General features: G+C 37.5%; 3 protein-coding genes across 4 annotated transcripts; all 3 read left to right on the forward strand.

Annotated features, from left to right (window-relative positions):
* The first annotated feature begins 962 nt into the window (after positions 1-962).
* On the forward strand, positions 963-22,101 carry shisa7b (shisa family member 7). 2 transcript variants are annotated; one of them, XM_051136924.1, is made up of 6 exons: positions 963-1,769; positions 5,020-8,188; positions 8,381-8,538; positions 11,309-11,365; positions 14,992-15,177; positions 18,829-22,101. In XM_051136924.1, exons 2-6 carry the CDS (start codon positions 7,509-7,511, stop codon positions 19,656-19,658), a joined length of 1,911 nt encoding a protein of 636 aa, XP_050992881.1. In that variant the 5' UTR covers positions 963-1,769; positions 5,020-7,508; the 3' UTR covers positions 19,659-22,101. The 2 variants fall into 2 exon arrangements, with proteins under 2 accessions (XP_050992881.1, XP_050992882.1); XM_051136925.1 differs by lacking the exon at positions 11,309-11,365.
* A 1,783-nt stretch (positions 22,102-23,884) lies between these two features.
* znf865 (zinc finger protein 865) lies at positions 23,885-34,802 on the forward strand. The gene is given in 4 exon segments (XM_051136658.1): positions 23,885-24,301; positions 24,618-24,734; positions 28,187-32,862; positions 32,865-34,802. Coding segments are annotated over 2 exon segments (4,536 nt in total). The 5' UTR covers positions 23,885-24,301; positions 24,618-24,734; positions 28,187-28,977; the 3' UTR covers positions 33,516-34,802.
* Positions 34,803-38,371: 3,569 nt separating this feature from the next.
* Positions 38,372-49,331, forward strand: dbpa (D site albumin promoter binding protein a). The gene is made up of 4 exons (XM_051136876.1): positions 38,372-39,390; positions 41,648-42,079; positions 46,017-46,261; positions 47,482-49,331. Exons 1-4 carry the CDS (start codon positions 39,198-39,200, stop codon positions 47,695-47,697), a joined length of 1,086 nt encoding a protein of 361 aa, XP_050992833.1. The 5' UTR covers positions 38,372-39,197; the 3' UTR covers positions 47,698-49,331.
* Positions 49,332-72,089: the final 22,758 nt, after the last annotated feature.

Here is a 72,089-nt window from a genome sequence, read left to right on the forward strand (position 1 = left end):
TATGGGTCAAAATTATTGATTTTTCTTTTATGGCAAAAATCATTAGGAAATTAAGTAAAGATCATGTTCCATGAAAATATTTTGTAAAATTCCTGCTGTAAATATATGAAAACTTAATTTTTGATTAGTAATATACATTGTTAACAACTTCATTTGGACAACTTTAAAGGTGATTTTCTCAATATTTTCATTTTTTTGCACCCTCAGATTCCAGGTTTTCAAATAGTTGTATCTCGACCAAATATTGTCCTATCCTAACAAACCATACATCAATGGAAAGCTTATTTATTCAGCTTCCCGATGATGTATAAATCTTAATTTTGAAAAATTGACCCTTATGACTGGTTTTGTGATCCTGGGTCACATATATATATATATATATATATATATATATATATATTCGACAAACACTACAATTAAATACTTCGTAAATATAGCTTACCAACATTATAAATATAATAAAACTAAAACATTAAATATGGCTTTTTTTTTGTTTGTTTGTTTGTTTTTGCGTTATATTTACCTAATAAGAATATTATTACAGAATAGGAGGTGTGGAAATTGTCATACTGCCATAATAGCAATCTTATTGGCCAATTAATAAACTAAATACCTATAATGTTAGTTACAGATATAGTTAAAACATTTTTTTATTATTTAGGCTCTAAACGCCAGATTTCGTGAGGCTCACCTTAAAGAGAGACATCAGTCCTGATCCGTTATTGTCAAGGGATGCTGCGGTTACCACAGCAACCAACGCCACTCCACTTTTATACACATTTCAGTCGCGCAAACGGGAGAGCTAAACTCTATTAGTTTAACTCACCCAGTTCTTAATTTCGCTCAGAGAAAAATAAGCTCAAACCCATCCCGCGTTTAGGAGTTTTATGAATTCTCGCGCGCTGAGCGCGTGCCATTTTTGCGCACGAGCGTCAGTTGATTTTCCCTAAAAACCCAGCACGCGTAGAAAAGCCGTTCTCGGCCAATAACGCGTGCCAGCGATTGGCAGATCATTTCCAACATTTAGCAAATGAAACCACGTGCAAGCATCCGCTCGCTCCAATCAATTGATGTAAACTGAGCGAAGCGGACCTTTGTGGGAGCAACTGCGTTTCCGTGGCGCGGAGGTAGATCTTTATTAGTGAGTGTGGAGCCTATTGAATTTGTGTTGAAAGCGGAATAATACGGTCATTTAAAGAGTAAGGAAACGGATATTACCGGGCGCGTCTAATTAATCAGCTGTTTTATGCTTATTTGCCAACACTCGGATTAGACTGTGCATAGTCAATAGCGTTTTATATGATAAAGAACCTATTTTTACCTGGACGCACGGAGTATTACGCGTTTTCTTTTCTCGCTGGACTGTAAATTACGCACGGGCGATATTTTTGCTAAGATTTGGACGTCCACTTATTCCTTTCATCTTTTGTATGACTTGTGACTGAATGAAAACTATATTTTGAAGCTGACATTTTTTTGTAGAGCATCCAGGACGAGTGGAGATTTTATTCGCCTTTAAATGAGACACTCTCCCATCGCCAATGCCACAAAACTGCGTCTTTTTCTACGAACCAAGAGCTGTAAAGAAACGTAAGACCCCATCTCTGTGAATACTGCGTGTGCTGCATCATCTCATTCAATCTGCTGTCAGCCAAGAGAGAGGCAACAATAACTTTGAACGGTTATTGTGTCACATTTCCTCCAGTCTCCGCATCATTTTCCTCAGATTCGAAGCGGGCAGCTGTTGCAACACACGCAAACACACGCAGGTAAGACGGACGTGCCTTCATTTTGTTCCCATCTGATGCTGCTGCTGCTGCAACGTGCTCATTACAGCCTTTGCTTTGCGGTTTTGGCTTGATTTCTTTGTGCGGAGACGTTTGGTAGGAGCTAAATAGGGTATATTCATAACGAACATAAGATTTGGGAATGGATACATGTCATGGGGATTGGTGTCGCACAGCGTGTGTCGTCCGCCACTGGAATTTTAATTTCCTCCCTGAGATCTGCCATGATGCTGCTGCTGCTGCTGTGTGTGTGTAGAGCTTGCTATAGCGTTTGCGTGTGTGTGGGGGTCAGGATTTGTGAACTAAATAACGCTAAACGAAAGCCTAAGGTGTCTTAAAAAGAGTAGGAGACTGAAAATGTAACTACCTCAGTATAACAACAATAGAAGTCAATGGAAAGTGATAGAAAAACAAGCACGTTTGTTTATTAACGGCTTGTGTCATTTCAAACCATGGTGCATTGTGAACAGCAGAAATGCACACAGTTAAGCAAATCTTTCAAGGTTTCACCATTGTTCATTTCTTTTGTTCATGTTCAGACAGCACAAAGCTGTTTTTGTACTAGGACTTGTTGCTAACTACCAGACTTTGAAAATCCCAAGCTACTTTCGTTTCGTCTCCCAAGGCCTACTGTCCTCTTTCTGCCCTTCATCCCTCCATTTCAGTGTGTGCTCACTCGTAAAATGGTAATGGGCTGCATATTGGCCTGACATCTGTCATCTGCACCTGTTTGTGGATGGGACGGATGCCTCCCGTCCTCCTGAGTCAGAGAAACAGGGCTGATGATGATGAGGAGGATGAAGGGGGTGGGGAATGGAGAGGAAGAGGCGGCTGAGTGGAGATGTGTGTGTTGCACTCTCGCTTATAGGAAGCAGCATGTAGGATATTTACCGCAAAGGCGAGCGAACTAAGCGAGGTGATCCATCTGCCCATCTCTGTGTCACATCCCTCTCTATCTCACTCACTGCAGCAGAGCTATTCTAAGAGAACACTTTCGACCCACGCTCTGACAAACAGATCGAGAAAAATAAAGAGTGCATGAGAGAGAAGGAAGGACGAGAGGCGTGCAGTGTGGCACGCTCGGGCCGTCTTTGGAGAGTTAGTATGTGCAGATGCTGTAGAGGCAGCCCGTGCTTCCAGGACCCTGTCTCTCCGCTTCACATCATTAGCCACACAAGGCGTTGCCGATGGCAACTCCGGAAAAGAGGCGACTCGAGCACGCTGTAAAACGAAAGGGCATAAGATGCTGCACTTGGTTGCTGCATGTTGAAAGGTGCGTAGCCTTGCTCTTATCCCCCTCGTCCCTTCATCCATAAGAGTCCTTGGTCCCAAAGACCCTTCCTCCCCCATCCCTGCATCCTTCCTGTCTTCTCTTCTCCTCTCAATAGGGTCTCTCTCTGCCCTGCCAACCCCCCACTCGGCACACATCTGTGGCTGTGTCACCCCCCGCTTCCTCTCTCTCCCTTCGTCCAAAGCTGCACCTCTTTGCACGTATTAAGCCTTCAGTATGTTCCCACAAGCCTTTTTAGTGCCGTTTACACTGTTTTGTACTGCTTTTTGCGCCTGGTGCTGTCATTGAGGGATTAAGATTCACTGTGTTGCATCAGCTATGCTAACATGTGCATGTTATTCACTGGCGTAACGTGTGACTCAGTATGTGAGAAAGCTGAGGTCGCACTACTATATGCGGGAAATATGGTGTGCATATTGCATACGCTTTGCACCTTGTTGATCGTGGAGGATGATGCCATTCGCAGCCATATGATTTTGGACGACTTTGAGTTTGTTGTCAAGAAATGCAATCAAACCTGAATGCACCAATTTGATATTATTGCTACAAATTTTAAATAGTTTACTGATTGTCATAAATATATGTCAGTGTCAGTATAATAACCAAAACCTTATGTCATATGATATGAGTAATTTTATATCACTGTTATGGTGTATATACAGCTATTTTAATGTACAACACAGTTATTTTTAATAGGAAATTTAAGAAAAATTGTTTATATATTAACCATATGTGACCCTGGACCACGAAACTTAAGTAGCACGGGTATATTTGTAGCAATAGCCAAAAATACATTGTATGGGTCAAATTTATAGATTTTTCGTTTATGCCAAAAATCATTGGGATATTAAGTAAAGGTCATGTTCCATTAAGATATTTTGTAAATTTCCTACCATAAATATATCAAAACTTAATTTTTGATTAGTAATATGCATTGCTAAGAACTTCATTTGGACATCATTTCAAATCAGGACTCGGAGCGCGAATCGTGAATCATTCAATTTGCGAAATGATTCACAAATCCGCTCTGAAGTTCCGATCGGAATCAAATGATTTGCGATACGTGAAGTTCTGATCTAAATCAAAAGATATGTGCTTATTGAAAAAATTAAACACTTATTTCACAGATACATTTGTCTTTTAATAATTCAAGCACTTTTCAAGTACTACTTCAGGAATATTGCTATTTTCAAGGGTTTTCCAGGGCTTAAATTTCAAAAAGTCACATTCAAGTACTTCAAGAAGTTTAGCACCTCGTACAAACCCTGAAAAAAAATATATACATAGGACAAAAAATAGGATCATTCATAAAAAAATGAGTATGCGTGTTTCACATAATGCAATGCTTGAGTTAAAAAAACAATTAAATTGGTAAAACTATTACTTCCACCTTAAAATTTTTAAGAGGATGTTACGTTTAAAGCACGATTATTGCATGTTGTGGCGTAAATTGGGACTTGTAAACAATGCAGTGCTGTGCGTTGTGCCTAAAACTCCTTATTCTCAAGATATTTTCATTTATCATACTACTTTCACATTACTCCAATTTTCTTTTTCACTTGTCACTGATGTTATTGCCTAATTATTATTTTGTTTGTTGTACCTGTCTACAGCATGTGATATTTTTGAAAATCAGTGGTAAAAGCAAATATGATGTTTAGGCAAAATAAGAAAAATGCACACTTCTTCATTCTGTTCAAAAGTTTTCACTCCCGGGCTCTTAATGCATAATTTTTCCTTCTGGAGCATCAGTGAGCTTTTAAACATGCATGCATTTTTTTTTTCTTTTTTTGGTAAAATATTTAGCATTTAGCAGATTCTGCAAAAACTGCAGACCTCAGCTGTAGGTTATCTAGCAGATGTGTGACATATCATGTTGGACATATAAGCTCATTGCAGATCAGGTATTTCATTCATTCTTAACTTCCTTTTGTCTTTCAGTGAAAATCCAAGACTAACAAAGGAAAACTGAAGCCAAGACGAAGAGCCATCAGCCTGGATGAAAACGACTGGAGTCCTGGCCAGGAGTACAAGTCGTCTTCTTTTCTAAAGCAGATGAACTATCGCTGTTTTTGTGAGCCAGGGGCTTTTTGAAAGGATGTTGATTTGCACAGATTGAAGATTTTCTCTTTGACTTTTTGCTACCTAAACCAGTGCCAAACACTAACCGTGCCAACCAGAAGCAAGAAATTATTTCACTAGTATTTTTGCATTTTTGTTGATCCATTGAAACTCAATTTACACCACATTTTTTACTTTATCTTCCCTATTAGTCTTTTTTTTTATCATAATAGCATGTAGAGGTTCCCAAGGTGGAAAATCTATCACCTAGTTTCAGTCAAAAACAACAAGCAGCTTTCGCTCCCCAAAATAGGGAGAACAGTGCATTATTGGTTAAACATGCTTTATGTAAGAGTGGCCGTTACGAATGCATTAGCCTGAGAGAGTTCGGCTCCTGATCGATTGATCAATGGATGGACGGGCTTATGGATGGCTGGCACAAGCCTCATTAAACTTTCCAAAGTGAGCTGCTGCTAATTCTGTTGATTAGTCGTGCGTTCCTCTCACTAAGGCCCGTTTAACTCTTCCTCTCCATCAGATCTCTTTAGTCATCCATCTCGTTTGCTCCTCCCTCCTCTCAGACTCTGCACATTTAGAGCAGAACCCTCAGAGGTCTCCGAAGGGTTTAGATACTGAAGCCATACGTCTCATAGCCATACTAACGTCAAGACCCCTGCCATCATTGTGAGAATTCGGCTTGGTTGTTCGAAAAGGGCAGGTGCATGGGTGTATTCAGGAATATTTTACTGAATGGTGGTCCAGGTTTGATGTCCTGTAATCTGCCATATTCACCAGCGAGCCATTGACGCGTTTACTGTGTTGACAGTGGGACGACGTTTCAAGTTGTCCCGCTACTTGAAAAGACGCTCTTTACCACTTAGGATAGGTCTTTTGGTGCGTTTGCTTGACGATCTCCACGTGCTCCACATTGACGGATGAATCCTGACTTGTTCATGCCTGTTCAGTGGGCTCAACCATGCTGTCCTGCCAGAACCGGGCCCAAGCCCCCGTTTGTTTTATTCTGTTGGGTTGAGCTAAATCCAGAGCAGAGACACTCACGCAAGAGGGTCCAACACACATAGACCCTCAAACTTTACCTAGACTCGGCCCATCCTTCCATTTCCTCTCTTCCTCTTCTTCCTTTCTGGCCTGACTTGCGTCATCAAACCAGGAACTAATATATACCTGCTGCTTGTTATACTTCGCGAGTGCCCTAACCGACCTACACTCTTCCAAAGCCTTCGTAATGAGCCTTTGTCCCGTGGTGCCGCCTTTAGAGAAAAGATCAGCTCTTCCCCATTTCTGAACTTTGTGAAGTTGCTCATTCATTGCTTCGTCCTACCTTTATCTCTAGCCTCAATGACTTCCTTCTAAAACCGAAAAGATGAAGTACTTAGTATTTTCCTTGAGAACTGACACTGTTAGCCTGATTATTTGGACTGCACAACAGAACCTCAATGACCTTGAAAGGTATTCTTCTTAGTCTCGCAGACATTCTCATTGACGATTAACGCCTAAAGCGGCAACCGAGATTTGTTTACAAGACGACTTCAGTTCTTGGAGCTGACGATGACTATTGTTTACAAGTCACACGGAATAGCTGAGTACTAGTAACTGTTTCTTTCTATACGGTTGTTTAGTGAGTCGACAACTGAAGTGCCAACCAGAATAGAGACCGTTTGGTGAGACATAGTTTACACTCAAACAGAAATGTTTACATGTTGCCCATAAGGTGAACTCAGATTGAGTCTTGAATGAATTGTTAGTGCCATAGTTCAGTTCAGTCGCATAGACTTAAACAAAACCACCTTTAAGAAGAAGCTGTATTCATGACTTTGTGACACTTTAAAAGGTTTACATTGCTAAAATATACATTTTGTTTACAGGACTAAATTGCTTGCAACAAAAAAAGTCAAATATTTGTTCATTTCACATTTGAGTCATATATTCAAAGCTGTTGTTTTATAGAATTTGCTCATTGAGAAGATTCCAAATATTTTATTTTGTGCCAAATCAAATTTTTCAAACATTCCAGCTCTCACCCATCAAGCATAAAACGTGTATATAGATTTACCTCATTCCCAGTTAATAATTTCCTCAGAAATATGTTTACACCCTAACCGAGAGTCTCATGCTTTTTTCTTTGACCCGAACTCCCGCACTTGGATGTGCATTTTGCATATGAAATAATTTGCATACTAGTGTATGCACACGTGAAAGAGAGATTAACTTGTCTACATGTCTTATATATTGCCACACTGACTTGCAACTTTTGATAGACGTCAGCTTTTTGTAGGCCTCGGAAGTCTTTTGTACGAAGGCTTCGCGTTTTTTTCATCTTTGATAAAATAAGCGGCCCTTTTATCAAGATGCCACCCGCTGCCATCTTGCTTTTCTTCCTGTTTGGCCCTGTGGTCTCCACAGTGACTATTACCTCGGAACGCTCCTCCGTGAACGGGGGGCCGGTGCTGCTTCTGTTGCGAGGACGCAGCCGCAAGTTCCCTCAGCCCGATGTGGGGGGCAAGGAGGCAGCTGCCATGGCGGCAGAGCCAGAGGCAGCCGAGATCCCTCCGAAACCCCTGCCGCAAATTATGCTACCCCGCAATGTGACGGCCGATGCCCTGAAGCCCCCGCTGGGCGCCGCGCAGGTGGCCCCTCCACCTCGGCGGCTGGTGGACGTGGACGTGTGTCAGGGCTACTACGATGTGATGGGACAGTTTGATAACACTTTCAACTGCACCAAGGGCACCTACATCTACTGCTGCGGCACCTGCCACTATCGCTTCTGCTGCGAGCACCAGCGCAGCCGTCTAGACCAAGACTCCTGCGATAATTACCGCTCACCTGACTGGGCCGTCACGGCAGGACCCATCACCCAGCCCCCAGTCCGACACGACCCAGATTTCGACCCGCTGCAACAACAGAGCAACAACACGGCTTACGTCATTGGGGGAGTCATCTCTTTTACCGTGGCCGTGGCCATTGGGGTTAAAGTGGCCTTCCATAAACTGTCTCGACGACCGAGGAACCGAGACATCAACATGCCTAGGTGAGTAAAAGGCCCATTATGACCAGGCTCACGATGTGGAAGGAGGCAATGCTGTACACATCTGAGTCTGCATCAGTGACTGCCATCTGAAGAGATCCGTAGTGATTGTGATGTCAGACTCTTTCAGCTTTCGCCTTTTGATTCCGTCATACACTCATCCTTCATTTTTACTGTTTATCCCTCTCTCTTCAGAGCGCTGGTGGACATTCTGCGTCACCAGTCCAGTCCGGTCCAGCAAGGAGAGAGGAACAACAGCACGGTCCTCACAACCGCCACCTCCAGCGAGGGCACGCTGGGGCGGACGTCGAAAAACTTCTACGCTCCCGTCCTCCAGAGCAAAGACAACCGGAGTGAGTCTATCTCACCCACTCATAATGGACGTAATGGATGTAGTCACAACATATATAAATTTGCAAGAGAACGAATAAGCAGATATTGAAAAAGAGGGATTTGAAGTGTAGAATCAACAGGGCAGAAAGAGAATCTGGAGGCATGATTTAGTCAACAGATCGACAAGCCTGAGTGTATGAGGTAATGTAGAACAGAGGATGTGTCAGAAATGAGTCAGATTAATTCTGCTTCAGAGGCAAAAGATGCTATGTAACCGCATGAAACTAGAGCAGCAAGTGAAGGAGGAGATGTTTTCCACCTTTAAAGCTAAAGCATTATCGACTAACATCCAAAATAGGAATGCTCAAATTATGCAGCTCGTGGGCTGCTTTTAGGAAGTAAGGAGTAATCAGTAGCTAGTGAATAAAATATACAAATCTTGTTATAATTGTTGATTATGAGCTGGTTTTGAGCAGTGCAGTAACCAACAACTGACCCTTCGCAAACGGCTTGATTGACAGGCGATCTGACCAATCATAACCATTTTGTCCGACAAACAAATCAGACAGATTAACTGTGGTTGACTCAAACTTGAAAAATTGACCCTTTGCAGACAGCTTGATTGACAGGCGATTTGACCAATCATAATGCTGAATCCGACATTTTGTTCGACAAACAAATCAGACAGTACAGTAGACTTTGGTGAACTTAAACTTGATAAATTGTGTGTGTTGAGGTCTTTCCGTGTTTTGATGTTCGCTTGTGTTTATTTCGTGCTTTAAGTTAATAAGAAAAGACATTTGATTCACATTTCGATTGATCGAATAAGGCAATACGGTGATCTTTCACACATTAAAGAGCCACAAAACAGTATTTATTGTTTGAATTTCTTGACATTTTAAAGCTGAAACCTTGTTTCATACCAGAAGTAACCTGCTCTGTCCTGTCTGTCGGCGTGTTGTCAGTTTCCTTTTTGTTCCGCGATGTATTTTTCACCGCGTGAAAACATGTGTAGTGTGGGACCGGCATTGTTCGTCAGACATAGCAACAGTAACTAAGGAGGGCGGGTTTTTGCAAAGGGTTAATTACACAGATGTTTTAGAAAGGTTAAGTGATTTTTAAAAGATGTCTTTTATGTTCCATAACAGTGTGGTTAAAGTGAATTTAAATTTAAATGTTATTTTTACCTAAAAACACGTTCAAAAGGTTGGAGTCTGTACGATTTTTAAAGGGAACCCTGAGTATTAAGACTTGTATGGCTTAATATAATGTAAATGATGTACTGAAATATGTAGTAGAAAACCAAGAAATATTTACGTTACTTTAAAAATTCACACTATATACATATTTTGGACTATGGGGGGCGCCATTGTTTTGATTACGTAAAATAGTCGCTCTTGGTGAGCTACTGGCACTATCTGTTGCTATTTTTACTGCAACGCAACTTGGAAAAAAATACTTATACGATGACACAATGTGGCATTGTATCAGTATTTTATTTTCCAAGTTGCTTATTCCAAGCTGTGCTACGGTAAAAACAGTGCCAGTAGCTCACTGAGTGGAACCGTTTTACGTAATCAAAATGATGGCACCCCCCGTAGTCCAAAATATGTATAACATGATGTGGATTTTAAAAATAACGTACATCTTTCATAGATTTTCTACTACATATTTAAGTAAGAGACATCATTTACGTTATAGTAAGTCTTAATACCCAGGGTTCCCTTTAAATGTTTTAAAAAAAAAAACTCTCTTATGCTCACCATGGCAGCATTTATTATTTTTTTTTACAATACAGTTAAAACAGTTACATTATGAAATTTTATTAAAACTACTTTAATGCATTTTAAAATATAACGTTTGTGATGCAAAGCTAAATTTTCAGCAGCCATTACTCCAGTCTATAGTGTCACAGGATCTTTTAGACATATTGTTTTCAGTGTTGAAAACTGTTGTGCTGCTTAATATTTTTGTGGAAACCATAAAGCAGTGTTTCAGGGTTCTTTGTAAATAATATGTTAGAAAAACAGCAATAATATTTTATAACATTATAAATGTTTTTAAAGTCACTTTTAAGCTAATTGATTTCATCTTTGCTTAAAACTTCTGAATGGTACTGTATATGCATTTTGTGCATACACAGTGCATATGTAAAATGTTTTTTTAATGCTTCATTTGCAAGAAAAACATCACCATAATTAGTCTCAAGGACATAACCAAGTATTTAAAAACCGGAGTGACTAAAGGTAAAATAACCAATCTGTTATTGAAAAAGATATTAATGAATATTATTATGGGTCATTGTGTATGGTAGTTAGCCCTGATTTCACAAATAGTGTTTTTTTTTTTTTTTTTTCAGTCCATTTTGTCTTGAATTGTCTGTTTTCACTCTCAACTTTTAAATGTTTGCTAAATGGAACACATGCTTTTTAAATGTGCTGTAGGCGTTCTGTCCAATCAGAGAGTCTTAGTGGCACCAACCAGTTTTGAGTATTTTTATATTATTTATTTTTCACCATTATTGACGAAGAAGAATGACTGCACTGCAAGTAAGCAACAAAATTGCATCGCTGACATAAGTGCTTGCAGTCTAAACTGCTTTTATCATTAAAACTGAAGCATTATTTTTGCGTTTTTTTTTTGCAGTACTAATACAAATTTTTTGGGAAAAAATACAGAGCAGGCCACTAAAAACCTTGTTTTTAAGTTAAGATACTAAACAGGTAAAGAGGCCTCGCATATATTTTTTTGAACTGGGAGTGGATCAGTGTTCACTCTGCTCTCTTGCAGCTGGGAAACACAGTTTTGGCCAGACTGGGTCCAGTCCTAAACACACAGCTACTATCGGTAAGCCAAGGAGCTTAGGCAGAGTGTGCAAATGTGTCACTTGTGTGAGAGCGCCAATAAGAAAGCTTCAGATTTGTCTGTGTGTATTTGTCACTGCCTTTGCTTTGGCTTGGTCTCGTTGGTTCGAGTGTGTTTGCTCGTGCCCTCCCACTCTGTCGCTACCCTGAGCTATTTTCTTGTTGTTTGTCCTGCACCCAGCGCTGTTTGCACCAGTCACCAAAGCTTCAGTAAATGTGCTGGCATGCATAGAAGCAGAATGCCAAAATCATGAAGAAAAAAAGTCTCTTTTCTTCATGTTTATGTATGTTATATATTCATTTATATTTAAATTAAGTGTTTATTTAATCAATAGATTGGGATAAAAAAATCCTGATGTTCTGGATTGCACTTACTGTTTTCACAATGGCAAGTTTAAACTATCTATCTATCTATCTATCTATCTATCTATCTATCTATCTATCTATCTATCGTTCTGTCATTCTATTGTTCTATCTGTCGTTCTATCTTTCTATCGTTCTGTCTATCTGTGATCTATCAATCTGCAAGGCTCTTTATACATTTTTCAAGTTTAAAATATTATATATATATAAATATTTGACTATATATATAAATATTTGAATGCTATCTCAATTCAAATTCATACTAAGGAATTGAATTTGAATTTAAAATGCATTCTCTTTTCAGTTTCTAAATGGCTCACATCCCAAATAGACAAAATCATGAAGAAAAAAGTGTCTATATCTATCTATCTATCTATCTATCTATCTATCTATCTATCTATCTATCTATCTATCTATCTGTCTATCTATCTATCTGTCTATCTGTCTATCTATCTGTGTATCTATCTATTGTTCTATCGTTGGATCTGTGATCTGTCAATCTTCAAGGCCTTTTACATTTTTTTTCAAGTTGAAATGTTTAATTAATTTCTTTAAATGCTACATAAATTCAAATTCATACTAAGGAACTGAATTTGAATTTAAAATGCATTCTCATTTCAGTTTCTAAACAACTCACATCCCAGATCAACAACAAAATCATGAAGAAAAAAAGTGTCTTTTCTTCATGTTTATTTATCGTCGCCTTAAAATGATAAGGTTTTATCTGCATTCTGAGCACTTTTGAGATATTGCGTTCCATAGACTTCTGTAGATAGAACCATTTTTATTTATTAAAAAAAGGCCCAAAATGTACACAGCTTACAAAAGAAACATCACATAATGTAAATAAGTTCTCACCGAATAAGAATATGTGAATAACTTAATTTTGACAAAGATGTCAGATAGAACCTTATAATTGTAAGGCGACGGTATGTTATATAATCATTTATATTTATCTTAACCATATATTTAACTGATAGATTGGGAAGGAAAAAAATCCTAATGTTCTGGATTGCAGCTTCTGTTTTCACAATGGCAAATTTAAACTAACTATCTAGTCTATTGATCTGTCTATCTATCTATCTATCTATCTATCTATCTATCTATCTATCTATCTATCTATCTAGCTGTTTATCTGTCTATCTATCTATCTGTTTATCTGTCTATCTATCTATCTATCTATCTATCTATCTATCTATCTATCTATCTGTCTGTCTATCTATCTATCTATCTATCTATCTATCTATCTGTCTGTCTGTCTGTCTGTCTGTCTGTCTGTTTATGTCTATCTATCTATTTATCTCTCTCTCTCTCTCTCTCTCTCTATCTATCTATCGTTCTATCGTTGGATCTGTCAATCTTAAAGGCTTTTAACATTTTTTTTTAAGTTGAAATTTACTTAATTTCTTTCAATGCTACATCAATTCAGATTCATTCTAAGGAATTGAATTTGAATTTAAAATGCATTTCATTTCAGTTTCTAAATGGTTCACAGCCCAGATAGACAGAATTATGTTCTTATAATAATTTTGTCTGTTATTTATTTATTTATTTTATTTTATTGTATTATTTTGTTTATGGGAGGGTGGGTGGTGGAAGGAAAAAAAAAAAAAAAAAAAAAAAAAAAAAAAAAAAAAAAGAAATTATGTTTATTAACTCATCTTGTGAATTGTAGATAAAATATTTATATACCATATATATTTCTTTAAATATAGTATATAATATGATATACTATATTCAGGGTTGGGGAGTAACTAGTTACATGTAATGGAATTACATAATTTACTTACAAAAAAATGGGTTACACTTTATTTTAAGGTGTCCTTGTTACAGTGTAATTATAAATTTAAGTACTGAGTAATATTAATTAATTACATGTACTTACCATATGGTTAGGGTTAGAATTAGGGTTTGGTTGAGGGTTACCTGTATGTAATTATGCAGAAATACGTATTATAATAGTAAGTACACATAACATGTATAACAAGGACACCTTAACATAAAGTGTTACCAAAAAATGTAACTCTAATCTGTTACAGTTACTGAGAAAAAATGTGTAATTAAATTAGTTACATTTTAACGAATTACAAAGCGGGTTACATCTGAATGTTTTCACTCACAAACAGATTTGATTTATTTCTTTCCTTCTTGCATTGACTTGTCTAAAATATGAAACACCAATGTTTCAGGAGTTTTTAAAATAAAATAAAACTCTTTTATTTCCTATTTGGGTTTATGTTTATGCTTTATTTTTAAAAATTAACTTTTTTCCCAAGGCATTGTTAGATGACAGTGCTTCCTGCCGTAGCGATGCAAAGATTTGATTTCAAAAACAGTATCGTAGCCATTAAACAATGTCTTATGATTTTAAATTTGTATTTGAGAATCATCTTAAAGTCTAAAGTCTGATTTTGTGGTGACTGTGCTTTAAATTTATTATAATCTCATTTCAAGTGATGAAGTCTGGCAGTAATCAGTGTTGAGTACTACTGTAATTTAAATTTAGAAAAGTTATCAAATGTAATCAGTTACATTACTTAGTTACACTACTTATTACATTTTAAATAGGGTAACCTGTAATCTGTAACCTATTACATTTCCAAAGTAACCTTCCCAACACTATGTTATATATGATGTTTATATACTATATTTTGTAACATACGGGAATCATAACAGTTTTATTCTGAAGTAATATTAAAAGCCTTAAACTTCATGAGTCAAAATAGCACATACTGCATGCAGGCTGGTGGACTGAACTAGACTGTTAACTCCAAGGTACTTAAGTTCAAATCTCAGCAAGGATGATCTATGAACTGGAGAGTTGTTGAGTTCCCCTGTGACCACTGTGCCCTTGACTACATTTAATCTGCAGTGCTTAACCCAAGGTTGCTCCGGGAGGACTCTCCCAGTAGTATGTGCAGTGCAAATTACTTATAAAAGTGTCTGTAGAACAAATTACTATATGAATAAGGATATTATCATTGCATAAGAATATATTTAATTTAATGGAATGTCAAATAAAACAATATTCTAGTCACATATCTCTACACAAATACTCCAGTTCCACTGTATTCTATAGCAGGTCATTCTTAGGCATCTGCCTTTGTCATTTAGAGACTCGGGATGCAGCTTCAGTGTTCCAGTTACCCACACTTAATCAGACTCATATTCTACAGTCGACCCAGATAGATATGCTTTGAACACATCAGTTTGTTTGTCTTATTGTCTTTTGTTCTCCTCTCTTAGAGCGAGTTCCACGCATGAACAACACCCAGCTGGCCTCCACAGGAACACTGCTGTCCAGCAAGCACAATAATTCCGGTTTTCACCCCTCCTTCTCTCACTCCTTCCACAACCTTGCCCAGCTACCTCCATCGTACGAGACCGTCATGAAACCAGAGCTCAACCGCTACAGCTCCCTCAAGAGACTAGGTGAGTGTGCGTCTGAAAAAGAGAGTGTGTAATTTCAGAACTGTTACTACTGAGGGTCTCTGTGAGGGAGTGTAGCATGGGGTCAACTGCTACTGTTTTAGGAGGGATGTCCTGTGGCATTGTAGATCATTTCATTAGCATGATTGGGGAACACATACTTAAGTTTGATTTTATGTTCAATCAATGCTTGAAAACTACAATCAAAAGAATTTGGAAATTACTACAACAAAAAGTTGACTAAAGGCCTGTTCTAAAAATCATTCTCAATATTAAAGAACAGCACTACAACTATAACAATAAAGGCCTAGAGAAACAATATAGTTGGAATCACAATAATTCCTATAATGAGTTTGAGAATTTAAAGCAGCAGACAGGGTGTATGCTTAGAATAAACAGACAGATATCGTCCACTGATGTGGACACTAATATAGTTATCTTTATAGTAGGGCTGTTCATCGATTAAAATTTTTTATCTAATTAATTACGTGATGTGTCAATTAATTAATCTAATTAATCACATAAAATTTTGACTTTAAAAATACTCACAAAAATGTATTTAAATCTCTTTTTGTTTTAAATGAGAGGGTATCAAGTAGACATTACAAATTGTAGCTTTATTAAGAAATATTTTATTTGATTCAGCATAGAATTTATTACACATTTTTAAATATGGAACATAAAAGATAATTTGAGAAACAACATATTTTTGTTCATATGATGAAAGTCATTGGTGACCAAAACAGCTTTGTTACCAACAGTCTTCCAAATACCTTCTTTCATGTTCTACAAAAGAAAGGTCGACACGAGGGTAAGTAAATGATGAGAGAATGAACATTTTTTGATTAACTATCCCTTTAATGTTCTTATTTTGTATTTTCTTTGATAATCTAATGAAATGATACTCTAAATAAGAAACTAAATCTGCCAGCAGGTGGCGGTTATGTCTTTATGAGTCATTTATTTATTCATTTGATTCGTTCAAACGGCTCATTCATTCAGAAATGAATTAAATGACTCTCTTTATAAGTGGGCTTTTGAATCATTGGTTCACACGATTCGTTCAAAATGTGGATTCATTAAACAAACTAAACACCGCTCTGATGTTTAGAGACCTGCAACAGCTCTGCTGTGGCTTCAAAGATAATACGTTCTCTGGAAAATTGAGCAAAAACACATAATATTGCATTTAAAATATACCACAATATCAACTTCTTTAATTTTACTCTTATTTTACTTTTACTCTATTTACTTTTTTACTCCTATTTACTGTTGTATAAAATTGCTTGTGATAGATCAAGTCAAAATCAGCACTGGTGTCATATTGCTCTTGCTGCCTGTGTGATATTGTGTGATATGTGATATAAATAAATATAAGACATAACACATACGGGGCATTTTTTGCAAAAATATCTTTAAGTTTAGGGCATAACTGCATTTGTGGTGTTTTTGCCCTGCATCATATTTATCAACAGTGAACTATATGAAATATAAGATGAAGTACAGGTCTGTGGCCGGGGCCAGTGTGTTGACTACATTAAAATATTTTAATCATGTTATTTTTTTCATAACTAATTAATTAAGTTAACACGTTACACTGACAGCCCTACTTTATAGTTTTTGTTCTTGGTGTGAACGGGCCTTTGGGGTCAAAAATGGCTTTTTGAAATGGGTTAGGAAATAACCTCTATTATACCTAGCACTACCATACATTTCATATCTGGATACTCTCTGTCAGATTACATTTTACACCTTCAACTTGTGTGAGTGGATGGTGTGATCTCACTTTACAGCACAAAATGCAAATCACCACCTGTGTAATGCAAAAGAGCTTATGTTAAACTGAAATTATTAATTAGATCTGAACTTAAATACATTTTATAATGACTGATGGATAATTCTGAATTCTTTCTATCGTTTTGTGCTTTTCCTTTCTTTATGAACCCTGTAGTTTGTTTAAATAATCAGATACTGACTAAAGATAATGCATAAAGTATCATGAACTAAAAATGAACATTTTTTACAGTTCTTTGTTGTTAAAATATTAAGATATTGATGTTAACCAGTGTTGGGGAGTAACTAGTTACATGTAACGGAACTAGTTACATATAACGTAATTTATCTGTTACAGTTACTAAGAAAAAAATGTGTTATTAAATTACAGTTACTAATGAAAATGTTAATTATTACAAAGGGGGTTACATCTGAACATTTTCACACACACACACACAGATTTAATTGATTTCTTTCCCAAATTGCACTGACTACTCAAAAATATGAAACACCATTGTTTCAGGAGTTTAGGACACATGGTTATTTGATAATTGTTTTATTTCCTACTTGGTTTTATGTATAAGCTTTATTTTTTAAGAATAACTGTTTTTCCAAAGCATTGTTAGATGCCAGTATTTTCTGTCATAGCTATGCAAAGATTTGATTTTAAAAACAGTAGCATAGCTATTAAACTATGTCTTATGATTTTAAATCTGTATTTAACAGTCTCAAAATAAAAAAGAGGCGCTAAAGTCTGATTTTACGGTGGGTGTGCTTTAAAATTAAATTTTTTATAATCTTAATTCAAGTGATGAAGGATTTTGACAGTAATCAGTGTTGAATGCTACTGTAAGGTTGACCCTGCCTGCTTTAAATGTTTCAAAACGATTAACAGTTGAAAACATTCATTATAAAATTTAGAAAAGTACTCAAAAAGTAATCAAATGTAATTATTTACATTAAATAAAGTAACTGAAATTGTTACATTATACTTACTACATTTTCAATAGGGTTAATTGTAATCTGTAAGCTACTACTTTTTTTTAAAGTAACCTTCCCAACACTGATGTTAACATATCTGACCCTGGACCACAAAACCAGTCATAAGCCGCACGGGTATATTTGAAGCAGTAGCCAAGAATACATTGTATGGGTCAAAATGATCAATTTTTCTTTTCCACCAAAAATCATTAGGCGATTAAGTAAAGATTATGTTCCATGAAGGTATTTTGTAAATTTCATACTGTAAATATATCAAAATTTAATTTTTGATTAGTAATATACATTGCTAAGAACTTCATTAGGGCAACTTTAAAGGTGATTTTCTCAGTATTTTGATTTTTTGCACCCTCAGATTCCAGATTTTCAAATAGTTGTATCTCAGCCAAATATTGACCTATCCTAACAATAAATTATAAATAAAATTTGTGGTCCAGGGTCACGTATACTTTAATTTTAAAATGTATGCTTTTATTAGTATCAAATATTAAGTGCTGAAAATGTGAAAAAAAAAATATTTGTATACATAGTAATTAACATTAACCTTCATGAATGAATGCAGTAAAAGTATTGTTCATAGTTAGTTCATAAGGCCTAATGCGTGATCTGTTCATGAACTGAGCATAATTGTGAGGTGATACCAAAATATCTGCAACGCAGCATTTTTACAGATTATTTTTAGCATTGCACATTAGTTGCACAGCTGAATGTGGAAAACACATTTGCATGTTACACTTTCATCAAATGTGGTTAACATCCGTCCCAGACCTCCTCCACATGTATGTATATTCAGAGGTTCAATCACATTGCATTGTTTAAATGCAGTCAAAATGACAGGTGTTATTTATGAACGGTACTAATTTTCATGTTTCCTTACTACAGAGAAAAACCTGGATGAATATTCCGGATATTACACCTCCAAACGAAGGCCAGACAATGCTCCTCCCAGCTTCCACTCCTCCCAGCACCACCTGCCCTGGGGTGGTGACTTCACACTGGGTAACCGGGGCACCCTCCCGCTAAACACGTCCCGCACACGCATCCACATGCCCAGTTCCACTTCCACCCCCAACCCCTACCCGTTACCCCAGACGCAGTACAACCCCACGTTCGACACGATGAGCAAACCGCCTCGCCGGGTGATGTCCCAAGACCAGCTTCTGGCGCTGGGGGAGGGGAACACTCTCTCACGCCTCTCCAAGAACCAGCAGCATCAGTATTACAAACCCATGACCACCAGCAAGAGCTCCAACACCCAGACTTTGCGCAAATCTCACGAACGCCTCCTAGTGTCTCCGGACCGCCTGGAGGAGCGAATGATGGGTGATTACGGCGGGATGGTCCCCACCATGTCCCGTCTCACCCACCACCAGAAAGCGCAATCCCAGCAGAACGTGTGCGTGACGCCCTCGCTCGACCGCCATCACATGATCAAAATGAATTCGCACCCTACCTCCGGCCGCGAACAAGACTACACGGTCGCCACCATGTCCTCCGGCCACGGTGCCGGGACTATGGGATGGGGTGAGGTCCACGGCTCCGGAGGAGGACCCGGAGCGATGCCGCACAGCGCTCGCCGGATGGCCTTCGCCACGAAACGCCAGAACACCATCGAACAGCTGCATTTCCTTCCCGGAGGAGGTGGGGGAGGGGGCGTAGGGGGTGGAGGTCAGGCGCTGAGGACGGGGAGCAAGAACGAAGTAACCGTGTGAGCGCAAAAAGAAAGATGGTAAGGAGATGACGGATAGATGAGGTGTGATCGCGCAAGCCGAAGGGAGGGAAGACGGTGGGGTGTAAAAAAAAGGCTGAAGACAGAAATAAAAAACAGAAAGGAGGAAGGGGTCGGAAATTAGGCCCGCGGTGTATCGCTATTGAGAGAAAGAGGGGTGTAAAAACTATAGCATAAGTGATTCTGTAGATCCCTACATTGCCAAATTCTCCATAAATAGAAACGTTAAGGCCTCCTTTGACCTGTGAGTAGCATATAGTGTTTCGACGGCACTATTTAGAGATACAAAAAGGAAAAGGTTCATTACTAGAATAGGCCAAGTTTTCTCCAGCTAGTACATTCCAGCTGATGTTGTAAAAGCCAATTGGTTTAGGGGTTAATTTGTTTTTTCCTGCATCCAATGATGCAGTTGACCTTGCCTCCAAATTTTTGGTTTCATTCAACGCAAAGTGTCATTCTCAAAGATGTGTGTCACATTCATCAGTAAAATAAGGGAACAATGAGATATACCGGATGAAACTGACAAGCGTCCAATCGTACACTGAATTACCTCACGGAAACTATGACTAGTCTCGAATCAGATTTGACCTGACTTGGGGATGGATTATGACTTGTGCACGTTAAGCGAGAAAATACTGAGAGGAGAGAAGAACTTAAAAGGACTTGAAAAATGTCACTCGTTTTGTGACCTGACTCTTTAGTCTGCACTGTTAATATAAGTCCAAATGCCATCAGCCATATTAGAGCTTATTCATATGAAGAAATCATTTTCATTGGGAGACGGGTGTCACACTGATGATCAGAGATTTTTAGCCTCTTATACTGAGACTGTGAATCAAAGCTGACATGAATGTCAGTTTGATTTTTTTTTTGTTTTTGCATTGTGGATAACATTTTGGCTGTTTTATAATATGCTGTCAGACTGATGGGTAAAAATGCTTGAGCAGACATTTGGAAACTGAATTCAGCCATTGAGATCTGATAGACGTCATGCTTCTTTATTGCATGTTTGACCAATCAGAGAACAGCTTTGTATGACATCCTTGAGTCAGTTATTTATAAACGTTAAGAGCTGCGATTTAATCACGGGCATGCAGTAATGTCAAATAGGACGGCATACTCTTCGACATTTAATTTGCAACTCGAGCTGTTGTATTGAGGGGGAAAGGGGAAAGGGTTTGATTATACAATGGACAATTTAATCCAAGGGCTATTCTGAAACTTCTTCATGTGTGTCTGTGCTTCCGTGTTCTGACGGCTTTTTATCTTTTCCCGTGACACGGCTGTGCGGAACATAGAGGCTACGTGCCAATGAGTGTACAAAACAGTAAAATAGAACAAAATCTGCAAAGCTACTTCTGTGTCACACTAGGATGCATTATTATCTAACCGACGAGTTAGGATTTAGGATTAAAAGGTGTCTTGTTTATCTATATTATATTCAAGGAAAAAAATGTCTTTTTTGTTAGCAACTTCTGTGTTTTTCAGCTGTCTCCACATCAAATGGACACTGTTGTGGTGGAATGTCTGAGAACGACCTGGCTGAGCAAGATTATCGGGCCATAATATAGTATTTTAGATCACTCTGCAATGTTTAAGCTTTTATTAACTTTAACTGAATTTAAATGCGTTGAAAAAAGGTAAAAAAAAAAAAATTAAGTAAATCCCGAATGTTCAAATATGTACACATGCCAATTTATGTGCATATATATATATATAAATATATAGTCATCAATATTATTCATATTCTTGATTATAAACATTGTTTTGTTTTTTTTCTCTGTGACTTTAGAAATGGTTTTTATTCCTGTTTTCTGTTTATATTTGAGTTTCTAGTGGATTCTAACCTTTGTAACTCGACAAAAAAGCAGATGCAATCATAGTGAAAAGACAAAACGCATGAAGATGTCAAAGCCAGTGTTGATGATGTCATATTGCTGACTTCTGATGTCAAGGTGTGTGTGTCCAGTTTGTGTGTCTGTATTTGTGTGCTTGTGTGTATTTCAGTGTCTCTTTTGGAATGCTTTATCTCGCATTTTATCTGACTTCTGCTTCGCGTGAAGTCAGAGAATGTGCATTTCAGAAAACCCAAAATATAATTTAATTTTTTAAGTGAGTGTCTCTTTGAATGCAAAAAATAAAAAGTAATTAACAAAAAAAAAAAAAAAAACATTTTCCATTGCTGCATTCACCAAAGTTATGGAAATCAAAATAACCACAAGAGTATTTAATGTCCTTTTTTTTCCTTTCTTTCTTTCTTTTTTTTTTTTTTTAAAGATATAAATATGTTTTTTGCCATGAGATACATAAACCTTGTTGTAAATTTTCTGGGGGAAAATGCCAAAATGCCATGCATAAAATATTTACAGCAAAAACTTTAATTATTATTATTTTTAAATAAAATCCTCACCATTAAGAAAGACGTTTCCTGGAGACTGATGTGTACTTGTGTACTCTTTCCTAATGAATAATTAAATACCAGTCAAAAGTTTTAGAGCAGTAAGGTTTTTGAAGTTCTTAAAAGAAGTCTCTTCTGCTCACCAAGCCTGCATTTACTTGATCCAAACTATGGCAAAAGCGGTAATATTGTGAAATATTTTTACTATTTAAAATAACTGCTTTGTATTTGAATATATTTTAAAATGTAATTTATTCGATTCTAAATTTTCAGCATCAGTATTTAAAACAGTTGAGTACATTTTTCTTTGATGAATAGAAAGAGCAAAAGATCAGCATTTATCTGAAATAAAAAGCTTTCGTAACATTACACACTATACCATTCAAAAGCTTTGAGTCTGTTTTTTTTTCCCCGTCCTTTTTCTAGAAATAATACTTTTATTTAGCAAGGACGCTTTAAATGCATCCAAAGTGATAATAAAGACATTTATAATGTTTCTATTACAGATAAATGCTCTTCTTCTGAACTTTCTATTCATAAACGAAAACCTGAAACATTCAACTCAGCTGTTTTCAAAATAATAAATGTTTTTGAGCAGCAATTCAAAATATTAGAATGATTTCTGAAGGATCATATGACTGGAGTAATGATGCTAAAAATTCATCTTCGAAATCACATGACATTTTTAAATATATTCAAATAGAAAACAGTCATTTTAAATGCTAAACATATTTCAAAATTGTATTGTTTTGCTGTACTTTGGATCAAATAAATGCAGGCATGGTGAGCAGAAGAGACTTATTTGAATTACCAAACTTTTGACTTGTAGTGTATGTTGGTTGGTTTGACATGTTTTAGGGATGTTTACATCCTGATATTTTATGTGCTGAATATTTTGATCTTGTATTAGATTAACTGTTTGTTAAACAAATGCAACTCAGCTACTTTTGACAGCTACAATGACGTTGGATTTGAATTTGTGGATGGTTTATGTTTACAACGAAAGAGAAAAACAATATATGGCTGATATACGTCTCAAGGTTCAAAGCTGGTTCCGCATATTTACACACCACAAATCTCAGCTGTTCACTCATTTGCATTCATTCGTCTTCGTCTAAAATATCATTTAAACCCAACTTTTTATTTAACTATTTGGTTTCTACTGCTATGGTGTAAGTTCAAATTTTATTAGACATCTAATTCTTTTTCTGCAGTGTATTTTCCCGTTTTATCGACCTGAAACAGGCAGTTTCAGGTTCCTAAATGGTTCCTGAGGGAGACGGACGAGGCATCGCCGGCATTCGCCATTTTGAGGGGCAGGGTGGGCGAGGACCTTATGTTCGGGTAGGGTGGGGGGGAGAGACGGCGGCATGTTGGTAAAATGGCTTCAGAGAGGTGCTGTGCCCTGCATCCTTTCCAAAATAATATGTGCTGTCTAAAAATGCAGCTCTCCGCGGTTCTCTCACAAGATGCAATAATTGTTGTAATTAATTTGCCTCGCATATGTGCGGAACAGCTGTTCCGACTGACTATTTTGTGTCAGTCAAGGCGCAGCGCTTTTTGGCGCTTTCAGACGCTGGTTTACTAACGTGGAACATTCCGAGACAAAGAAAACCGTTAAATAGAAAGTTCGGAATGTTTTATTAAAACTAACGTTACGCACCGTATCCTCGTCATCCCACCTCAAGAAACTCAAGTACGTTATAAAATGAACCCATGAATGAAAAAGCCTTTCTTTGACCCCCTCTTCTTCACAAGCTGATTTCAGTGCGCTAAGCAGGACAATGTCGGACGTTTTAACATGTTACACCACCCGGAACTTGTATCACTGCCCGGAAACGACCACTGTGAAGCGAACAGAAGTACCCGAAGGAAGACGGGGGCACTAAAAATTGACACGGGGCGGAAAATATTTGGCCGACTATAATCCGCAAAAAAATTAAGCGGAAAGCGGACTGGAAGCGCAGTTTCGGTCGAAATTTTGGGATGCGAACGACATCGCGCGGGGTTGAACGTTAGCGAGCGCAGCCAGCGGAAATTGGGGTTTGTTTAACGGATCGAAAGCGATGGAGAGGCCTGCGAGAGTGTTTTTCCACGGGATGAGGAAAAATGACCTGCTAACCTGAAATCGGAAACCGCCTTTGTGCACATCTACGCTTTCGGCGCCCTTTTAGCATTATTATTTTCACGCATTGCTCTTCAAGAGGACTTTCTCCGTTCACGAGCAGGTGGGATACCACAGCTTTTGAATGCATTCTCTTGCAATGTAAAAGGGTACGACGTCTTTATTTAGCTAGCTAGGAGGCTAGCAGGGTGAAGTGGGCTTATAGCCTGAATTCATCTGACGGGCTGTCTGCACTCACACTCACAGTCACTTTCTTGTTTATGTTTCTGTTTTTCTGTCACGTTGTTGGCCTCTACGCAACGAGTAGCATGCGTACATTTAAACTAGATTAGTGCATGATAACGCTAAGTTTGTTTGTAAATTTAGCTGGTGTGATTTTGCTCTCGTTTTTGATTTTGAAACTTTTTGATGTGCCATAGAGGGATGTGATTGAAAAAGGGAATTCGGCTCTCCCCCTCTCCCTCATCCCCCTTCACAGTCCACACAACCATCCCGGAGAACAATCGACGCTTTTCTTTCAACCTGCAAAGGCTTTGGTAAGTTTAATTTCATTTATACACTGGGATTTAATTGTAGTTGCGTGGATATTGTGTCCTTTGTCTGTGATGTTGACATTGTGCCGTCATTTGATTTCTTTGCTGAGCACTTTTTCCCCCTCAGAGAATTGCTGATTATTGATTATTTTTCCATGCATGTTCTCGAAATAGTTATTGGTATTAGAGTCACCAGTGTTTTTAGCTGCATTTCTGTCTTTACTTTGACAGGTATAAGGACTTAAATTTTTGACAGATGTAAGGGTTTGATTTTGTCATATTTAGGGTCCTGTAAAAAAAACAGATTGTATTGGAATGTGTGGAAGAACGTCTTAACTGTTTTGGTTGGTGTTGTTTTTTTTTAATATACCTCAGTATTCATCTATGTAAATCCTTAAATTCATATTAGCACAGTACCAGTCAAAGTTTTTAACAGTAAGATTTTTTTGTTTTTAATGATTTTTTAAATTATTTGTAATGTTTTTTTCTATTTAAATATTTTTTAAAATGTAATTTATACCTGTGATTTTAAAGCTGAATTTTTAGCATCATTACTCCAGTCACATGATCCTTCAGAAATTATTCCAATATTCTGATTTGCTGTTAAAAACTTTAATTATTATGATTATTATTACTGTTAATATTATGCTGAAAACAGCTGAGTAGAATGTTTTCAGGTTTCTTTGATGGATAGAAATTTCAGAAGAATGGCATTTATCTGAAATAGAAATCTTTTTTAACATTATTCGAAGCATCCTTGCTTATTATTATTATTATTATTATTATTATTATTTTTTATATATATACTGACTCGAAACTTTAGAATAGTATAGTGTATGTTTTATATGTATGTATTATAATAATAACTATAATAATAATAATAATAATAATAATAATAACAATAGTGATTATTATTACTATTATTATTATTAATAATACTAATCAGTTTCTTGCAAATCAGTATGTTAGAATGATTTCTGAAGGATCATGTTAAACTGAAGACTGAAGTAATGATGCTGAAAATTCTGCTTTGATCAATTACATTTTTAAAAATATATTCAAATAGAAAGCAGTTATTTTAAATAGTAAAAATATTTCACAATATTACTGCTTTTGCTTCAAGTACTGTTCAAATACTTTTGACTGGTAGTGTATGTTTATAAGCAAGTTATTTCAATATATTTACTCAAGGGGAATTCATGTAAACTGTCACTTTTGACAGCCATTTGTTTGTTTGTCTAATACGTAAATTGCTGCACAAGTGTGAATTTGTTTACTTTTTGTTTGCGTTGAGTAAAACAACCAGTGGTGTTTTTAGTTTCTGCTCAGGTACTTTTGACTGATGTAAGGATTTGATATTGACAGCTTTAATGACCAGTTTGTATTGGAATGTGTGGATGAATGTTTCAATTGTTTTGACTGGTGTGGTTTTACCTCAGTATTTATTTATCTACCTATCTTTATACATTCACTCAAAGTAAATTGGGTCACTTTTGACAGTCATTTAATAAATAACTTGCTGTACAAGTTTGGGTGCTTTGCGTCCATTAAACTAAATTAGTGCATGATAATGCCAAGTGGTTTGTAAATTTAACTGGTCTAATTTTGCTTTAATTTTTGAAACTTTTTGCACTGAGTAAAATAACCAGTGATCATCATTTAAATAGTTTCAGGTCAGTTACTTTTGACAAATATATATCAAAACAAAATCAGGTCCTTATAAAAGGACCACTTAGTTTGGAGTGTATGAATGTGGACAGTTTATTCATTAATAAACATACTTATTTGGTTAGTTCTGTAAGTTCTGTATTTTATGAAGTATACTTAATATTGTGATATGCAAACATTTGAATGAATAAATTTAGCTTGTGTATCTAACAGAATGATGCACAGTTCATCTCAGACCAAGATGCACCTGATAACCTCATACTGATTTGAACCTGCTAACATGTTATTTGGCTTAGCCCTCAGACGTTGAGTTTGTCTCTCAGCATTACTATACTGTAGTGTCAATTATCAATTTGGATACAGCAGCAAAAAAAGAATATGCTGTTATTTTGCATGTTATATACTAGCATAACTTTATTTAAAAAAAAAAAAAAAAAAAAAAAGTTCTAAGTATGCATGAGCTTGTGACTGATTTGGTGTTGTTTATTTACACTAAGTAAAACAACTTGTGGTCTTTTAAATAGTTGTAGCTGATTTCCTTTTGAAAGCTGTAAGGACTTTTAAGGACTAATTTAGATTTGTGTGTGTGTTTGTGTGTGTGTTTTAGCTAGTGTGTTAACTTTATCTGTTTCATCTAGGCTACAGTAAAGACTGTAATATTGTGAATTTGTTTTGTTAAATCTAATATTTTCTAATTTAATACATTAATGCAATAAAATGAAATGTGTTCTTTTGATGCAAAGCTGAATTTTCAACATCATTACCCCAGTCATCACTGTCACACGATCCTTTAGAAATCATTCTGTTATGCTGATATGGTTTTCAGGAAACATTTATTTATTATCAATGTTTATTTTAAACAGCTGCGCTGTTTGTTTTTGTGTGTGTGTGTGGAAGCAATGATACATTTTTTTTCAGAATTCACTAAATAGAATGTTTTCTGTTATTTAAATTCTTTACATTGAAATGCTTTGTTTACACTGAGTAAAAGAACCAGTGGTCTTTTAAACAGCTGTAGCTCAGCTACCTTACATTCCTTACAGAAATGTGTGAATGAATGTGGGCAGTTTGTATTAACGAAGGTGCTTTTTTTGCTTGGTTCTTAGTTAAAGTTTGTGTGTTATACATAAATAATGTTTGCATGTCATAAAAGCGCTATTTGGCAACATAGATGGAGCTGTTAGCCTCATACTTAAATGAATAAATAAACTTGGCTCCACAAGGTAATTGAAGTTGATACCAATGGCAGTGAAATTTTATCACCGCAGGAAAACAATATTGAACTATTGAACATTTTATTGGCCATTCTCCTTTATGTAAGTAGATATTAAATTCAATGTGTAAATTTTTAAAAATGTAATTGAAAACAAAGGTATATAGTGTCATGCATTTGTAAATGCAAGTAAATGCTGCTATATATTTTTCTAGGTAATTAATTTTGGTATTACTGTAGTAACAGTACTTCTGACATGCCTGTTTTATGGCATTTAGTTGGGTTTATAGTATTTACCATTAGAATTGCTCATGCTTCTTTTTGCTAAAATTCTTTTTATCATGATTGTTTTATGCATGTTATGTTACGTCCTTTTTCTTTGTCTTTAGGATTTTTTGTGATAGAAAGTGGTTTGTTTGTTTTGTGCATTGTGTTAGAAAGTTATGCATTTGCTTTGTGAGTCACTGCTTCTCAAGTTTTGTTTGTACCAGTTGTATGATATTGTTTTGAAATATTTATCCTTTGATTAAAAATCGTCTTACTATTTTTGATCTTTTTTTTTTCTTTAAAACAGGACTGACAGGGTGCTCACGGCAGAACTACTTGGTCATACCACTGTGCTGTGTTTGTGGTCTTCCAGCGGAGGTGTTACAGACAGAGGTTGGATACACCCTGTGGACTATCTGACCTTTCACCTTTTCACTCCAACTTGGAACAATTGGAGAAAAGAGAGAGTTGCTCACCCGGAATTTTCTCTTTAAATGAAGACATTACTGAGGAAATCAAAAAGTGGGACCATTTTATGCAGAAGTTGTAAAAGGAATACACCAATATCACGAAAAAAAGACATTCCCTCGTAGCTTCAGTTTTAAATGGCTTTCAACACTAAATGATTTGCTTTTTAGTGATAAACACATTTTTGTGAAGCAAATTTTCATATGGTATTAGTAGACGTTTTTACTGTTTTAACTGTAGATATAGTGATTTTGAAAGACTAATGCAAACCTGTGTTATTGCATGATATTGTAAACCGCCTTTTACCCTTTTTTATATTTATAGATGATTATTTAATCCAAGACTTCCAGAGTTTTATCACATGTAGTGGCCTACTACTATAGCCAAAACTCTGTTTGTTTGGGATGGACAGTCACAACATCAGACAGATTACTCCCACACAGGCTTTTCTTTTTAAAAACTGGAGCTGCTAGCAGAATACTTTAAAGCTTTATATTGATTATTAGTGGCCCTAGTGCCAGATTTTTTTCTGCACATCTTTTAGGTTAGATTACACCGTCCACTTTACTGCAGTAAAAAGTGAACAGAGAAAAAAAAATCCTAGGAACACCCCTCAACAGTGAGAGGGAGATGTTCCAGTTTGGAAAGTACCCTATGGACATTTTAGAAATGCTTAGTGGACACCAGGCTCACCAGTTCAAAGGACTGGGGCTGGAAAGGCAACTGCAGCACCAACAACAGGTCCAACTTCAGCACCAGCAGCAGCTTCAACAGCAGCAGCAACAACAGAGTGAGGCATCTGGTGGCCTCCTGTCTGGGCTTGGCCTTGGATCCCTTCAAGGATCTAGAAGTAATGCATTTGCAGATTCTTCATCCTTATTTGCCAAAATGAGTGCGCCCCCTCCACCTCTTCCACAACAAACTCAATCCTCATCCTCACAAAGCACACGTAAATCAAGTAAGATGAGCAGCAGCAGCGGGAGTGGCAGTTCTGCCTCTGGCTATCCACAGTTCCTACGCACATTTCACCCTGCTGAGGCTGCGCTAGCGCAGGAGCAGCTGCACTCAGGAATGGGGCGCTTCGATTTCGGAGGAGGAAGTACTGGAGGAGGCTCTGGGGTAATCGGAGGAGTTGTAACATCAGCACCACCACCGCCGCCCTTGCACCCTGGCCTCTCTGTTCCTCAGCCATCTCCTGGGCCATCCTCGTCATCGCCCTCCCCTTCGAGCTCAACCACCACTTCTAATAATCCCCCCAGCAGTAGCAGCTCAGTGGCTGGATTAGTCGGAGCCCAGTCTGATGCAAGAAGTTTGCACCAGCAGTTCAGCTGCATGCTCGCTGCAAACCAATACCTGTTTTCTGGAGTGCCCACTAATGCCAGTTTAGAGCAGTTTCTAGTTCAGCAGGGTCCCCACAATCATCTCGGACTTGCGGATTCAAATACAGGTCTTGCTCCTCCTCCAGCCCTCCATCCTTCCCATACTCATGGCCATCCAACTCCCCAGCCCCAACAGCAGCAGCAGCAGCTGCCACCTCATGCGTTGTCCCACCCTCACAGCCATGCACATCCACACCACCCTCTACACCCTGCCCCCCAACCTTCACCTCTTGGTGGTTTTGACTTCCAAGGTATTCCTGTTCTTTCGTCAAATCAGCTGGCTTCCCTAATGCAACAAGAAGCAGGCCTGCCTTTGCCACTCCCACTTCATCTCTCCGTACCAAAAGATGATGGGAAAGGAGATAGTGGATCCGGGGCTGGAGGAAGTGGAGGTAGTGGCAGCAGGAGAAAGAAAGCCATGGCTGGCTACCTGCCCCAGAGGAAGACAGATAATAACAGTAGCAGCAGTACAAGCAGTGCTAACTGCCATGCCAGCTCTGGGGCACATGGTCATGATGGGTCCTCTGGTCTTGTGGGAGGAGGTGGAGGGGTTGGTATGAGGGGTCTTGGTGGTGACCCCTCCTCCATCCTCTCCTCGTCAACACCGTCCTCCTCTTCTTCAACTGTCTCCTCCTCTTCTTCCTCTGCCCCGTCTTCAAATTCTGCTTCTGTACTGGTATCAAATATCTCTCAAACCCCCAAGCCCGAAAATCAGCAATCAATGACTCCCAATATCACACAGCCAGAGCAAGAACCTCTCTTTCATTGCGGAGAGTGCGGCAAGTCATTCACCCACCTCCCGAGCCTTCGGCGACACATACGCTGCCATGAAGAAGATGGTGGCGGCCCCAACAGCAGCACAAACACAAACCCAAGTCATCAGCATCAGTCAGATCTCCCCCACTCAACACAAGATGGAATTGCGCAAAATGCTCACCATCAGCATGAGAATACAGACCCCATGTCTTCCGCTTGCTCAAGTCCAGATAAGTCGTACTGTTGCAATGAATGTGGAAAGGGCTTTAAGAAAAGAGGGCACCTCCTTCAGCATGGCGTTATCCACTCTGGAGCTCGTCCGTACGCCTGCTCTGTCTGTGAGCGGTCATTTAACCGCAGAGAATCTCTCACTCGACATGAGAAAATTCACGAAGAGAAGCCCTACCGCTGCCCCGCTTGTGGTCGCTGTTTCAGAGAGAGCACTTCATTGCTTAACCATGCTGCGTCAGGTAATTGTGGCAAGCCGGGAAGAAGATCTAGAAGCAGCGATGGTAGCTCAATAAGTTCAGTAGAGGGCAAGGTTGAAAACGATTTTCCAGGTGGACAAATGGACGACACAAAAGAATTGGTATTTTGCAAGAATGAGGATAGCGCCGCAGGGCTGCCCTGTGACAGTATGTATTCACAGGGAAGAAGCGTTAATCAAAATCCTGTAGGCAAAACTGAAGAGAAGTATAATCCAGAGTACTCAAGAGATCCTTACCAAACACCCTATAGAGTTGACGACTATCGTCGTCCACAGGGCAACCCATCATCCTACTCTGGAGAGTCCTGTACCAACAGCATGTCGAGTCCAGCCCTCAGAAAAGCTCCTCTAGCCCCAACACTTCACCCACACCCTCAAAATCAGCAACACCATCACCAACCGCAGTCTCATCTGCCTCTCTCCTCTCTTTTGGATGACTCTGAAGATGAAGTCACCAGTAGTGCCATGTCCGCCATTGCTGCAGCTGCTGCCGCCTCTGTCTTGCCTGCTGAGATGAACAGTACTGGGGGACGAGAGGAGCGGAGAGACATTATCGGAGGTCTGTTAGGAGGGCTTGGTTTCGGGTCTATGGGTGCCTCTTCGTCTACATCCGCGGGAAATGGTGGGAATGAAGAATGCCTGAGTGGATCAATGATACCTTTATCTCACCCCACCCAACAGCAGCCTAACTCACAGAATGCCAACAATCCTAATGCCAAACCCAAGCGGCCACGGAAGCCCAGACAAAAAAGAGAGCCGAGACCCGGCGGGGCTCCGGGAGAAGGAGTAAAACGTCGGAGAAGCAACGGTGCGGCTGGAGATGGCTCTGAAAGGCCTTATTTATGCACTGTTTGTGGGCGGGGCTTTAGCAGACGTGAGACCTTACGTCGGCACGAGCGTGTGCATACAGGGGAAAAGCCATTTCATTGTGACATCTGTGGTAAAGACTTCCGGGAACCGTTTCACCTTACCAAACATCAGACTGTTCACTCGGGGGAGAAGAACTACAAATGCACCCTCTGTGGAAAAGATTTCGGATATGCACAGAGTCTGAAAAGGCATGAAAAGCTGCACCTACGGGGGGATTTCAAGCCGAGGCGGAGTAAAACCAAATCTGCAAATGCAAATCAAGGGGCACCCGCTAATCAAGATCAAGCCGATCAAACCAATCAAACCAACCCTGGCGCTTACTACTCCTATTCTCAGGATAAAGTTCAAGGATCTAATGCTAGCACAAGCAACCAACCCCCTCCTAAGCTATATACATGTGAGATTTGCTGGAAATCTTTCCGCCATCACTTCCACCTGACTGCCCACCACCAAGCAATTCACGAACACGGAGGGGAGAAACTGTTTTCGTGTGAAGTGTGCGGAAAGGCATTTTCTTACTCCAACAGCCTGACCAGACATAGATTATCTCAACACGGTTTGACTCGTACTGGGCCAACAACGCAACCGACAGGAAGTGAATCTATTGGAACTGCCCCATCTGTCTCTGAGAGCGAGGCTGCCACCAATGCACTCCTTCATATAACACCAGAAAGCGGAAGTCACGGAGTACAACAGCCCCATTCAACCATCGCTCTCACACAGCATCCTCAGCCTGCTGGTTATTCGCCACTCTTCTACACTCCAGAATCAGGACATCACAATTCAAATGTGACCTCACACCCCCAACATCTGCACTACTCAAACCCCACAATGGGTCCCCTCCAGCTTCAACAACCAATCAGCGGGAAGCAGCTAATTTATTCAGGGGTTCCAAGTAACACTGTTCATTCCACTCCACCTCATATCCACATTTCGCCACCCCAGCACTCTCAGCACCACCAGCAACAGCACCCGTTTTCGATGCAGTCTCAACATCTACAGCAAAGCCCTCAGGCCCAGGGAGAGATGCCACCCAGAGGAAGAAAAAAAAAAAAAAGAAAAAATATAAACTGGCTAGCAGCATGCAGTTGATGACTGGATTTAGTGCTTACGAAATTGCCCGGAGGCACATGTATTTAAAACGAAAGAAATGCAGGCTTCAGCAGCAGCTAAAGAGAAAGAAGTGGATGGCTCAGCTGAAATGGGCCAAGTTTACTGGAGGAGGGCTTGGTTTAAACGTAGGTGGGGGCACGTGGCGTGTGGGGCGGTTAAGGTTTAGAGGCCTACGGTCTCTCATCGTTCCCTTAAAGTCATATTCTTGCCCCGTCTGTCCCTTTACCACTTTCTCAAGCCGCGTAACTCTTTCAGTGCACCGTGTAACCAGGCACCCGCCGAGAAAACACGGCCGCCAGACTCGCCTCCGCTGCATAGTCTGTGGAAAACGTTCTCGAAGGCTACTGATGGCTCTCCGCCATCGGGCCCACCACCTGTCTCAAGGGGCGTTCTCTTGCTCGCGATGTCCCTCTCGATTCTGGAACGGCACCCTCCTGCAGCGCCACAAATTTGCTTGTCGGCGTGTCAGTAGAGGAATCAGAATGTCAATAAAGGGGACTAATGTTCAGAAGGCAGAGGACCCGACTGAAAGATCGACAGTTGTGACAGGTTACAGGCACTAGGTAAAATGACATCTAACAAAGGTCGGAAGGCCTTAAAAACTGATGTTTTGGAGGCAAGGATCACGTGAAAGCAGGCAAAGAGGACTTTGGTGGAAATCGCCACGCGTTAAACTCCTTAAACGTGGTCATAACCAAGGGAGTGCCTCTTAAGAGACTCAGCTGGCGTGAAAACAAGCCTGTACCTAAAGAACCATCCATTATAGACATGGATCTCTAACACGGTTTCTCCAAAGGGGAAGAATATTCTAGATTATGGAACTGTTTTTTGGTAGCACCTTTGTTGTAATGGTAGCATCTCTATCCTCTAAAAATGCATTCATTATGTATTTTCGTAACTTTATTTGTGCTGCAATGATGGATGCATACCAGTGAAAGTGAACTAATTTGAACAGTAACAATCTATTCTCTAAACTAGTTTCCCCCCAGTACTCAGAGCTTAACGGTATAGCCTTTGTTTACTCTCAATTATACGTAGCTTTTTTTGTTCATTGTGGTGTTGTGTTTTGTTTCCCCCCCACCTTTTGCTGTCTTCATGTTAAAATGCAAATGTTTGACCTGGAACTGAAAGTTACTGGTTTTGGGAAGAGAATCAAATACATAGTGTGTGTATTCCCGATGAACAACCTCAATTACGACACTCCACGTTGAATCGAACAGTGTCTCAAAGAGGACTCGCTGCAGTGAAACTGTCGAAATATTCTGCCGAGCTGATGCCGAGGGGACAGAATGGTGTTGCTAATGCCATGTTCCTGTGTTTAATGTCATCTGTTTTTTAAAGAAATATGTAAAGAATACCTTTGCAGGTGTTTCTATGGCAAGTGTTAATGTCTTTGGTTGTGAGATTGGCTAGCGGGAGCGAGGAAACAGCCAGTCTGTACTGTACAATGCGTATTATATTTTATTATGTAACAGTTGTGTTCTTTCTTTTTTTTTATTATTCAAAGTATAAGTTTTTTTTTGTTTTGTTTTTATTTTTAAATCATTTTTACTATTTTAGGGGTGGGTGGGTTTGTGGCAGGGTCTGTCATTGTAAGATGTGGGGAATATATGTATCGGTGTGATTTTTGTTCCCTGCCCCTTTGATCTGTTTAACCCAAACCACAGTTTAGCCCAGCTTTCCCAACACTATTGTATTCATTCTCAATACTTTACTTAGCTCTACTGTCCCAATGTTTTCCTCTCAGTAAACTAAAATACAAAATATAAATACTAAACAACTGTTTTCTTTTTCTGAGTCAACAGAAATGTTGAGTTTCTCAGAAAGCAAATAAAAAGATAGAAAATGTACACTCCTCGTTTTGATTGTTTTGTATGTTCTTCTGAATGTTTATGAGAAGCAGAGCTCTGCCTCTTCGTGACGGTAAGCAGACTGGCTTAATTGGTTATTTATGGCATGTAAGTTAAATGATTTATAAGCATCAAATGAGAGGATTCGACCAGGTGTTATGCACCTGGTGCCATGGTGCCTTGTTCTGTTGGATGGGGCTGTTTACAGCTCACATGTGTTGGCACATGCCCTATGCGGTGCCACACACTATTAGAGGTGGAGGGAAGAATGCCCTTAAGGGTACTTTAGTTTGGTGTGTCAGAGGAACGCAACCGTCTGTTCACTTAGTTTCTCTCTCAGTGTCTCCAAGCAAAACTTTAATGAGTTCAATACAGGACATCATCTCACATGACCTTAATTGAAATTAACATGAAACTGCAAGTTGCAAACAATGTCCACTAGGTGGCAGTAATGCTCTCTGTGTGGCAGTGGCCTTGGAAATCAAATCAAGTCGATTTGCCTTGCAAGGCTTGTACAGTGCTGGCTGTTGAACACAATCAAGCACAATACCAACAATTCAGTTTTTTTTCTTGCATATTATGTTCATTTGTTTCCACATCTGTTACTTTGTACTAATGTTTTCTGAACACGTATAAGGATTTTCAGGTTTAAAGTTACTGTGACAGTCCTTGCATTCTCATGTTTTGTTTAGAACTGTTCTTCTTTACATTCAGGTTGTAAAGTGATTATCCATATACACGTTTCTTACAGTCAAAGAAAACTTTGATTTATCTGAAATTTCAGGTAAGGTGATATACTATCCTGAAAATGCTGAAAATGTGTTCACAATGTGTGTATGCCGTGTATATTTATTATGTATATATAAACACACACACATACAGTGTATATTTAGAAAATATTTACATATACATTACCCTCCAAAAGTTTGGAAACACCCCTGGCAAAGTGTGGTTTTGGATGATATCAGCATAAATCCTTATCATTTTTTGGTGCAAATACATTAAAGTAAGTTGACATTATCATTGAAGACCAGCAATAATAATTTTCATTTTGATTACATAATAATGGCAATATATACATGTCAAAGTCAGACATGTCCCTTTGTTTACAATACAATGCATTTAGGCCCAGATTATGCAGAACTGTCATAACTGCTAATGATGGATATTTTGATTAACTGATTTTTTTTTTTTTTTTAATGTATAAACTGTTTATGTAATAAAATATGTTTTCACAGTTTGTGTTGTCCCTTATCAGTGCAAAATTATCACAAATTAAAAAGGATTCATGCCAATATTGTCCAAAACCCCACTTTTCTAGGGCCTTTCCAAACTTTTGGAGGGCATATATATTTATATTCATATAATTGATATTATATATAAATATTTTTAACGATTAATCGCATCCAAAATAAGTTTTTGTTTACACAATGTGTGTATGCTGTGTATATTTATGTATATATAAACACACACATACAGTATATAGTTAGTTAATTTTTACATGTATATATTTATATTCATATAATTGATATTATATATAAATATTTTTAATATGAATACAACATGTTTCTTAAATCTATACATGAATGTGTGTTTAGCTATATATACATAATAAATATACAAAGTACACACATATTATGCTAACACAAATATATTTTGGATGCGATTAACTGCGATTAATCGAGTTGACATCACTATTTTACTAGTGCTATCAAACGATTAATTGCATCCAAAATAAGTTTTTGTTTACACAATGTGTGTATGCTGTGTATATTTATTACATATATATAAACACAAACATACAGTATATATTTATATTCATATAATTGATATTATATATAAATATTTTTAATATAGATATAACATGTTTCATAAATCTACACATGAATGTGTGTTTAGCTATATATACATAATAAATATACAAAGTACACACGCATATTATGCTAACACAAACTTATTTTGGATGTGATTATTGCAATTGCTCGATTTTACAGCACTACTTTTTACTAATTATTTTCCATGACCTTTTCAGTTTGTTGTCACTGGTAAAGGCCTTGTAAAACCCACTTATGAAGAACAATTTCTAGCTAATATGCTGAACTAGAATATATATATATATATATATATATATATATATATATATATATATATATACTCGCTATAGAAATGCTTTTTAAACTTTAAAAATGTTTCCTATCTGGCTCAGAAGTTGAGAATTCAAAATTCTCTCTTATTTCTAGGTTCACCACGACTGTGCAAACCCTGAATCATGAAGTAATGAAAGCCATGGAAATTCACGTGTCAAAAAGTATAGGGGTTTCATACATGCAACCTAATAAGGATCAGATGATTTAATATGATTTCAAAGGATGTTATTATAATTTCACACCCTTTAAATAGTACACAGTAAACCGCAGCTGTGTAGTAGAAAACTGCAGTCTATGCATAACAATCCCTGTGGATGAAACCTTCTTCGTATTTGTTTTCATTTTTAAACACGCAAAGGCAGATTCCATTTGATCTCTGCATCTGACAAGAGTTGCCGGCACTAATCCACAAAGATCTCACCAAGCCGCCTTTGCATGTTGTTTTACTCCCATCTCACGCGGCACTAGCATGGGGAGAACTCTGGGAGGAGCGACTGACCTAGTTTTGTCCAATCGGATCGCGCGAAGGGCAGATACTGACCTACTTTAGACCAATCGCGTCAAGGAGAGGCCGCTGGTAGGTAGCGATCGCCCGTGCCTGAGCCATGTGCTTGCTACGAGGTCTAGTGCTGGCCTTAAGGTACTGTGGAAACACATTTGTGTCGGCCAAAGCGATACGCTCACGTTTTTGACTTATTCTAGCCAATGACATCTAGCAACAAATTAGAGAATGAATGACTATAATGATGGTTAGAAATAGAAGCGTTACTAAGACTCGCAGCTTGAATTTGGACGCAGCAGACAAATGTTATTGCAATTGCAACAGTAGTCTTTTGTGTCTTGCATCTATTGATTTGTGTCATATCTGTTTACATTCGCAGGCACATTCTCACAGACACTATTGCTACTGTATATTCATCATTGTAACCCAGAATATCTTGCTGGGCAACTTCTTTAGTGCACATAGAGATCTGTCAAAGAGTCTTAAATGCACATTTATAATGAATAGTGTCCAAATTAAAAGTCGTTGTTACATTTTTAGTGCGTCTTAAAATAAAACACGTCATAAGAATGATCATTAAGAAGCAAGGAAGTAAAGCATTGAAGAATTCCAATATGACAAAGCCAACATAAATACAAAGAATGCATTTAGGCACTTTTGTCATTGACCCGCGCATTTATTATATCGAGCCTTGTCCTTTGTCCTGTTGTTTGGATGTTTGTAGGCTCCCGTTCAAATTAGTTCGATCTGAAATTGTAACGGCACAGAAGAGGTTAGTGAAAAACAGGGGTGGTCTGACATTAATATGTAATGAGGGACGCTTTCTATTGGCCAGAGCGGCTCGTTTATCATAATGTGGGCGTTGATCGAGGACGTGTGGATGATGAATAATGAATAGCCCCGCCCTTCAGTGCCATTCCCCCGTGAGAGGTGATGTCACGAGCGCTGCCCGTGTACGTTCCAGCTGACTCTTGCTACGATACCGAGCGAGCGCTCGCTTTACCGAGTGCCCGGAGAAAGAAAGAGAGAGAGAGAAAGAAAGAGGTTGCGGAGGTTAGCTACAAAAATAACGAGAAAGAGAGAGAGAGCAACAAAGAGGGCAGAGGAATAATAACAGCCATCAGTCTTAACCGTCACAGCTCACGTTTAATTGTTTATTATATTCTGAAGAGGGGAACCATCTTTTATTTGCACACGGAGTTTTTCCAGCTCTCTCGATTCGGTTTAGTCAGATATTGTAGTTTACTCGCAGTTTCCTGCCGACGGTGTGGGACTAAACCGTATCTCAGGCTCCATGGACGCCCGTCTAATCCAACTCATTCGTTTTTTCGGGGAATATTTCTGTCCTGGCCGCGAGGAGCACCAGTTAAATGCGATGACATACGTCAACAAATGAGCGGCGATCCACGGAAAGGTTTATTGGAGGCGAAACAATCAACACAGTATTCTTTCAAAGGAGCCAGCGCGTTTGAAGAGGATGAAGTACAACTCTGGCATCTTTCTCACTTGAGCGGACCGTACAGGACGTCAAATCAGTTTCCTAATGGGAACGCACTGGGACTGTGAATACGAATTTTAAATGCTCGTAAACTTTCATACGCACCTTTATAGTTCAACTGCCAAAACTCTGTTTTTTCTACATTTCTACTTGTGATTGCAACACTTGATTCGGTCAGCCAGCTCCACTGTCCAGTGGTCTGAAAAGTTACTAACTGGTTAAACCTGGACTAGGTGTTACACCGAGGAATGTCCAGGCCAATTTCTCAGCTTTTGCCACCTGACCTTCCAGCAGGAACCAGTCCACAGCTCGGTCCTGCTAACCCCGCAGGTACCACCACCAATGGCCACCTGAACAATTCCATGGCCAGTCTGAAATCCCTTCTTCAGCTGCCTATTAAAGGGGACCAGAGAGGGAAAGACTGCTGTGCTGAGATGAAAGGTGACTCTCTCTCTTTATCTTATCCTCTTAAATAGTCTCTTTGTTAAGATAATCTGGTTAAAAACAATGTTGGTGTAGTTAAATTGCAAATAGAAAGCAGCAATGTAACTTTTGTTGCCTCTCAAGCTCTAGACTGATCTACCACAGTTCTGTGCAACCAGGAAACATCTTCTGTTCTTCGCTCAGGCAGGCTGTTTCCTCAACTCGACGGATAAATCGTTGATAAATGATGGGAATTAACGGGTTCACTACAAATTAAAAGAAATTAAGGGCCTCTCCCCTCTCTTAAAGGGATTTCTGAAGCTCCCATGGCTGCCATTAAAGGGATGCCATCCTAAAATGCATTGAGGTGTTGTCTTAATACGGATGTACACATTACTATTTGCTCAGTCGCGTCCTCTTGTGGATGATACATGTCACTTCGGCGTTAGAAAGGTTAAAAGTAATCAGGAAGAGGAGGATGAATACTGTGACAACACAACAGCGTTGTATTATCAGAATGTGTTTGTTATTTTTTTTTAAGTGTGAGTTATTTATATTTTTTTTCAGCGTTAAAGACCTCTGCTGTGCTTTCTCCCAGCTATCCTTTGATATCTTCCTTTCTCATTCCATTTGTTATCAGTGTTTCCCTCTTCCAGTTTATTGGTCGCATTCCTCCACTCCCATTTGTCAGAACACTGTTGTTGTAGAGCAAAGCACTGCTTTTTCCCCAGCTATCTCTGTGCAGTGCATATTCCCCAGCTCTGTCTTCAAAAGCCCCTGTGCTGGAGATGACAGCTCAGCTCCCTGCTTCTCTCAGAAGCACTCATGCAGCACTCTCATTTGCCACCCCCCCCTCCCCATCTCTCATCTCTCCATCTGAACGACGGGCAGAGAGAAAGAGAGAGACTTCCATCTTGGCCCCTGGCATTCCAGCCGTGTACATGGCATTGTGTGTTTCCAAGCCCAGTGCAGCTGTGATACTGCATGCAGCAGTTCAAGGGTCATGTACTCATGAGATTTGTTTAGTCATTAAGCACACTGTACGCCTTCATGCATGGGCGTCATGCTTATTTGTGGAAATATGTTGGGGTGCACCAATATTACAACTCTGTTATGGATGCTAACCGATAAATGGACGATTGAAATTATATACTGTTTTTATCTACATAAAAAAAAGCGCTAATAAGACAATCAGTCATTTTATGTTGCAAGTGAATTTAGGCACCACAACATTAAAATGTTCAGTATGTAAAATGGATATTCATCTTGAGATTTCATTTAACAATATTAATAAATTATTAGTGTTTTAAAGATTGTCTGTTTATTAAAACATATATAAAATAAAAATAACTCATATAACTTAAATGGAATAATAAAAAAAAAAAACTATATGCACTACCAGTCAAAAGTTTTTGAACAGTAAGATTTTTAATGTTTTTTAAACAAGTCTTCTGGCCACCAAGCAATATTTGGAATATTTTTACTATTTAAAACAACAGCTTTTTATTTGAATACATTTATGTTCGTTGAAGAAACCTAATAATAATTATAATAATGTTTTTTTGAGCATTTTGAGCATTGTTTTTTAGAATGGTTTCTGAAGGATCATGTGACTGATGCTAAAAATTCAGCTTTGAAATCACAGGAATAAATTACTTTTTAAAATATGTTCAAATAATAAGCAGTTATTTTAAATAGTAAAAATATTTCAAAATTTTACTGTTTTTGCTGTACTTTGGATCAAATAAATGCAGGCTTGGTGAGAAGAGACTTCTTTAAAAACATTAAAAATCTTGACTGACAGTGTATATTAAGAAGTAATAAATATTATGATTAAAACTCTTAAATGCTATAAAAATAAAAGCTAATAAATTAATATTTAAAATATAATTAATATTAAAATACTATGTACTTTTTTATTATTTAAAATTAAAATAATGTGCCTATAATAAGTGTTTATATTCAGACTGTTTTTTTGCAAGGCATATGCAGTTCTGTTTATTAACCACTAGAGCACCAAAAGTTACATAGTGCACTCTTAAAAATCCTGAATATCGTTGATAACTGTTATGGTACTGATACATCGTGCATCCCTTAGAAATCATAATTAATTTGCACAAAATATGTGCTATGTGTTATGGTAAATTAATGTTTTTTTTTCTATTATTGAAGCCAGAATTTTCTAAATTGATTTTGCAAATTTTCTTTCCATGAAATATATGCTAATTTATTTAAGATTGAATAAAAAAGTTTGTTGTTTTTGCCTCTCTTTCAGATAAAGACAAACCTATAGACTCCGATGAAGATTCATTGGGTGGAGTTGGGGGCATAAACGGTGGGAATGGCACCCTACGTTCCACAAACCAGTCCGCCTTCCTCGGCCCATTGCTATGGGAGCGAACGCTGCCGTGTGACGGCGGCCTGTTTCAGCTACAGTACATGGACCTGGAGGAGTTCTTGACAGAGAATGGAATGGGGTGCATGCCGTCGGGAAACACCTGCAGTACGGCGGCACAGGTCCCTTCTCAGAGCACGCAGTCGGCCGTACCCAGCCAGAGCTCCCAGTGCCCACCTTCTTCCTCTCCGCCCTGCTCTTCTTCCGCATCCTCCATCTCTTCCCTCTCCTCATCGTCTTCATCATCCTCTTTATTGGGTCTGGATGTGCCGCAGGGCCCTGGACTGCTGGGAGGTCCAGAGTGTCTGCATGGTAAGATTGTTTTTTTCAATTTTGTTGCTGCATACTGTTTTATGAACTGTCTAAAATAGTTGCATATCTGTGATTTGTTAGAGTGTGTCTGTACGGCAATGTGTTATTTTGTTCCCACCACTTTTTTGGTGAATTTTTGTGTGTGCATTGGTGTGAACATGAGCAGGACAGTCTCAGCGACTCGTGTAGACTGCAGTGAGGCATGATGGGATGTCTAAAACTGTTGGCCTCTGATGCCCAGGGTAATGCAGGCTTTGAAGCTTTAAGGGCACAGCTGTGTGTGTGTGAGTGTACTGGTGTGTGTAGAGTGAAATGTTTTTTTTACAGCATAATCATCAGAGCAGATAATAACCTCATGTAATATTTGGGGAAGCACCAAATTTAGCTTTACCAAGCAAAATGAATACCTAACTAGCAATGTAATGTCATTAGTGTTTGCACATCTTCCATTATGTTGTTAGTTTACAGACATTGTCAAATTGAAACTAATATAAATTAGTGTACAGTATTCTGCATTCGCAAAGATCAATTTGAATTTTAAAAATGCTGCACAGAAAGAGGGAGAGAGAGGACTGCTGGAGATGGTGGGTGCATTTCTATTGCATGTTTTGAAATCTCTCTCTCTCTCTCTCTCTCTTTCGTTCCCCCTCCCTCCTGCTCTCTCACACGTTGAGGCCATGTGCAGTAGACTTGTCACGTGCTGATGCAGAGAGCAATGGAGAGAGAGACTGAGGGGAAAGAACGGACAGAGGAAGAGAAGGAGGGGCAAGAAGGATAGAAAGAGAAGGCTAAAAGATAGAAGTTTTAAAAGACATGTTTGCCTATACCAGGAATTTGTCTTTTCATCATGGTAAAATAAATGTTTGATTGTGTTCAGATGTCTAAAACAGATCAAGTTGTGTGTGTGCTGTGTATTGATATGTGTGGCGCCAATAATGTGGTTATAAGACTTCATTATATAGACTTCACTGGTATATATAAACAAATACATAGACAGACAGATGTATAGATAGAGAGACAGATATAGTGAAAGATAGAATGCATTGGTATTTATAAACAAATAGACAGACGTAACGACAGAACGATAGATAAAACCATAGAATGATAGAATGATAGATAGATAGAGTAAGAAAGATAGACTGCATTGGTATATATAAACAAATAGACAGACATAGATAGATAGATAGAGAAAAACGGAATGTATTGGTTTGCCTTTGTATAAATAGACAGACGGATAGATGATAGATAGATAGATACATAGATAGATGTATATAGCGAGAAAGATAGGCTGCATTGGTTTGCCTTTGTTTAAATAGATAGATAGATAGATAGATAGATAGATAGATATAGTGAAAGATATAATGCATTGGTATATATAAACAAATAGACAGACGTAACGACAGAACGATAGATAAAACCATAGAAAGATAGAATGATAGATAGATAGATAGATAGATAGATAGATAGATAGATAGATAGATAGATAGAAATATAGATAGAGTAAGAAAGATAGACTGCATTGGTATATATAAACAAATAGACAGACATAGATAGACAGATAGATAGATAGAGAAAAACAGAATGTATTGGTTTGCCTTTGTATAAATAGACAGACGGATAGATGATAGATAGATAGATAGATAGATAGATAGATAGATAGATAGATAGATAAATGTATATAGCGAGAAGGATAGGCTGCATTGGTTTGCCTTTGTTTAGATAGATAGGTAGATAGATAGATAGATAGATAGATAGATAGATAGATAGATAGTGAAAGATATAATGCATTGGTATATATAAACAAATAGACAGACGTAACGACAGAACGATAGATAAAACCATAGAAAGATAGATAGAATGATAGATAGATAGATAGATAGATAGATAGATAGATAGATAGATAGAAATATAGATAGAGTAAGAAAGATAGACTGCATTGGTATATATAAACAAATAGACAGACATAGATAAATAGACAGACGGATAGATGATAGATAGATAGATAGATAGATAGATAGATAGATAGATAGATAAATGTATATAGCGAGAAGGATAGGCTGCATTGGTTTGCCTTTGTTTAGATAGATAGGTAGATAGATAGATAGATAGATAGATAGATAGATAGATATAGTGAAAGATATAATGCATTGTTTGCCTTTGTATATATAAACAAATAGACAGACGTAACGACAGAACGATAGATAAAACCATAGAATGATAGAATGATAGATAGATAGATAGATAGAAATATAGATAGAGTAAGAATGCATTGGTATATATAAACAAATAGACAGACATAGATAGACAGATAGATATATAGATAGATAGATAGATAGATAGATAGAGAAAAACGGAATGTATTGGTTTGCCTTTGTATAAATAGACAGACGGATAGATGATAGACAGATAGATAGATAGATAGATAGATAGATAGATAGATAGATAGATAGATAGATGATAAATGTATATAGCGAGAAGGATAGGCTGCATTGGTTTGCCTTTGTTTAGATAGATAGATAGATAGATAGATAGATAGATAGATAGATAAATGGATATAGCGAGAAACAGGCTGCACTGGTTTGCATTTGTATAAATAAACAAATAGACAGACAGACGTACAGACGTATATATAACGATAGATAGATAGATAGATTGATAGAACAACAGAGATAGAATGAACTAAATAGACAGATAGATAGATAGAGAAAAACGGAATGTATTGGTTTGCCTTTGTATAAATAGACAGACGGATAGATGATAGATAGATATATAGATAGATAGATAGATAGATAGATAGATGGGCTTGCCTTTGTATGGCAATATCAACACTGTATGTCATTGTGTGTGTTTGTATAGCTTGTACTGTGTGAATTATGCACACAGCTGTGTCTCTTGTTTATGTCTCCTCCCGCATAGAAAGGAAGAGGCCCAAAGGACAGCTGGTCTTGTGCATGCTCATGGGAAAAAACACTTTTTTTCCCCTTGCTAGATTTTAGATAGACAAGGATTAGCACAGGAACTGGACAGTACGTCGATTTTGGTGGGAGCGTGCTTTACGTAACGATCTTCCTATATCACTTTGTGTTGGTCTTTGTGCATCATCTTAATGAATAAAAAACAAATCTTTGGCAGGCCTCCTGAGTGCTCAGGCTTAGAAGCTCATTATTAAATTACAAAGAATTTGATTATGTTTACATGAGCAAATTGGACTTGCGAGAGCTGTTTTAAAGTCTGAAGCCGGATGGTTCTTTTGTTGAAATAAACAGAATTATCTTATTTCAACATTTACAGGCGATGTTTAAAGGTGCATACAGCAGCAAATGCTACACGCATACAATTAGCTCGCAATTATATGTGTGTGTCCCAAAATACATTACATCTGTGTTAAGAACTTACTCAGGAACAATTTAAAGCAGCGGCTCAGAAGCGATAAAGCAGAAACTGCCATTACAGCTAATGTATCATAATTAACGTCAAGTGCTCGCCTTCCAATCGCAGCATTATCAGCTGCTCTAAAAGCATATTTCAAACTAAAAAGAGGAAGAATATAGGAGAAGTAAGCAGTGGAAAGTGCTGTAAAGTGCTGGAAGACGATGCCCAATGAATTTAAACGATCTAGGCCGTGAACAAAATGTAAGCGTTTTCAGGGTCAGTTTTATGGTGTTTCTCTGGATGTTTATAACATGAATTGAAACTGCAGGTTGGCTTGTCGACCTTGCCTGCCAGCTGCTGAAACTGGCAAATGTCCACGTTGGCTTTTGGCGCAGCCTTGTGGCCAAAACAAGCCACTGCATTTAGTCAGAGACCATACACATGTATTGTTCATAATCCTCTTTGCTTTTAGCCCAGACGCATGGTGTTTTCATCTGTCTGGTGACATGTGGTCTGCGACATGTGAGGGACTATTTGTTCCTGACGCTTCTCTCTTTCTTAACAGGGGCTCAGACTGTACCACCTGACCCTTCTCCAAGCCCCTCTTGCCCACCTCCGCCAGTGGTGCCGCCCACGAACGTGGCTGACGTCATGGTGAACTTCGATCCCGACCCTGCTGACCTCGCCCTGTCCAGTGTGCCAGGCCAGGAGGCGTTTGACCCGCGCAGGCATCGCTTCACAGAGGAAGAGCTGAAGCCTCAGCCAATGATCAAGAAGGCCCGCAAAATGCTGGTGCCAGATGATCAGAAGGTACTACAGATAATTTTATTTTTAAAAATAGTTTTCCAAATTTCTTATGCTGTTGGCAAGTGTATATGAACAATCAATGAAAATCAAATATTATAAATATCTCTAAAGGATAATATATGGTTTTACTCAGCATTATAAGAGTCCATCTTATAAAAAAAATTAACATTGTAGCTATATGCTTCTGTCCTTGAATAAGCTGTTATTATTCTGACGATGATATATTATAATAAATGCACCGATATTAACATTTTGGCCAATATTTAAATTTATATTAAGTTAGTAATTATTAATAATATTATTATGGTAAATATCAGATAAATGGCCAATATTCTATAACATTTAGTGTAAATAAATTAAAAACAAAACACACAAAGAAAAAAATGAGGATTACATTTAACAGTGAAATTATTAAATTACTTAATTTTTGTGAGCATTAAATGATGATAAAGCTAATGTTGAAGTAAAAATTAAAACACATAATTACACTGCCGTTCAGAAATACACAAAATACACAAACCGTAATATTGTGAAATATTACAGTTTAAAATAACAGTGTTCTATTTTAATATACATTAAAATGTAATTTATTCCTGTGATCAAAGCTGAATTTTCTGCATCGTTACTCCAGTCTTCAGTGACACATGACCCTTCAGAAATCATTTTAATATGCTGATTTATTATCAGTGTTGAATGTTTTTGCTGCTACATATTTTTTTGAACCTGTAATACTTTTTTATGGATGCCTTGAACTAAAAAGTCAAAAGGAACAGCATTTATTCAAAACAGAAAAACTATATACACGATCATTCAAAGGTTTGAGGATCATTCTATTTTTTTTTAAAAAAAAAGCTGTTACTTTTTATTTGAGGTTCAAAAAAATTGCACAATGTGTATCAAATCAGCATATTAGAATGATTTTTGAAATTGTGTGACACTGAAGAATTGTGTAATGGCTGATGAAAATTAAGCTTTGCAGGAAAGAAACAAATTATATTTGAAAGAGTATTAAAAGGGTAAACTATTATTTTAAATTATAAATTAAACTAGTTTGTTCTGTATTTTTAATCAAATAAATTCAGGCTTATTTAACTACTTTAAAAAAAACCAAAAAAATCACTGATCCCAAGCTTTTGAAAAGCGGTTCAAAATATCCAATATAAACTGATACTGATAATTAAAAAAATATGATCTGACCCTTTTCCCTTTTTTCACCTCCAAAGGACGACAAGTACTGGAGCCGACGCTACAAGAACAACGAAGCGGCAAAACGTTCTCGCGATGCCCGCCGACTCAAGGAGAACCAGATTTCAGTCCGAGCGGCGTTCTTGGAACGGGAAAACGCCGCCCTTCGCCAGGAGGTCGCCGATATGCGAAAAGAGCTGGGCCGCTGTCGCAACATCATCAGCAAATACGAAAGCCGCCACGGAGACTTATGAAGAGAAGAAAGAAAGAACAGAAGGAAGAGAAAGACAATTACTGATTTTGAACAGCATTTCAAGGGCTGTTCAACTCATCCTGGAATGGCATTTTCTCGTAGCGTTTGCTTCAAAAAAGCACTACGATACTCTGTTCGCTAATTGACATTTCTTTCCGTACGTTCAGGGATCGGTCGAATTAGCTGGTGTGGTGCTTGTTTGAAACAAATACTTGAAAAGTGTGGTTCAAAGTTGAACAGCCCCAGCACGAGGGATGTGCACAAGGTCTACGCGAAAGCACAAGTGCATTTCATCTTCTACGATACCACCCCCGAACCTTGACTGAGGATGTGCAATCCAATCTCTCATAAATACTCACGGATCATAAAAGCAGATAATTTATAACGTCACGTAGCCCTTGTGAACATCCTCTTTCTATACGGGATGATTTTCTCAGAGAGAGAATTATACAGGAGGTGGTAGAGATGTAATTTTTTCTATGACAAAAAAACATTGTATATTTTTGAACTGTTAGGGTCAGCTATAATAGAGTAGATGAAGAGGCGGAGGAGGCAACGCGGATGGCGGCGAGAGCGCTAAAGAGATTTTGACATAGGAAAACTGTATATTTTTATACTTGCGGAAGCAGGCAGGCGATGAGATTTTGGAAATAATCTTTTGTATATTTTATATATGGGTGGGAGGGTAGGGGAGCTGGACCGAAAGAGGGCTACATGAAGAAAAAGTCAGGAACGTTATCATTAAATGATATATTTTCAACATCAGGAGCAGTCAGGCAGGTCAGGAAGAACAAGACTAAAGGGACGAACGCCAATAAGACTTACGAAAAGAAACGGATAGGGAGCTGATAGGAAACTACAAATAGCGAACGTGAAAACTGTATAGTTTCAATTTGTTCAAGCACTTGTTTTGGTATCTTTAATTCCTTTTCTTAAAATTCAGTGTGTGTGCTCGTTTTATCCTGAGGTGAGAGAGAGACAGAGAAAGAGAGAGAGAGAAATGGCATTACGTACATCCTGTCTCGGGAGTTGCGGAACGTGTACAATGTATATATTTAGATGTTAAAGCAAATACGTCCACACGCACTCACACACATGCTGTTTTTAACACAAACTGGACGTGGGTTTTCATGGCCAGTACTATTATATATATGCACAGACTGACTCTTTGAAGACGTGAACCATGGAACTGTTAAACGCAGCAATATCGTTTCTCTCTCTTTCTCTCTTCCTCAAGCTTTTGACGTTGTGTTCGGTGCTGGTTTGGCGTTTCTCACCCAGGTCGAGTCGGCAGCGAGTGGGTTGCATGCTGGCGCATGCTTGCATATTTTTCCGCCGCAGGAAAAAACACTCTTGGTGTTTACGACCGTCATTTTATATGGTGCTCACCCAGTCTCTTGACCCAGACGCACATAACCCGACAGTTTGCCTATAACCTTTTATGATTTCTTATGATTATTGATCATTGTATGAGGGATCGTATATATATATACATAGACCTACACGAGTGTATCTATACATTTCCTCGAAATTAACCCCACATCCCCCGCAAAAAACATGCACCCTAATACTACTGTACCATACGAAGTACAATATTATATTATATATTAAATATTAAACTATTCTCTCACTAGATATATGTGTGTACATGAGTATATGCTTGAATATGTGACTATAGATGTAATTTGCATAACTTGAATATATAAATGTAGTATCTTTCCGATAAAAAAAGACAGATTTCTTATCCGTTTTTCTCAGGTGTCTGGGATGACTATAAAAAAACACGCCACGCTGATCAGCGATACTGTGGCTTTTTTTGCTTGATTGTTGTCCAATTTTTTCAAGTCAGCTAATGGTGGCTGTATAATTCCACGGAAATGAATAGTGCACTACCGACTATTTTTGGAGGAAGATTCTGTTAAAAAAAGAAGACAAAAAAAAAAAAAGCAGTGCTGGATATATAACTTTATTACTTTACAGATAGGATTTCAATGTCTTTTCCTTTTGAACCTTGTTGCTCTATTATTACGATTGCTTGCATTATCATTGCTGTTGTTATGATTATGATTCTCACGTTTCTTTTCAGCGTTTCAACTTACTTTTCGAAGGAAATGTATTGCTCTCTTACCTCCCTTGTAACTGCAAGACCATCTTGAATTACTCAGTCGAGCCCGTTCACTGTTGGAACCATCCACCGAGACTGTGCAAGGCCTCAAGTGCAATGGGGGGGCCGTAATCTTGTCCTTGTGTGTATGAGTTTGATATAACCTGAAACAAACAAATAGCAGACTGACTGTTCCTTTCTCTTGACAGAACTTCTTCTTCTACCACCTTTGACTCGCTACTTTTTGATACCGTGTCAAAGCCGTACCGTTTGTTTAAAAGAAGCTTAAAGCAAGTGAAGGTCGAAACCTTAAAGAGCTTAAAAACTTTTGACAGTGCTATTTTTCTATGTAACTGTGTGCACATACTCTTTCATGGGCATTGGTAGCCGTCGTCACTTTCGGGGTGATGGCGTGCTGCTAAATGTTATTGCGGGTATTGTATTCATCATTTTATCCCTTTCCACATGTGGATTATCAACAGCTCCCTGTTTGTGACTGTTATGAACTATGAATCTCATGAGTGCACCACTACCAAACATCACTTGGTAATGTCTACTGTTCCTGCCTATAGGGATGCTGGGAAATGTGGTCTGGCTTTTTTTCCCCCCTCAAAACACCAATAAATAATTACCCCTGTTCACTGACAATGCATCCCTTGTGCTGTAAATACAGATTCATCTCAGATTTGATGGTTGAAAGCAAAGTCATTTGTAAATAGGCCATTTTGAATGAATGCCTTGGAATCTGATCAGAGGCTGATTTTTATAAACCACTGGTAGACCAGACCAGAACATTATGCCAAAGTCTGACTCACAATCTGAATGATGATAGAAGTGAAATAGCAGCTCGGCCCTTGCTTGTGTGTTTTGTTTACTCGCTGCTATTGTCAGTCTCTAAGCTAATTGAATAAAGGTTAACAGCAGCTGTGTCACACACCCCATCAGCCAACTATCCAAACCAGTTTCAGGCATGCAAAAGGCTTTTTTTAGCCTGCTTGCATGCCATCTGTTTGGCCTTGCGCATTGTACGCTTACATTAGCGTGCGACTATTATGCTCCTAAGGCTTATCATAGATGTATCTTAAACTACAGGTAAAGGTTTGAAACTGCTCCAGTCCAGAAGTCTTCAAAAAGTCACGTTAAGTCACTGCTGAGAAGCATTCAAATATAGCATCCATTCTCCCAAGTGGCCTTCAACAGACTGCAGGTGAAATGTCTCCACTTACCGAGTGACTAGTTTGAATTAAGTCAAAAAAAAAAAAAATTACGTCTGTACAAAACACTTTTTTTAGCTGTATTAGAAACAGTCTAGACTTGGCATTGGATCACTGATTCAACTCAAGGTTTATTATTGCGGTTCCTTCTGCGGCATTGCAGACTTAACAAAATGTACTTTCTCCTTTGTGAACATTTAGCAGAAGACAGACAACATTAAACAGTGAATGGAAACAGAAAAATAAAAAGAACATTACCGGAAGTGGGGGCATTAATATGAAATATAGTGCATTATTGCAGTGTTGAAGGGAGAATTATTACACTGAGGTTGGTACTGTAATTTCATACACACAAGCATGCCTTTTAGTGCCTATAGTAGACTTTTCAGGTGGGAGGTTGGGGGAGGCGATGAGTCAGTGCTACTGAGCAGCTTGATGGTTTGAGGAAAAAGCTTTCATTGGATATGGTAGGTTGTAGTGTTATGCGGATTTGGTAGGCTAACATTAGATGACTAAAAATAGTAAACAGTGATCAGCACATGCTGGTTTGTCAAGGGGCTGTAGTGGTCAGCTCGTGCTGTATTCGCCAAGAGGCCGGGGGCCGCAGTTGTCAGCTTGTTATATATGCACCAACAGCCCTGCTGCTCATCTTATTTTGGCAGTCTCGAGCATCAGGCCTGAGGCTTTGGAGGGCCCTGACAGTCTGAGACCCCGGAGCTCGAGGTCCATTAACCAGGCCTGGCCGTACATGCTTCATAACATGCCAAAAACACTTTATGTTTGATTACAATGATATCCCAGAACAGGCTGGTCCTGATAAGCTTCTGCCTACCTGTAGATGGTAGTGAAGATCAGGCATCATGTGTTGATGTTTTGAATTATAGAGAAAAGACGTAGGTGGTTCTCCATTAATGAGGTGTATGAGTTCTAAAATACAAACAAACAAAATTAAATATTTAATAATATTTCACTACAAATACTATTAATTAACTATTACATAAACTATTAACCATTAAAACCAGTTAAAAAATGGTTTCCTTTAGTGTGTTTTGGGATGTATTCCATTAGGATTAAGTAGTTTTAATACTACTAACAATACTACTGACAAATATCTAGCAGAGACCTACAGGGACCATTGCAGTTGCCATTAAAACCAATCCAATTTCCAACATAACCAGTAAAACTACTACAAATTATTTTTTTTTTCCCAGCAGGGATGTAATTTGCTTTATGGTGTGAGTCCACAATCACTGAAATAGACAAGATATTAGAGATAGTTTGTCCAAAAGTGAACATTCTCTCATTATTTTGTGTGTGTGTGTGTTTTTGTCCATGGTCAGTGGTAACCAAAACTGATTAATTACATTATTCAAAATATATGAGAGAAATTCATTTGGAATTAATAAAGGTTTGTAACAACGTGAGGGTGAGAGAAAATATTTGCAGATTTTGAGAGAACTATCCCTATAACTAGCACATTTTTGTGGTAAGTAGGCTAAACATTTTATTTTTAATTCAAATACCACATTTTGCAGCAAAACTCTGTTCCCAGTGCGTATCTTTGACTACACGCTGTCATATGAGCTGATATAAGCGTGACATAAAACGTATTTGTACGTTTCGAATCGAAACCGAATGATGTTCAGTTCTGTTAGTTCTCAAATGAGGCCTTGAGACGAAGAACCATACAAGTCCATATTTTCAAATTTTGAGTAATAAGATTTTTTTCATTTGGATTGTGAACATTATATTATATATTTTTATTTTACTTGAAAATAGACAACAAAAGCTTCTCAATTCTAAGGAGATAACATTTTTCAGTGTCAGTATTAAAAATCAAAAGTTATTGTGATTTATATTTCTGAAATGTGGAAGAACGGTATATGTCCAGTTAGTGTGGAATAACAGTATAACTCCAGTTCATCATATCACTTTAAACCACTAAAGATCTGATTCCTTTATCTTAGTTTTAATACAGTAACAGAAACTTCAGGTTAATATTAAGCATTTCTTTCTAGTTTATTATTATTATTATTATTATTATTATTATTATTATTATTTAAAAACAGAAAATACAGTATGAACAATGTATAATACATAGACATTCTTACAGTACAGGCAATAACAATGAATTATTAACAAAAAACAATAAATAAATAAATAAATAAATAAATACAATGCAGACATACATCATAGCTAAATATTATTCAACATATCATAAGGTATACAAGATATATCATAATTTTCTCAACTTTCATTTCGACCTATTCATGACTGATCTATAGTAGACGCCCAGTAGGCTAGGCTACACGCAAATATAACTGTAACAAGTTAGTCAGATAGGATATCTTTGATCACTTCTTGTATGTTTAGATAGCTTCAATAGTGCACCTTGTCGTTTATTTAGAAAAGCTAGCGCAGCGCACCTGTGTATATACTACTTCAAACCGTTCTCGCGCTCCGCCATCTCACGATATAAATAAATATATAAACAAATAAACTCTGCTTGCCGTACTTTACACAGGACTGGCGGGAAATATGAAAGAATACAGCTTTATTATATATGGTATGTGGTTTATTTTGATAGGTTAACTGTTTATGCGGTGTTTAGCGCGTTCAGAAAGAGAGAGAGATCACATCACATATACGGTTCTTCCACTCAGCAGTTTGGGTGGATTTTTCCCTGGTTTTTGTTCTCCTCTTCGAGTCAAATATGGTTTTCCAGCATCCCTCAAAGCCTTCCTTACTCTGTCCTTCCATTTGGTCATGTCGGCTCTCTTTTTTTTGCCGAGGTTTTGCCTTTTAATGTCCGAAGCGGACATGACAGCAAGCGGCATCTCCATTCTTCTTTGTGGACATAAACGGTTTTTCCGCGTGGCGCTATTTTAACGTTTAAAATGCGGACTCTTGGTCACGCGAAAACATCCCCAAACTGTTTCTGTATACAAAGTTCACACATACAATTAATGTCACATGGTTATCTCATTTTTTGTTTTTTTGGACTTATACGGTTGTTCGTCGCACACACTCAAATGTGAACGCCTAAACTGACGGAATACCACTCTACAAGAGAAAAAAGAGAGCTCCAGTGAAATAGTGCTGATAAACCCATGTATGTCAACGGAGAGTCATTCTCAGAATAATTTTTCCCGCCAGTATTTCAGAAATCGTGTGTTTTCCGTCAGCTGTTAAGAATCGGACGACGCAGATTGCCGAATGAATCACTCTTTTGATTCAAAAACGTGATTCAGCACTCATTCGAAAAGTCTACTCACCCACTGAATAGTTTTAAGCAGTTTCTCACATCGAAAACAGGATACTATGAGACAGAAAACAAAAAGAGCCGGATGAGGTGAATGTTTGTTAATTAATGTTATGAAACTTGGAAACGTCTTCTAACGTTTGTCAGCGACGAAGCACATCTTTATTGTACATGCAGCTTCGGAAGGACTCTACAGCAGGTAAAGACAATTTCATACATTTATTTATTAGAGTATTAAAAGAGTATCAAAATATAGGGACACATAATAAAAGGATTAATATAAGTTACCACTGACAAGTTATTCAATTCAAACGTTATTCAGTTCACGAGAAAGACTTTTATGAAGTTCTTAATGAGCTAATTCATTAAAAAAACAACGACTCTTATGAACCAGTTATATAAATTACCCAAAAAAACTATTGCTGCATTTGAATTCGCATACTTCCCTACTATATAACGTTACAGTGTTTTCACGACGCATCATCAGTTGGCCATAGTGGCGGTACTGAATGTAAACAATGCCAATGAACTGAACGAAATTCGCATATTTTGCTGATTATTGCTGCTGAAAATGATTAGTTATTTTAATGTTTTGGGCTGTATTTATCATCCGGACTGGGAAAAACATTAGGAGTACTATAGACTGCCAAAAGTTATAACAAATCAAGGAGAAGAGTGCAAACAACTGTCTGAGGAACTAAAAGCATTTGTGGTTCGCCAAACTAAACCAGGATTTTCAGGGCAAGAATCTTGACAACATTCATGTTTGTTCTTATTATTTGCAGTCGGGTAAGTGAAATATTAGGCTAATATCTTAATTAATACTGCTCGTACTTACCTTTACCATCTATTAACTTTGGTATGTCAAAATATTGTGTCCTTTCCTCCTTACTAAGTCCTTCTCTATATGATTTAGCAGGTTCCACATATTTTTCAGTGGTTTAGACAGCATAAATTAGCAGAACAACATATTCAGTTGTACATTAACTATGCAGTCCATGCTGTTGTTTACATCCGAGTATCGCCAATATGGCCACGCATCCGGGTAACTGACCAGATTGTGATGTAAGTGCAAAGTCTCTAGGTGAAAATACAAAATACAAGAGTAGCCAAAAAGTACTCGGATGAGCTATTATTTCCTGGCGTGATTCTGTGTGCATACGATAGACCAGGCATAGGCAACATCGATCCTGGAGTGCCGATGTCCTGCAGAGTTTAGCTCCAAACCTGAAAAAAAAAACAAAACAACAACAACAACAACAACAAAAAAACTCACCTGCCTGAAGCCCTAGTAATTCTGTAGACTTTTATTAGCTTGTTTAGGTGTGATTGATTAGGGTTGGAGCTAAACTCACTCCAGGACCAACGTTGCCAGTCCCTCCAGTGGACACTTTAGGATCCCATGAGGCCACAGAAAAAATTTATGAATCGCAGTGATGCAACGCACTGACGCTCGTCGCTCAGGTGACAATGACAACATGACGAATGTTGATTACGTTCATACTACATACATTCATACTATAAAGAACATAATCATTTTGCAGTTATGAAGTAAATACTTTTTCAAAAAAGTACCTAGTCAAGAGAGTATGCGATTTTGGATGCAGCCTTTGAATCAGACTTCACCGTTCACACCATGTGTTTGCTGTTATGTGCAGCAGTGAGGAGAATGCGATAGAAAGATGCAGTGTCTTTTTAATATTTCACTGCATGTCTTTCTCTTTCAAGATATTAAATTCAGATTCCAAGCTCACAACTCATCATTTCTTATGCTGTGGTGCTGTAGATTCAGTACAGCGCAGTAAACACTGTCAGAGTATTTTACCATCTTTTCACATTGGCAAAAGAACACAGGCATTCAAGAACTATTAATGTCATGAAAATCATTGGTTCCACTACTGTTCTGAGGAAGAACGGGTTCTAAATTACAAACCCTTGCTGTATGTGATGTGCAGGTTTGACAGATAATGGTTTTGACTTCCAGCGAATAGTCTAAACAACTCAAATGGATCCTAAAGACAACAGATTTTCCCACAGAAGGCCAAATCAAAACAGCATGAATATTTTTATTATGGGCAGATGATTGCGAATGTATATACAGAGGTGTGGAAGCGTAACTGATTATCCATGGGCTTTTGTATATACAGGTTCTTAAGAGACAGGAATGAGTGAGAGGTCCTATTCATCAGAAACGTCTTATGTGCAACGCCTCAATAGAAACCATATGTGAGACCTTCCAATACCCTTCCTGCAATCTATACGAGTCTACTTATTAATTTTCACCCTGCCTCCCTCTCTTTCTGTTACTTCATCTCTTTCCATCTCACACCTCATCCTAGTTCTCTGCCTCAAATTCCTGTCTCCTTAGCAACTGCTTTGTAACAGTGGGCTGTTAGGACCCCACGGTCATTCCGAGAGAGCTCGGACAAACAGTGCTAGAAATTGTTGCCTTCAAAGTTGTTGCACAATGTGGCCAAATGACCATGTTTGTGACACAGCGTCTGCCTGATACCATCTAATTTTCAGTATTATAGCAGATAATCTCTCAAGTGATATGAAGAAAGCAGATTTAGTCCTTCTATTGAATTTGAGTGTAACCTTGAAGCAAAGCTCAGCTGTCTGGATGCACTTCAAGCATTTCATAATAATAATAACTGACTTCATACTTCAAAATGACTCATGTATTGAATAATTTCACTGCTGTGCATCCTGTACACAACCTGCACACAAGGCCTCGTTCAGTAGCAGAATGTCAATTTTTCACTGCTACCCCAAAAATAGCTGATAAAAAAGGATCATCAGGTGTGTTTTTACAACTATAGCTCTTTTAAATAATTATTATTTTTAATTAAACACTACATTTTTTACATTTTTATTTTTTGGATTGATTTCTTTCTCTGTTTTTAAAGTTATATCACCACTAAAGGCTATTTTTACCCCTGTATTAGCCAATATTTCTATCATTTCAGTCTAAATACCCTGAAGTGTCCACCTTATTGGAAGTAAGCTGTTTTCTGTGAATGTACAAGACTTCTAATTCATTAGCCGCTATAGGGAAATAATGAGAATAATATTAAAGTGCAGTAAATGTTAAAACTGTATGCGCTACATACCAGAGTGTTTATAATTAAGACAGTACATTAAAATAATATGGTTAAAAAATACCAGTTTGCAGTTTCAAGCATCATAAAGAGCTGTTTTGTACAGCTAAAAATAACGAATTACATCGAAAGCGAATTACACCAATAGCCAGACACATTAAGTTTACAAATAGCCAGAGCCATTCTAGCGTGGAAAAAAAGGTGGATACTTCATGCAAACTTCTGCAAACAAAGTACACTAATCAAATCACTTTAATTTTTAAACATGTAAGCATTCACATTATTTTAAAATGTTAAATTAAATTAAGTTAAACTAAACTTTTTAATTTAACTCAATAACTGTAATGATACTGAATAAAAAAAAAAAAACTAAAATAACCACACTTTTATTAAAAGTAACTAGTGCTTTCATATAATTAATTGTGATTAATCGCATCCCAAATAAAAAATTTTGTTTACATAATATATGTGTATACTGTGTATATTTATTATGTATATATAAATACACACACACACACACATGCAGTATATATTTTGAAAATATTTACAGGTATTGACATGTATATATTTATATTAATTTAACTAATATTATATGTAAATATTTTTAATATATAAACATAATATATCTTTCCTAAATACACATGCATGTGTGCATATTTATATATACATAATAAATATACGCAGTACACACACATTTATTATGTAAAAAAACAAAAAAAAACATTTACTTTGGATGTGATTAATCGCGATTAATCACTTGACACCACTAAAAAGTAACACAATAAAATGGGACAGAAAATATATTAGTATTAAATATCAATACATTGTTTTGATTCTGTTCTATGCAACAGAATAAGATATATCTGTAACACTGCCGGTCTATTTTTGGCCGCATTTCTCTTTTGGCCGAAAACCAAAAATTTCATTTTAGGCCAAAAATTTTTAGCGGCCAAAATTTTGGTGCATCCCTAGTAAAAATGAAACTAAATTTTATTATGTTGTAAATATTAAATACGTCTTGCTGACAAATGGGTAAAACCTAGTGGTTTGAAGGATAGTGCATTACACACATACTTTTTCAGTGTAAAGAAAACAACAGCTTTATTCAACAATTTCTTCTATTCCTTGGCAGTCTTTGATGCACATTCAAATAAAAAATGGCTTGTATCTTCATAAAATGAAGGTTGAACCTCTGATGTTAGATGGACTATTTTATCAATGTCCTTACTACCTTTCTGGGCCTTGAACGTGGTAGCTGTGTTGCTGTCTATGCAGGGTCAGAAAGCTTTGCTTTTTATCAAAAGCATCTTAATTTGCATTCGAAGGACGCACAAAGGTCTTATGGGTTTAGGTCTTGAAGAATAGTGGTAAAGATTTAAAATGACAATGAATTTGTATTTTGGGGCTGCACTGTGATCCTTAAATAGTCTTAAAATGTCATCTAATGATTCTTGCTCTAAATCTGCCTCATTTTTTGGTATACAAATTGTTGTTACACTAAATGACGTTTTCTGTAAGTCGTGGCAAAAGTGTATGTTAGTCATAATTTTAATAAAATTAAACAGAATGCATTCTAATGTATGAAATTATATTAAACTTTTATTGTTTTGATATTTGAAAACCCCTTTTTGTTTTTGACCCATATAAACCACTTGCTGAGTCAAATGTATTTTTACTCAATATCATCTTGCCCTAAAATGATGGCTTGCCGCCAAATTCTATTGCCGGCCCAGGTCCAGGATCTCAGCAGGAGCGGGTGAGGAGGGGCACGACAATGCCGCAATACTGACAGCACGTGATGGAGCACGTGTGATGTTTATTATGCCTCGTCACCGCAGTCATAAATCTTGCATTGCACCTCGCTCTTGGGAAAAAGGTCTTTTTCTTGCACGCACCAGTTGTCCTTGAGGTCCCGATGACCCCCTGGCCTTGTGCCACTCAACCTGACCTTCACATTTCCCATATCGGATGAGAATATCACACTTTTATATTGTTTCATGCCCCATAGACTTCACAACTACTTTGACACTTCTCCTTTTCATCTCTCTTTTTATTTGTTTTTTTATTTAATAAAGGCCTCTCAAGAGTCCCTCCACTGATGCCACAGTGTCTGTCTTCACTCATCTGAAGACAGCTCTGGCCAAACAACAAGGCCTCCTGCTTGCTGCTCAAACACACTGCATGGCAAACAGGAGGAAAGAAACCAGAAAGATCCGCTTCCTCTCCATTTATTCAGTCAGCGTCACCAGAGTGGCGGCAACAGAAAGTACAAGCACCTGCAGCTCAATACTGAAGCCTCTTGCCTTCAAATAACCTAGAGAAAAAAGGAACACCTGAGATGAATTTCTCAACTCTATGGTAGCCATGCACGGGTCATGAGTGAGAAAGAGCCACAACTTTAAGACTCCGTGAACTGTGACTGTGCAAATTATTGATAGAACAATATATCAGCTAGGCTGCTTAATAAGATGAAATCTTGCCATTTTGAAGTTATAACCACAGATTAACAGAGGCTAGTGGTTCTGATATACTGTCATATAACAGAATATCATATTAGGCCTGAGTGCTTTTAAAGGGATAGTTCACCCAAAAGTGAAAATTCCTTTATTAATTATTCACCTCAATTTCGTTCCAAGCCCACAAGACCTTGTTCATCTTCGTAACGCAAATTGAGATATTTTTGATGAAATCCGAGAGCTTCCTGACCCTGCATAGACAACAATGCAACTGACACGTTTAAAGCCCAGAGAGGTAGTGAGTACATCATTAAAATAGTCCATGTGAAATCAGTGGTTCAACTGTAATATTATGACGCTACGAGAATACTTTTTGTACATAAAGAAAACAAAAGTAACAGCTTTATTTAACAATTTCTTCTCTACCGTGTCAGTCTTCGACGTGGTACTTTTCTGGGCCAGGTATGTGTCAGCTGCGTTACTGTCTACGCAGGGTCAGGAAGCTCTCAGATTTAATAAAAAATATCTTAATTTGTGTTCCAAAGATGAACTAAGGAATTACGGGTTCGGAACGACATGAGGGTGATTAATTAACATTGTCCTGTTGCATGACCCAATTTTGGCCCAACTTTAGATGTCGGACAGATGCCCTCACATTTGACTCTAGAATACTTTGATATACAGAGGAGTTCATGGCCAACTCAGTGACTATGAGGTGCCCAGGTCCTGTGGCTACAAAACAAGCCCAAAATTATCAGCCCTCCTCCATCATGCTTTTGGTATAAGGTGTTTGTGCTGATAAGCTCTTTAGGTTTTCACCAAACTTGACGCTGTGCATTATGGCCAAACATCTCCACTTCGGTCTCGTCTGTTCAAAGGACATTATTCTAGAAGACTTGTGTTTTGTTCAGATGCAAATTTGCAGACCTAAACTTTGCTGCAGTGTTTTTTTTTTTTTAGATAGAAAATGCTTTCTTCTGCCAAGCCTTCCAAACATGGCATTTTTGTCCCATATTTTCTAATGGTATTGTCATGAACTTTATCATTTAACATGTTAACTGAGGCCTGTAGAGTCTGAGGTGTAGTTCTTGGGTTGTCTGCCATTTCTCTGAGCTTTGCACGGTCTGATCTTGGGGTGAATTTTCTGGGACATCCACTCCAGGAAGGAGAGGTGTCTGTTTTAAATGTCTTCCACTTGTGAATAAACTTCAAATTGTTTGGAAATGGCCGTATTACTCTTCTCAGATTGATGGCAGCAACAATTGCTTCTCTAAGAGGATTGCTGATGTCTTACCTCCTTGGCATTGTGTTAACACACACCTGAAGGCTCCAGACCAGCAAACTGCCAAAGCTTATGCTTTTATAGAGGCGCTCAGACTTGCTGATGATCAGTTAATCAAAGGTATTTGATTAGCAGTGCTCAACTATTTACCCTCTTAATTCCAATGTTAACAGTAAGGATGTCACTAAGGGTGTAAAGGGTGTCACACAGGGCTTTATTTTTGTTCAGTAAATAATGACACAGTGCAATTTGTCATGTGTTGTTGTTCATCTGAGGTTTTATTTTCGAAAGTTTAAGACCAGTCAAAGGCCAGTTTTTATTTCATGACGTCCTGATACGGAAAACCATGGAATTCAATAGGGTGTCCTAACTTTTTCACATGACTGTGTATATATATGAGGTTGAAACTGGCACAAATCTTTTGCTATGCCTTTGTTTACGCACAATAATTATTTTAATTATTATTATTTTAATTATTTATAATTACTTGAAAGATTATTTCATATATATATATATATATATAGTCAACATTTGAAGTGGATCAAAAAAGTTGTCGTAAGACAAGAACGGGAATTGTTTGTAAACAGTCCCAGCTGAGGAATAAGGGTCTTATCTAGCGAAACGATCGATCATTTTCTAAAAAAAAAAAATATATATATATATATATATATTATATTATATTATATTATATTTTTTATATATATATATATATATATATATATATAGTTTGACCTTCTTTGCACTTGTACTTTTGCAGCAGTGTAAGATGATTTTGAAGTTGGAGGAGAAAATAAGATTGGAGTTTTTTGACATACCCTAACTATATTGACCAGGAATGCACAGAGTACACGCAGAGCTAGACAAAATGAGCATTTGTGGTTAAAAAGTGTATACATTTTCATTTTTATTCAAAAAATGACCAATCATTTTGCTAGATAAGACCCTTATTCCTCAGCTGGGATCATTTAGAGCCCTTGGAAGCTGCACTGAAAATAAATTTTGGAAGTTTTTTGGAAACTCGAGGGCACCACAGAAGCCTATTATATGGAGAGAAATCCTGAAATGTTTTCCTCAAAAATCTAAATTTCTTTACGTTTGAAGAAAGAAAGACATTAGTAAATTTTTGTTCTGGAAGTGAACTACTCTTTTAAATATAATTATTGGGGGTAAGTCATGTGATGTTTATATAAAAAATAATAATAATAAAAATAAAATGAAAAATAATTAAAAATAATACTTTTATATAAATAATTTATTTCAATTTAATAGAATATTTATGTATATAAGCTATATTAACTGTATTATCAGCAGTGCATCAGCCAGTACATCAAGCACAAGTGAAACTTTACCCTTTGACCTCAAGCTTCTGTTGCTTCAAAATAATTTCTCTCTCTTTAAGTCTCTTTCCCGACCGTCTCGTACTGCTCCTCGTCTCCTGTTATTCTACTGGCAGGCCTGTTCAGAGACATAACTTGATTGGCTGTTGCCACGGAGACCAGAATGGTAGTAGGGAGGGCCTGTTTCCCTCTGCCTAGGTGGATGAGGTGAAGAGCCCTGTGTGTGAATGTGTGCTGGTGTGTGCGTATGAGTGTGTGTGAGAGAGAGAATGAGGGAATAAGAGCCAAAGAGAGCGGGAGAGGGGCGTAATGAGGCTATGTTTGTCAGCCGATCTCTGTTGCTCAACAGTATGAGCGAAAGCATGTGCGTGTGTATTAGGCCGCCTGAAAATGTGGTCAGGTGTGTGATTGTACAGATCTCGGCATGCATTTTAATTAAGCACTATCTGAATTTTCTGCGCCCCATGCGACCCGAACGAGAGGTTTTCCTGAGCGAGAAATGCATAAGTGTGTTTGTGTGGGTGGCAGCTGTAGCTGAGCAAGGCTCTGTGCCTGATTGCTCATTTAAAGCACTATGCAGCTCTCCTCTCGCTCTGTCTATCTCTCTTTCTCTCACGAGCGCACACACGTTTACACAGACACACACACTAGTCGACGCAACCCAGCATGGACTGACAAGATAAGTACCAGAGCACATCAGTTCTCTCCCTGTCGTCTCTCAGGAAGATATAGTGCATTTAATTAATAAAGCTATCATGGGCATGTCAAAATGACTTATGATTAACCTGTGATAATTATGATGTCCTTTAGCTTGGCACTCTGCTGACACGCCAAGACACAACACACACCGTCACAGTCTTTCTCTCTCTCTCTTTTTTTTCTTTCGGATGCACATCATCTTTGCCGTAGCACTGCCAGCGGTTGGCAGACTACAGTGCTGTCGGCATACGGGTTCACTCCACCTGCACACCCAATACTTGAAACCGTAGGTGCCAACAGGAAGCACTAGCTGGCGCCGTGGTCTAGTGGTCAGATGGATTAGTGACCCCCTTTGGCAAAATCCAATCCACCTTAGTTTCCAAAGAGAGTTCATTGGCTGTTTTAGAACTGCTGAGGAAAAAACATCAATGAATGATTCAACAAATGATTCATTTAAACGTGTCTCTGTTTTTTTAGGTTATTTAAATATTCATAAGTTTATAACCTAAAAACATAAAATGAAATTCTCCATGTTTTCAGGTAGCTTAAAAACTGATTAGACTGCTAAGTTAACATACTCCGTGCAATTACTTATGATAATCAAACATTACTGTTCAAATTTAAGGTTAAATACTTTTATTTAGGAAGGATTCATTAAATTGACCAAAAGTGACAGTAAATATGTTTATAGTGTTACCAATCGGGCTGGGTGATACGGCCAAAAAATTATCACAATAGATATTATCATGTCAAATCTTTTTTTTTTTTTTTTCAAGTTTAAAAGCAGATTTTTGCTCGTAAGGGAAAATTGTAGAAACCAGACCATTAATTGTGGTTTTAAACTCCTCTTTATGGTCAGAACCTGACAAACACTCCACGTTTTTGAATTCATTACACTTTTTTTCATTTTTCCATAACAAAATAAATATCTTAGTAAAATTAATTTCCTAATTTCTGCATGTTCTAATGAGTGATATTGTTTCAAATCATCGTCCAGCCCTATTTGTAACACTATAAACATATTTGCTGTCACTTTTGGTGTCGTGTGGTTGGAGACCTGGGGTGCATTTCCCAAAACCAACTATGGCTCTGTTGTTACTAATATAGTTCAGTATAGAACTTGCGACCAGTTGGCTAATGATGCTTTTATCAAACGCACCCCTGATCAATCTACATTTACTTTTAACCTGCCCACTTTCTGCACCAATCAAAGTGATCTGCTGGTTATTAATTACTCACCCTCATGTCAGACAGTAATGCAACTACCACGTTCAAGGCCCAGAAAGGTAGTGAGAACATCGATAAAATACTCCTTGTGACATCAGTGGTTCAACTGTAATTTTATGAAGCAACAAGAATATTTTTGTGCGCAAAAACAAAACAAAATTAATGACTTTATTTGACGCATTGCTGTATTCTTGTGAACACACTTTGAGGACTGACACAGAAGAGAAGAAATTGTTAAATAAAGTTATTTTTGTTTTCTTTACGCACAAAAATAATTATTCTAGTGTCATAAAATTAAGGTTAAACCACTGATGTCACATGGACTGTTTTAACGCTATCCAACTACCTACGTGGTAGTTGTATTGCTGTCTATGCAGGGTCAGAAAGCTCCCGGATTTCATCAAAAATATCTTAATTTTTTTGTTCTGAAGATGAACAATGGTCTTACGGGTTTGGAACACGAGGGTGAGTAATTAATGACAGAATTTTCATTTTTGGGTGAACTATCCCTTTAAAGGAGAAGTCCACTTCCAGAACAAAAATAATGTACTCACCCCCTTGTCATCCAAGATGTTCATGTCTTTCTTTCTTCAGTGATAAAGAAATTATGTTTTTTGAGGGAAACATTTTTTCCATATAATAGACTGCTATGGTGCCCTGATTTTGAATTTCCAAAATGCAGTTTAAATGCGGCTTCAAACGATCCCAAATGCAGTTGTAAATGATCCCAGTTGAGGAAGAAGGGTCTTATCTAGCGAAACGATTGGTTATTTTCATTAAAAAAGTACAATTTAAATACTTTTTAATCTCAAACGCTTGTCTTGTCTTTCTGTCCTTGAACTTTTCTCTATTTTCTCCCTCAACTTCAAAAATCATTTCAAAATCATCCTACATCACTGCAGAAGTTCCGACCCAGTCTTTGCAAAGTGAACAAAGAAGATCAAACACAAAACAAAAAAGGTAAAACAGCGATATAAGACACTTTTGAAGTTGAGGGAGAACATGAGATGGGAGTTTTTCGACATATCTTAACTGTCATGAACTGGAAAAAACAGTTCAGGCAAAGCGAGACAAGACGAGCGTTTGACATTAAAAAATATATAAATTGTATTATTTTTATGAAAATAACTGATCGTTTCTCTAGATAAGACCCTTCTTCCTCGGGTGGGATCGTTTACAACCGCATTTGGGATCATTTGAAACTACATTTAAACTGCATTTTGGAAGTCCATTATATGGAGAAAAATCCTGAAATGTTTCCCTCAAAAAACATAATTTCTTTACGGCTGAAGAAAGAAAGACATGAACATCTTGGATGACAAGGAGTGAGTACATTATCTGTCAATTTTTGTTCTGAAAGTGGACTTATCCTTTAAGTAAACTCATTTAAAGCACCGCCATGACTCTGTACACTAGTGATGGCAAAACTAATGGTGACACTGATTTTATTTCCCTTTTAATTGCATTATGAAAGGATTATGCAAATCTTATCATCACTGTGTGCATCGTGGCCAAAACAGTGAATAGCTCCTGCCTTGATTCACATTTGCTTCTGCGACTGATTTTTCCATTAAGATTTTTATTACTTAAGAGTAACTGATTAAGTCATTTGGATGTAGTGGCACTAAAACATTGAAAAAATGCCACATTCACGTTAAAGAAAGCAAACTTGTATTATGAACAACATTCTCAAATGATTTTGCAAAACCAGCATTACTGTTCACCATAGTTGGCAATATAGATATGATAATAGCATATTGGCTATTAAACACTGATAATGATGTTCAGTTGACAACAGAAAGCTTACATAACATTATATTCAGTGTATATATGAAATATGTTATCCGCACTCAAGTGCTGTTTAATTATGAGGATATTTATGCAATCAGTTACAACAGGATGATGCAGCAGACATTTCTGATTAGGCATGGATACCCCTTGGGGTCCAAAAGGGATAGGAGTCTGTATTACCAGCCTGCTTTGCTTTCTGATCCTGTTCTCCATCATGTTCTGTTGTCTATCCGCTTTGACTACCAATAAGATAAACACAGAAGCCAGAGTAATTATAAATGTCAGGACATTGTAAATTTGTAATGAGTATTATTTCATTTCAAGTATTTGGCTGGATACTGTTATTGACATTTCAGTGATATTACAGTTTTGAGGTCTGATTGTATTTGAGATGCAGCGAATTATTATAATTTATGCATTACAACTGCCCCTGTTAAATTCAATAATATGACAACCACGTCTTTGAAAAAGTAAACATTTAGATTTTCTCTTAGAACACATATACTTTTTACATTTTTTTTATAACCCAAAGATATATTGTCATTCTTGCCGGCAGATATTTTACTCTTCATAATATTAGTAAGCCAGCTTCATATTCTAGGCTTTGGCTTCTTATTACTTACTGAGAGCAGGGCTCTAACTGTACCCCGTGGAGAGGACGGCAGAAAGTAAAAAATAGTTTGCTGCGGGGAAGGTACATTCACCGTACCTTCCCTTTGAAAAAAGGAAAAAGGGGAAAGGGGTCAGTGAAAAGAAAGGTCAAAATATCAGTGCCGCAAGCAAAGCAAAAAAAGCCTAACTTTTCACACAGTTAGTTTTCTGATTCTAATTTAGACTTAAAAATAGGTGGTATCCAGTGAGTCAGTTTTTCTTCAAAATGCGTCGTGCCCCAAGAAAAAGAACTATCGACTGTATTCCAACAGTGGCGTTATTTATTAAGGTTTTGTTTATCATCACCTCACTTTGACAAATACACCAGTTTTTTCGCAGCCACAGGAAAAAAACCGTGGAGAGTGGGATTTGATTTTTGTGGCTGCCAGATGGTGAATTAATTTTAAGTTCTGGTTCTTGTAATTCCCACTTGTGCAGACTGCTTATTTGGAGTTCCACCGTATACAAATCAGGTTTGGGCAACGCAACACAAGTCCCCTGTGTAGTTTTCCATGCAGTTATTTTCAAAGAACAAGGAAAATCTGGTTGCTATTGTAATTCAATTCCCATACAAAATGTAGCTCATTATTTGAATACAATCAAAGCATACAATTTTTGCACGCGTTAATAAATACAGAGCAGATTTTCACAAAGACTTTCGGAGATCTCGGCAGTGTTCCGAATACAAACCTCACGTTCACTTTGTTTGAAATGCGTTGCACCGAATCAACAATTCTGTAATTTGGAAAGCTTGTGAATAAAATGATGAACGAAAACAAGGTAAAAACGCTGACTTCTCCGTGAGGAATGTGTAAACATACGCTGGCGTGTATAAATGAGCTTGTTGTTGGTTATGAGGGTGTTGTACACAGATAATTTGTGGTTCATTGGTGGCTATATTGAGATGTAACATCTTTCCTAATTATCTCCACTGAGAGTCCATGTTTAATTGGAGTCCTGTGGCATGAGGACACGCACCCACACACATCAAAAATGCGCATTTGCATAAAACGCACAAGTTCAACGTAAACATAATAAGAGAGTGTGATTAGGAGTCTCACATCTGACATTGCACTCCAACATCACACGGAAACTGCAAATTGGAATCAAAGGAATTGCTCTCTGCTGAGCAGTTTCTTTCTCCTGTTGGTACTGTCTGATCCTACATTATTGCTTAGGTACTCTATAAACTAGGGCATAGCTTCCCACCTTCTCTATCTTTCTGGACAAACACAGAAAGCAGTGATTGAACTCAGAAAGGAGTAGAACTGTCATGTAACCACTTTCTGTTAGAGTTGTCACTTCATATTGCACTATTGTTTCAGTATGAATCTGGATTTCAAACAGGTGAAGCAATAGTTCTCTTGATATTTCCCCACCTATTTGTTGTTCTTTCTTCTGTGGAGCACAAAATGAGTCATTAGCCGTTTCTCAGTACCGAGTACACAAAGTTCGGGGTTAAGTCTTTGGTAGTTCGAACTTTGCAAACTCCTGAGGACAAGAATATGCAAGTACGGTAACCCTGCAAATGTAACAGCAGCGTACTTGATAACGTCACTCACTTTGATTATCCTCAGTCTATGTATATTTACAGTGACACAGAATATAATATCTCTGCCTCATTTAGTTTTCATTTAAACATATTAATAGCATCAAAAATATAGTTCAGGGTGTATGTACACATAAAATACTTGACTAAAGCAAACAATTCAGTCAAACGTATGCTACAAACTTCAGACTGTACTACAGTAAAGTTAAATAAATATATAATGTTATGAAACATAACTTTGTGCTCAGCCAAAACGATATGGCCTAGAACAACCAATAGATTCATGTAGGGCTGCAACAATTCCTTGATTCTGGTCGAGTATTCCATTCCATTCCATAATTGAATTTTGCCCGTGTCAAGTAAGCGGCAAAATACCGGAAGTGGGGCATTCCACACATTAAACTTATTTAAAAATCAACTCACAAACGTTACGATTAAGTTATATATATGCGATGCAGGTTTAATATATGCGCTTCAATTATTTACATGCGTGTAGGTTAAATGCTGCTAACGTTACTCAAACTGTTATCATTTACATGTGTGGAGTGTCTCAAACTCCATCTCTGCATGTTTTTGTGAGTTTGGATTTATTGTAACGTTCATGTGGGAATGCAACGTGCGCTATTTCAAAAGAGTTGTAAGGTAAATCATTCATAAATCTACACAACCACAGGAGAATACATTATCTTTGTCAATATGCCAAGTATTCATCGTGATTTCAAAATAAAAGTTTAAACCCTCACTCAGAGTTTACACGTTTTGATGTCCACATATTCAAGAAATTACAGTGGCTGTAGCTTTTCTGTCCTAAAGAAATGACCATATATTAAAGATTAAGTGGACATTTGAATGAAATGTTGTTGAGTCAATATTAAACAAGGATTAGATCGCAGCGTCAAGTGTAAAAACAATCGCCAGGCACCCTTTGCAGGCGTTTGATATAATGCGTAATGTACATTAGCAATATTGTTTATATTACATTATGTATTTTAAGTCATTTTAAAGGCTATTGTTCACCTAGGTCTATTTTTATTACTACAAAAAAAAAATCCAATTACTTAATTAATCGTCAGAATAATCGACAGATTACTCAATTATCAAAATAATCATTAGTGACAGCCCCAGATTCATGAGACCCAGTGCTGCCCGTTATATATATGCAAAACAAATTATATCTCCTGTTTAATTGCCTCAAGCTCACATCTCCAAAGTAAGTTTATAAAGATATGCGCTATATCTTTATAAATAAACCACAGATTTGAAAACTACAACTACATTCTCACCTGAAAAACTCCTAAAACTGCATTTAATGACACAATAACAATATTTTGAATGTTATGTGGCTTTTCGCATGCTGGTTTCTGCAAAATGCATGCCAAGATGCCTGGCTGCCTCAAGTGGGCACAAGTCACCTCCTGATGCATACTTGATAAAAGTGGCGGAGTAAGAACACATCCAGGGATTTGAACTGTAATTGGCTAGATGTGAACTTTGAATTGTAACAGTATTTGGGGAACGACTGATGACATTTAACAAGTCCATTAGAACACAAGTACAGACAAGAACACACGTACAGAATGTTCTGAGTGATCTGTTCCATAAAATGAAAGTGCATGGACGCTACCATTCGAAAGACTGGGAATTTTTCCCTGTATCAGTGTTTACCAACCACTGTGCCACAGTGTATCTCTATTATATTTCGTTATTATTATTTTAAATCAGTGCTATTTGCCGGTATGTCTGTTTGTGTTTTTTTACTAATTTTTAACTAATGAAAAGGATTCAAAAGAGCTTGTGACTAAACCTTGAAACGCCACTGAATAAATCGTCATTCAACCCTCATAACTCCACCCCATCTCCATTCAGAATGAGGTGCCACGACACACACGTCTGCTTGTATCTAATTGTATATATACTTTTGTACGTTTTAAATATCGTGTGCCTATCGGTTCATCTTTTATGTAATTTTGGCCAAATTATTATTAGTAGTAGTATTATTAGTATTAAACAACCAAAAAAAAAAAAAAAAACTGAGCTCCCATATAGCTACAACAAACTTTATAACCTTTAAATTGGTGAAAACCTGATACGATTAATTTACTGCCCCAGATGCGGCCGTTCTAATGATGGACAAAACATACCTCCGTCATGCAAGTGTTTGATTATATATGAAACAAAAATACCAACTCTGACGACACATTGTGTAATTATGGGAAAAAAAACGTTCCCCCTTTCTATCTCTTTTTTTTTTTTTTTTTTTTTTTCTTAGTGGTGTGTCAGGCAGAAAAAAGGTTGGGAAATGGGTTGAAGGTCTAAATTGCAGTTTCAATGCAGCTTCAAAGGGCTCTACACGATCCCAGCTGAGGAATAAGGATCTTATCTAGTGAAACGATCTGTCATTTTCTAAAAGAAAATAAAAAATGCATATACTTTTTAACCACAAATGCTCATCTTGCACTAGCTTGATGTTGGAAAGGTCACGCGTGATGTAGGCGGAAGTACCGACCCAGTGTTTAAGTGAGCTTGCAAAGAAAGTCAAACGCCCTTTACAAAAAAAAAGTACAACAACAATGTTGGACGATTTTTAAGTTGGAGGAGAAAATGAAGAGTTCAGATGCAAAAACAACTAAAAGCCATCTTGGTCAAAAATAAGATAATGATATTGAGTGAATGCTCTGGACACATATTATACGTATCAAACTTGCTAAAATACCAGCCTCAGCCCAATCAGAAGTACCAGTACTTGCATAGAAACCTATACATCTGAGCCTGATAAAAATGCATTTTTTAAAGAAGGACGTCAGATGGATTTAGCTGGTTTTGCATCTGAACTCTTCATGTGTATATATATATATATATATATATTTTTTTTTTTTTTTTTTTTTTTTAAGAAAATGACCAGTCATTTCACTTGATAAGAACTTTATTCCTTGGCTGGGATCATGTAGAGCCCTTTGAAGCTGCATTGAAACTGCAGGATCTTCAAACTGGAGAAAAATCCTGATGAAAGAAAGACATGAACATCTTGGATGACATGGGGGTGAGTAAATTCTCAGGAAATTTTTATTCTGGAAGTGAACTAATCCTTTAAAGACATTTTTAATGTTACAAAAGATTTACATTTCAAATAAATCCTGTTCTTTTGAACTTTATCAAAGAATCCTGAAAAAAGCAGCGTTCTTTCTCAAAATATATTAGGCATTAGAAATGTTTTCAACACTGATTATAAAAAGCTTTCCTGAGCAGCAAATCAGCATATTAGAACGATTTCTGAAGAATCATGTGTATATATGAATTGCAACAATAATATGGGGGGTAAAAACGGTAGTCAATAATTGCAATAAAATTGAAATCTCATCAATATTTGCAAGTTGATCAACTTCTAAAATTAGGATTTAAAAGGTAAAAATGTGCATTGCAATCCGATGTCAACTGGTCTTCAATATGTACTGCTTAATCTGAGCAGTGTTTTGTGTATTTGTGCAAGTGTGCACGTGCACAAATAGATTCAGCAACTAAACCCATAGAGATTATGATGTATGCTCAGGTGTGCACGTGTATTTGTCTATAGCTAAGTGAACATGCATTGTTTGTCCGTGTTCGACAGTGTGTATGTATCCCTCCAAGCCTGAGAGCCTGATGTAATGGTGATGAGAGAGTTCTCATAGAGTACGTGAGGGCTGCTGTGGGCAGATCCCTGGTGCTGGGGAACTACATCAA

Source organism: Labeo rohita, chromosome 19 (genome assembly GCF_022985175.1).
Source record: "Labeo rohita strain BAU-BD-2019 chromosome 19, IGBB_LRoh.1.0, whole genome shotgun sequence".
NCBI lineage: Eukaryota > Metazoa > Chordata > Actinopteri > Cypriniformes > Cyprinidae > Labeo > Labeo rohita.

Excerpts from the sequence above, each read along its gene's own strand:
- shisa7b (XM_051136924.1), top strand. The coding sequence starts at position 7,509 with ATGCCACCCGCTGCCATCTTGCTTTTCTTCCTGTTTGGCCCTGTGGTC. Across the intron at positions 8,189-8,380 it reads CGAGACATCAACATGCCTAG|AGCGCTGGTGGACATTCTGC; the intron begins GTGAGTAAAAGG and ends CTCTCTCTTCAG. Across the intron at positions 11,366-14,991 it reads TAAACACACAGCTACTATCG|AGCGAGTTCCACGCATGAAC; the intron begins GTAAGCCAAGGA and ends CTCCTCTCTTAG.
- dbpa (XM_051136876.1), top strand. The coding sequence starts at position 39,198 with ATGTCCAGGCCAATTTCTCAGCTTTTGCCACCTGACCTTCCAGCAGGA. Across the intron at positions 42,080-46,016 it reads AGGTCCAGAGTGTCTGCATG|GGGCTCAGACTGTACCACCT; the intron begins GTAAGATTGTTT and ends CTTTCTTAACAG. Across the intron at positions 46,262-47,481 it reads TGGTGCCAGATGATCAGAAG|GACGACAAGTACTGGAGCCG; the intron begins GTACTACAGATA and ends TCACCTCCAAAG.